Source organism: Asterias rubens, chromosome 4 (assembly GCF_902459465.1).
Source record: "Asterias rubens chromosome 4, eAstRub1.3, whole genome shotgun sequence".
Taxonomy (NCBI): domain Eukaryota; kingdom Metazoa; phylum Echinodermata; class Asteroidea; order Forcipulatida; family Asteriidae; genus Asterias; species Asterias rubens.
In genome coordinates this window covers 946,542-1,018,630 of record NC_047065.1, presented here as the reverse complement: position 1 = coordinate 1,018,630, position 72,089 = coordinate 946,542, and the positions used below count along the sequence as shown (strand labels likewise).

General features: G+C 37.9%; 4 protein-coding genes and 1 pseudogene across 6 annotated transcripts; 2 read left to right on the top strand and 3 right to left on the bottom strand.

The window, feature by feature from the left end:
* Positions 1–8,180: 8,180 nt before the first annotated feature.
* On the top strand, positions 8,181–13,512 carry LOC117289259 (aquaporin-1-like). The gene is made up of 3 exons (XM_033770302.1): positions 8,181–9,032; positions 10,483–10,563; positions 12,167–13,512. The coding sequence occupies exons 1-3, from the start codon at positions 8,445–8,447 to the stop codon at positions 12,371–12,373; spliced, it is 876 nt and encodes a 291-aa protein (XP_033626193.1). The 5' UTR covers positions 8,181–8,444; the 3' UTR covers positions 12,374–13,512.
* Positions 13,513–13,798: 286 nt separating this feature from the next.
* Positions 13,799–33,288, bottom strand: LOC117289257 (sialate O-acetylesterase-like). Of its 3 annotated transcripts, none has more exons than XM_033770298.1 (11): positions 33,117–33,288; positions 26,832–26,967; positions 25,835–25,981; positions 24,655–24,839; positions 24,057–24,198; positions 23,209–23,389; positions 22,546–22,682; positions 21,130–21,260; positions 20,197–20,357; positions 19,208–19,403; positions 13,799–18,578 (listed from the first exon to the last, which is right to left on the bottom strand). In XM_033770298.1, the coding sequence occupies exons 2-11, from the start codon at positions 26,899–26,901 to the stop codon at positions 18,240–18,242; spliced, it is 1,689 nt and encodes a 562-aa protein (XP_033626189.1). In that variant the 5' UTR covers positions 26,902–26,967; positions 33,117–33,288; the 3' UTR covers positions 13,799–18,239. The 3 variants fall into 3 exon arrangements, with proteins under 3 accessions (XP_033626189.1, XP_033626191.1, XP_033626190.1); XM_033770300.1 differs by lacking the exon at positions 33,117–33,288 and adding an exon at positions 27,928–28,154; XM_033770299.1 differs by lacking the exon at positions 33,117–33,288 and adding an exon at positions 27,932–28,154.
* Positions 33,289–37,364: 4,076 nt separating this feature from the next.
* LOC117289258 (sialate O-acetylesterase-like) lies at positions 37,365–45,684 on the bottom strand. The gene is made up of 11 exons (XM_033770301.1): positions 45,550–45,684; positions 44,025–44,161; positions 43,353–43,511; positions 42,640–42,824; positions 41,621–41,762; positions 41,090–41,270; positions 40,511–40,638; positions 39,915–40,045; positions 39,263–39,423; positions 38,610–38,805; positions 37,365–37,921 (listed from the first exon to the last, which is right to left on the bottom strand). Exons 2-11 carry the CDS (start codon positions 44,092–44,094, stop codon positions 37,688–37,690), a joined length of 1,587 nt encoding a protein of 528 aa, XP_033626192.1. The 5' UTR covers positions 44,095–44,161; positions 45,550–45,684; the 3' UTR covers positions 37,365–37,687.
* Positions 45,685–47,278: 1,594 nt separating this feature from the next.
* On the top strand, positions 47,279–59,297 carry LOC117289261 (calmodulin-like protein 1). The gene is made up of 10 exons (XM_033770303.1): positions 47,279–47,379; positions 48,790–48,820; positions 49,261–49,404; positions 49,696–49,822; positions 51,012–51,131; positions 55,437–55,513; positions 56,560–56,703; positions 57,152–57,278; positions 57,530–57,645; positions 58,379–59,297. The coding sequence occupies exons 1-10, from the start codon at positions 47,377–47,379 to the stop codon at positions 58,405–58,407; spliced, it is 918 nt and encodes a 305-aa protein (XP_033626194.1). The 5' UTR covers positions 47,279–47,376; the 3' UTR covers positions 58,408–59,297.
* A 2,608-nt stretch (positions 59,298–61,905) lies between these two features.
* Positions 61,906–69,759, bottom strand: LOC117289260 (annotated as a pseudogene).
* Positions 69,760–72,089: the final 2,330 nt, after the last annotated feature.

Genomic DNA, 72,089 nt, shown 5'->3' with positions numbered 1-72,089 from the left:
GCCCTCACTTTAAAGGGGGCCATACGGTCTTGTGATGTTAGGTGATCCCAACCAAACCGAGGCTGAGGGGATTGGTATGGCCCTTTTGTATTCAGTTAGACTTGTTATCATTTCGAATAGGGAACGAGACGAAGATCCTGTATAACCGCACCAGCAATGAAGGACTTAGGTTTTTGTGATGTTTTTCATCAGCTAACAATTTGATATGAATTAGTTTTTATTTTTCTTAACTTGACTGTTAAAAAATGAGCTTCCAATAATCGTAGGCCTAAGGTACATGTATAGCTTTGTTTTCAGTTATGAAATTGTTAAAAACATAGGGACTGATCCTTATGAAATATTTATGTACAAAAGAAGGTGCAAGTATAACTCTGTAAATATTGTAGCTAACATGCCTAGATTCTAGACCAGGTAATAAAAAGGAAATAATCAATGCATAAGTTAAATCGTAATTTTAGATTTAATTTGTAATAAGAAAGATTTGTAACTTTTTAAATAATAATATTGAGGTATAAGAACATTAGCAGCATATTAATTTTATATTTTGGGGTTTAATAGAAATATTAAACAAATTTTTAACGAAAGTTTAACGTCGTATGTGCCTTTTAATTTTAAGTTTGATTCATGAATTCCGTTACATGGACATATCAGCACGAAATAAATTGAATAACTGATATTTATTTTGCTGTTGGTATTACCTACCTAATGGGAAGGTACACGTTTGGTAATTACTCAAAACAAATAACTTAAAAACTGACTTTGTAACGAGCATTGGAGAGCTGTTGATAGTATAAAACATTGTGAGAAACGGCTCCCTCTGAAGTAGCATAGATTTTGAGAAAGAGGTAATTTCTCACTAAAATAATAAAAGACTTTCTAGCCAGAAGTATTTTATTCCTATCTGAAAGCACACAACTTCGTGTGACAAGGGTGTTGTCTCTCTCATCATTTTCTCGCAACTTCGATGACCAATTTAGCTCAAATTTTCACAGGCTTGTTATTTTTTGCTTATGTTGGGATACACCAAGTGAGAAGACTGGTCTTTGACAATTACCAAACGTGTACCATCCCTTTAATGGAAGTTGTGCAGCCATTGTCATTCTACTTTAATAAGTTCATTGTGTATATTTTAATTTTTGTTTATTTAAAACAGCACGACCCATGTGGAACTTTGTTTAATCTGCTCCACCTTTGGTGAAAATATTCGAATTTTGTACAAGATTGTCAAGTCTCTGAGAAGTTTACAGATGAACCTTCTTTAGCATTCTTGTATAAAAGTACAAAAACTTTCATGAATAATTTACACTTTACAAAAATAGCATTCATACGGTTCGTTTTTCTTGAAAATTGATGTCCTTCCTGGAAAGTGTATAACGGTGTTTTAATTTGGGTCAAGCTTTGTAGTAAAAAATAAACATTGAACAACATAAACGAGGTGCTCTTCTTGTCATTGTTTATTCTCGTGGTATTTTGATTGCATGTGTGATGACAGTAAAATAAAACAAATTTATTGGAATCAATTTATCCTTCGGAATACAAAGGTTTTACCATCCACTTAGTTTCAGTGAACATGTATACCGATATTTAAAGGGAAGGTATACTTTTGGTAATAACTGTAAGAGACCAGTCCTCCAACTCAGTTTGCGGTAGCACTGTGTATATCTACTTTGCTGTGTATAGCTTGTTGTCCTGTATATAGGTCTTGCTTTTCTTCTCCTGCCGCGGAGTAGATTTCGGATTTCTGGAGACTACTTTACTTTCGAAAAGAACTGTTCTGCTTATTAACCACCTGGGCGAAAGGTAGGAGATCGGCCAGTGTCGCATGCAATAATGTCCTCTATGCAATACTATCCGGAGGACATTGTTGCACAAGGTTTTGCATATGCAATCGTGTCCGCCCGGACGCTGCCGCATAATGCAACACGTCCGCCATTATTTTTACAAGCTAAGTGCATGTCATGAATGACATGGGAAATGTTCGGCCGTTGGGTATTCGCTGCAAGCATAAAATACGTAAATATTCGTGCTGCCTATATACGTAGGTTCAGTGCGTGCCGTTTTTTTAACAAGTCTCCTGTGCTCTTTGACCAAAACAAGTTGTCATGATCATTAATATGTGGAGTAATTACCCAAAGGACACACTGCCTTTAATATAGTACGAATCGGTATCCTTTAATAATCAACGTGAACAATCCATTCCAAGTTCAACTGAATTATTTCCATTTCATATGAAACCCTTTGTGTTCATCTCAGGGTCAACCAAGGTGTTTGTTTTGATGTATGGATGTATTTGTTTGTGTTTGTTTTGGGGTATACTTTCCTCGTGTGTTATGGTTTCGGGTCAAGTTAAAGACACTGGAACACTATTAGTAATTGTCAAAGACCAGTCTTCTCACTTGGTGTATCTCAACATATGCATCAAATAACAAATCTGTGGAAGTTTATGGGCTCAATATCGAAGTTGCAAAGAAAAACAATGCATGAAAAACACCGTTGTTGCAGATGCCAGACAAAGGCTTCAAGCATGGAGTCTTTCTCCGATTTAAATGTTTTATTGGGAAATTACCTCTTTAAAAAAAATCTACGTTACTTCACATGGAACAGACAATTCTACATTGAAAATCGGCTTTCAAAAGATATATTTCACATGACGTCATTGACCGTGTATCCTTGATGAAACACAATGGAAAAGTGACATACCCGCTGCGCACAACTCTCAGCCAATAGCCTTTACGCGTGCACGACTTATCAACGTTGAACGGCCGTTGCATGGCATTTGTTATGCTTCATCACAACGTCTACTTTCGGCATGGGGCTTCAAACAGTCGTCGGGCATATCCGTTTTGTTTCGAAACTGGTCTATTTGTAGCTCAGTAAATTTTCTTGTAGCCTTCCGGTATCAGCCATTAGGATATATAATAATGGAGCTAGCTAATTGAATAAAGTGGGTGCGGTATTTTGCTCCATGGTCGAACAGAGGACTTCATATTGGAACGTTGTCTATTAATCACAGGCTGATGTAAAACTATACGTCGTAATTCCCTTCTTAATCCCTATAAATGTTGCAGATTCTAAAATAAGCCTATGCACTAGGGCGTCTTCGTTCATCTGATTCTTCACTCTTAGTACCCTCCCCCCCCCCCCCCCCCCCCTCTTCTCATCATCTGATACGCATTGAGTTCTCGGGATAAATTATTTTCTCATGCTGGCCCAATGACCCTTGCCCCATAGTAACCAAAGTTGCTCTCAAACCCCTTATTTCCAGAGTGCATGCATTGTCATTTGAACCATGGCCATTTGGTTATAATTTGGTTACGAAATCTCATTAGTGAATTATTTTCACCTGAAAGCGTCTAGCTTTAGAAAAATAACGAATTTATTCATTTGAAATACTGCCATGTCATGTGAACTTGATAAACTAGAGTATATAGGCATGAACGCACACAAATATTGTGCGAAAAAAAGGAAGGAAAAATTAGATTCAATATATTTTTGGATGGACTGGAATTCACAGCTTTATGCACTTATTCTTTGTTTGTTTGCGTAACCACACACCGTGCAATTTTTGTGTATTATTGACTGAATAACAGGAAACTTTTAATACCTTCACAATGGCGCTAGTTGGTGTATGTTTTGTTAGTTAGGCGTCGCGTGGACGCAAGCTTTCTATGTGAAGGTCGCAATGTATGGTATATGGGGTTAAACAATGGGTGGCGCCAGACATACCTGGGGTGGATTTCACAATTAGGACTAGTCCTAAGCAATGCTAAGAGATAGGATCAGTCCTAAGTTAGGACCAGTAACTCATCCTAACTTAGGTCCTATCTCTTAGCATTGCCTAGGACTAGTCCTAAGTTAGGATTACCTTTGTGAAATCCACCCCTGGGTACGTTTTGGCGGTCATATCCAAAAACTCTTTCGGTCAATGGACAGTGATTAAACAATGGGCAACTCAAGCGAAACAGTTATTGGTTAGGACCGCCAAATCGCATCCCCGGTGAATTTTCATTCTTCTGAGCACGCGCACATTACCAAGAGTCTGCTGCCCCCTATCGTCACAAAAGTCCCCCATTCTGCAACCCAAATTATACTTTTAACATAATATCATTATTTTATATACGCCAGTAATTTCCACTCCTCCTTCTCCTCTGACCCGGACCGCTGGTTTAAAATCCTTCGGATGGGACGTAAAGCCGTTGGTCCCGTGTGTTGTGTAACGCACGTAAAAGACCCAATGCTTGAAATAGAAGGGGTTCGCCCCAGTGTTCCTGATTTGATTGGCTGCATATTGCACCACAGCACCTTGTAAAAAAAATATTATATGTATTCTAGTTATATTGCTCCATGTTCAAACGTACCCATACATTGTACCTTGAAGGAAATACTGCAGGGGACAGAATCACTTATGAGACCAGCAAATATAGTGCGGTGAATGGGACAAGCATGTACCAAACTCAAGGGTGTATCCTTGTACTTGAACCCTCTTTTCTTTATAGCTGTTGAGTATCTGAATGAGTGCTGAATCATCCGATAGCAATGTGGCCTGTAGTGGGTAAGGTTGACTGTTCTACACTGCGATGGGTATCGTTGTTTTTGTCGACTCACCGTCCAGTGCTCACTGCATAGTTTCATTGGGGTGATATAGACCTGATTCATGCTCCCTCCATCTTGGTCATGTTCCTCGTATTGAATAACAGTATAATGCATGCAAATAAACATCTTGCAATTAGGAACCAGACTAGTTTGTTCTTCCAGTCTCGGTTTGGTAACAATAATATCAATGGGAGAAATTCAAGATGGCTGCACCGTGTAAGGCCTAAAAGTCTATATGGGAAGAGAGGTCGGGGGATTGAATGACTGTAAAAAGGGGGTTGAAGTTGGTGTTTTTAATTGATGGGCCAATGTGGAGGGCATTCGGCGTGGTGGTTGGGGGGTGGGGGGGTAATGAACGGCAACTGTCAGTGCAAGTGATGCCAGACCATGAAGGTAGCAATCGAACCTCCATGGATATCACCATCGGGCGGTAGGCGGCTGATCAATTCTGCCGATGGGTTGAAGCCTGCATTAGACATTATCGCAAACACTCGGCGCGTGCATTACACGTGAAATGAGGTGCATGCTGGTCTAGCTAACGATCAACAGTTCCTTGCGCAGTGAGTATTGAGGTGCATGCTGGTCTAGCTAACGATCAACAGTTCCTTGCAAAGTGAGTATTGAGGTGCATGCTGGTCTAGCTAACGATCAACAGTTCCTTGCGCAGTGAGTATTGAGGTGCATGCTGGTCTAGCTAACGATCAACAGTTCCTTGCGCAGTGAGTATTTGCGAAAATCTCTAAGCTCCCTCCCTCCGTTCCACTAATTTTCAACTTGTTGCATGAGGAAACTGGCTGGAGAAGTACGTTTTCCATTGTTCTTCAATTCAATTCAATTCAATTAAAGTTATGCTGTGCATGTGCGACCCAAGTTTTAAAGCGTTATGGTAATTTTGGTGGAGTTTTCCCCAATAATTTGTTTCCCCAACTGAATTTGAATAACATTGCTAAGTTGACCTGTGGGCCCCAGTTACAAACATGTCATTGATGGAATTCTGGTTGGCCGTGGATTACGTGTTGAACAGCTTTACAAGATCCGGGGTCTATTCAAAAATCTTCTGAGCTTGTTAAGATATACTTTGGCTAGAAAAAAACCTCAACAACAATTAACAGTCTGAAAAAGAACATTGGCGGATGCTGAATCTTTGTTGTGATTTCTTGGTAAATTTTGTGACGCAAAGTTGCTTTTGAGTTTACGATTGCGATGTCCGGGTTGCGGTTTAGATGGGCGGCCTACTAGGGCCTATTGCTGAATCACACATTTAGGTTTAAATTCCCACACGTCGCCCTTGAAATTCTGCTGCTGGACGATATTGTAATATTGATTCTCAGTTTCTCTCTCTTTTCATCCCAGTGGGGCCGATTTAACGACTTGTCCACAAATCTACAGTGGTACTAAAGGTGGTTTACATGTTCCAACATTCATGGAAGTTCCGAAACTCCTATGTACCGACACAAGTATTTTCCCAATCCTTACCGGTAGGCCTAGTGTAACCCTAAACCAACCACTGGCTTGTAAACCAAGAAGAGGTTTTCGGAACAGGGTTTCAGAACATAAGTGTTTTTTTTATCCCATCCGAGTAACATGCCTGTGATATTTTTTTTTCACAGGACTCGGGAAAGTACTGAGTATACAGTGCTATTAACACACATCGGTGTATGGGTAAAAACCAGATGCAAATTTAACATCTCTTATAGTTTTTTTTCTTCTTCTAACATAAGTGTTTTAGAATATATGGAGCCATGCTGCATGCTGCGCATCCTCGCTGGACGCTGACTACACAGGATCGCCATACCATCGTGGCTTTACCAATAATTGGTTATAACAAAACAATTCATTATGAGATACCCCGAACAAGTCCAGGTTCGTAGTCAACCTAGTCGAGGTCAATAATATATTCGCATCAACAATACAATGCGGACAAGGTACAGTGGTCAACAACTCGAATGGATTCGATTTCTGAATCGCCATGCATGCATGGACCGAGTTCAACCCGAGTTTTTGTCACAAGTTCTCAAAAGAAGAAAACAAAAAATGCATGGTAATATTTTCTCAAGTGAATTTGTGTGAACAGTTATTATGGACTATTCTTGTTCTGCTTTATGAAGCATTGAACCAGCGTATCGGCAATGCCTCATCGAGTTTTGCATAAATCATTATACAATTTTAAAGGAAGTTACGCCTAAAAACGTGATTATTGTGCTGACTTTCAAATTTCCTCAAATTGAAAACACCGCCCCAAATATTTATTTTCTATTCATTTTTCTCTGCTTCATTTAGCAATACTGCGAATCAATCGGCAAGGCCTTGATCAGTTTTGCATTAAAAAATCATAAAATTATTTGAAATGGATTTACGCCTAAAAACGTGTGTATGACATGTGGTCTTCTACTTTCAAATTTCCTCAAATTAAAAATACTGCCACAATTGAATTGATACTCATTCAGGTAAGGTGGGACCCCGCCTCCTTTTTGTAGGGTGGGGGTAATTTATGTCATTTTTGCCCATCAATCTCTAGCGGTTATCAACAAAGGTGTGGTACCGTTGATCTATTGTGACTATTGTGTTATTTTGAACATCCGCCGGCGTCTAAACTTATGGTTCATCACTATGCATCACGATATGACGCCATTCCAGTTAGACTCTGACCTCCGACCTCCGACCTCCGACCCCAATCACTGAAGACCTTTTGGAGTGACCATGTGTCGATTTTACAAAGATAGTCCTAACAGGACTAGTCTTTTAACTCGTTGGGAATGTCTAAAATCTTAAAGACACTGGACGCCTTTAGTTCATAAGTTCCTTTTCTCTCGTATGCAATTTCCTCCAAGCTTCTTCCCTCGAACCCAGCTGCCGAAAAAGATGCGATGCAATATATTTGTCAGTAGGCTTCATATACTCGCCTTCAGTTTGCCTTACTCGCTGGCCCAAACAATGACAGGTACATGTAGGTCAATAAATAATTGTCATAAAAATACGTCAAGTATTGAGGTGCTCGTCCTACAGCCGCATGGTGGTGCGTAAAAATGCAACCCTTGTAAACAAACAACGGGCGGCTCGAAATGATTATGTCATAGATAACGTTCGGAGTTAAAGGAAACATCAACTTTATTAGGAACGGAATAATGTGTGTGATAATATTATTACATTAAAAAAAATCGTAACGGTCCTGACGTTCCCTAACAGAGTTTGTTCTCGCAAGCTGATATCAATATTATTGTATTGAAACCACGTGGCATGCTTAGCATGCAGCCTTCGAAGTGTCAACACACACGTGTTGTTGGCATTGATTGTTTTTATATGAAAGTAGTACAATGTATCTATTGATCATAATCTACTTATTATTTTGATACATTGTTTCTTGTTGCTCTAATTCTAAAAGCTATAGGAACGAGGCTGATTACAAAGTGTTTACCTTAATTTCTTGTTTAAAAAAATGACGTGTCATGCATGATGATCGATCATCAGCCCCGTACTTCTTCCACTTTAAGTCATATTTTTAAAATGTAACCCACCAAGTACAGGGTAGTTGATACAAGGCTAGTGTGAACGCCCCCTCAGTCGGTACACGCACACCACACACAATCACAGGATGTAACTATTGCAGCTAGACCACCACCAGTACCATGGTCCACCAGTGATGATGTAGATTGCAGTTTGTATCTGTTTTATACGTGTTTATAAACGTATTGGAACCCCCCATGAACAGACGTGTGTGAACACTGACAACTGATGATATAAAAACGCCTTTGGATTAAGCTGCTTCTTCATTCTGTCTCCAAACTGAAAAGTGTTTGTGACCATAGAACATCATAGAGGACTTATTTCATTCATTGAATATATCTTTTCGTATGAATTTTTCAAAAGACACTAACGGAAAGATGCCGCAAGTAGTGGATAAAATGAGTGAGGAGATACGCTCGTCGCTGTTTTGGAGGGCGTGCCTCGCCGAGTACATAGCCACCCTGTTCTTCGTTTTCCTCGGTCTAGCCTCCACGGTGACTTTTGGGGATGAGATCCCTGATTTACTGAAGATTTCCCTGGCGTTTGGTTTGGGTATCGCTACCCTTGTCCACTGTACGGCCCACATCAGCGGTGGCCACCTAAACCCCGCCGTGACCATCGCGTTCCTGGTCACCCATCAAATCACCCCGTTGAAAGCGATCCTCTACATCCTAGCTCAGGTGCTTGGAGGAATATCTGCGTCCGGGATTCTCTCCGGGCTGACCACCGGGAGCAATTGGGAAACAGGGACAGGGTACGGAGTCACGGCACCCCAGGTTGGAGTGATGGAATACCAAGCCCTATTCGTTGAGATGTTGCTCACGTTTCAGCTTGTGTTTACCGTGTTTTCCACAGTTGATCCCGACCGTAAAGGTTTCACAGGCTCCGGGCCACTGGCGATTGGTCTGTCCGTTGCTCTTGGACACTTTGCCGCGGTGAGTTCAGTAATATTTTTTCATAAAGAATTTTCTTTCATTTTAGTTATCATTTGTTTGTAAGCCTACTTTGATTGATTAACCATGCTATTGCCAGTAGCAGCTTCTAGTTTGATTGATTAACCATGCTATTGCCAGTAGCAGCTTCTAGTTCTAGCGGTAAAAAGCCCGTTGAAAACATAGAGCCGCTGTCATACTGTTAGTCAGTAGACTCTGTATGAAGAGTTACATGCTTTAAAGCGGTAAACATGGTAAAAAATAAGTCCATTGAACAAATTATCTTTGTTTTTGTTTAATTTCTGATTGTATGTGTGCGATGGAAGGACATCAACAATAAAGTTGAATAGCAGATATTTTAAAGTTTTCATCAAGTTTTGGTTTCATATACGTACGGCCCATTTTGTATACACTTCACCCTTTTGTCAAGTGTTTACGCTTGGACCTCCCTCTTTTGTTTATAATAGTTTAATACTCTTTGCAACAGCTCCAATTGGTTTTGTACACTTTTTCCAACTTTGGACTTTCCTGAACCGTGGACCCTATTGTCCTAATACTACTACTACTACTACTACTGGTAGTAGGTCACCGGTTTGAATACTCGCGCCCCACCCATCGGTGGTGATGGGGGGGGGGGGGTCGGCGGTACATAGGCCTACCATTACATAAAGGTTACATTAGGTTACATTAGGTTAAGTTAGCGATGATTGTTGATTTAAATGTGAAAGGTTTCCGTATCCTGTCACCACTTTTTCATTCATATGGGGAATTTATGGAATACAATAGCATCCAAATACCTGAATGAGATATTAATTTTTGTAAAAATCAGGCCGTGAGTTTCATCTCTTTTGAACGTCATGAAAAGGCAAGGCCATTTTCATTTTGCAATGGCAGTTCCTTTTGATTATTAATTTTTTTTAGAGTGAATGTGAAACTTTTGAAGGGCACCAATGCCAGGGAAATAGAGGCCATGACCTGCGTGTAACTCCAGGTCTGAAAAATGAGTGGAAAAGTTCATGCATCGGGATACAGAAAGGTTTTCCCTTTAAATGCTCCAGTCTCATCTCAACAACCCACATTTATATGAGACAATACAAAACACCATCCCAGTGTTTAGTTTAATAATTTATCTTCAACTATAATGTAGCCATTTACCAGAAAGTGTATGGCAAAAGGTAACAATGCCGAAACTGCAAGCAGGGGGGGGGGGGGTCATTTACCTCTCTCATCATACCCGTCTCTGATTAAGATTTGACTTACATTTTAACTTGAGGTTAGAATTTTAAAGTTGCGTCTTCGTTGTTTCGTTTTCGTTGTTTGTGTGTTGTGTTTATGATTGACGATGTTGTCTTTCTCATCGTCGTTGTTGTTTTTTCATGTTTTTTGTTGTGGGATGTAGTGATGACATCATTTAAAAAAATTTTTTTTTTTATTTTTCTCTGCTACCATACAGATCCGAATCACTGGTGCTAGCATGAACCCGGCTCGTACTTTAGCATCGGCAGTTATATCAGGAAACTATACAGCACACTGGGTAAGAATCTACACAGTTCTTACATAATAGGAAAGAGAGTTACAAGAGAGAATTCCTATTTTACTGATGTGCAAAAAAGGCGATACATTTCCCTTAAGGCCTTAAAACACAACATCTACAGGGGGACATATAGAGGGGAAAGATCTGTCAATTAATGTTGATCGATAAAAAGTGTCATGAAAACAAAACATTTACAATTAAAAGGCACTGTACACTATTGGTAATTGCTCAAATTAATTGTCAGCATAAAAAAACCTTGGTAGTGAGCAATATTGAAAGATTTTGATATGAAACATTGTGAGAAACAGTTCCCTCTGTACTTTTTGAGAAAGATGTAATTTCTCTTTGAAATATTAAAATACTTCAGGCCTGAAGCCTTATATTATGCATCTGAAAGCACTACAAGTGTTGCACAAAGGCTGTTTTTGCTGGCATTATTCTCTTGCGCAAATTCGATGACCAATTGAGCCCAAATTTTCACAGGTTTGTTATTTTATGCACTTGGGATACACAAATTAAGAATATTGGTCTTTGTCAATTACCGAGGTTTAGTGTCGAAGTTCAATGATTTGCGATTGTAACTTTTCGATGTGTCCCATTAACCGCAATGAATTTAGAGTTACTAAATCACTATTAAATAAAGACGCACATATTTTATTAGTGATAATCACTAATAAAATCACCGTCACGCAATGACTGATATGGGTTACGATTCAGTGCCTTTTTGAACTATAATTCCATCTGGTGAATTTAGTATCAATTATCGATCATGCTGGCGCCCATAGGAAAAAACGTTGACTGGGAGACCAATGGTTCCAGTCGACGACGTCATTGGAGTCTTCACAAACCCTAGCTCTCCTTTCCCTGTTTGTGATGCGCGTTGATGGACCTTGCACAATCCATTATTGTTCTGATAATGCCTCCAACAACAACTCAAAGTCATGAAAACTATGGTCCTTTTCGAATCCACAGCTTTAGCTCCAGATTTTGCGCGGTTGTTTTGACAATATTGCGCGTGCTTTGCGTACGCGCCCAGGGCTTTAGACGAGCGGGCGGAGCCTGAAGCCGAATCCAAAGCAAAAGCTGTGGTTTCGAAAAGGGCCTATGGATTTATTTTAACCCTCAGCAAAATCCCTCCATGGCACACCCACACTATAACTTAAGACAATATAGAACCCTTGTACAACGTACGTGCCTCTAAGACAATATAGAACCCTTGTACAACGTACGTGCCTCTAAGACAATATAGAACCCTTGTACAACGTACGTGCCTCTAAGACAATATAGAACCCTTGTACAACGTACGTGACTCTCCTGTTCACCATTTTGGGGGAGCGGCTGTCAAACTACAAAGAATATAACTCCCAAAATTATGGAAAATAGTCGCGCATCGTAACAGAGGCGCTATCCGCGTTGTGCAAGTGGTCCAGTAGAGAGTAATGTCAGTTTGGTCCAGCTCACACTAATAGTAGGGTTCAACAAAAAGTCGATTAAATACATTATCTGGTTATCTTGATTCTGGGATGGCAAATTCGTTTATATTCGGACGTGAGTCTGTATTTCAAATCTTTATATTTTCCTTCATCCTCTTCTATGATTCTAGGTATACTGGGTCGGCCCGATACTGGGTGGCATTATAGCCGCATCGTTGTACGACATGGTCCTAGCCCCTACTGCCACACCAAGCCGAATCAGGAAATGTATATCGTGCGAGTATGACGTCACAGACGATGACGTATCACCGGGTGACATTGACCTCAGCATTATCAACCACGGACACACGGCTGACGAGACGGGCGGAAAGATATGATTCGACATACAGGAGGCCCTCTACGGACCCTTCAGTCCAGTTGCACTCGCATCATCCCTCGCACTATCCCACTCCATTTGACTTTTTATAGATGGGTTTGCACTGACGTCATTGACCACCATCTTTAATGACGTGCATGCGTGAAAGGCTATCATTGGCTGATAGTTGTGCTCAGTGCGTACACGAGTGCATTTTCAATCGTTTATCATCAAATATGGCGGTCGGTGACGCTGTGTACAATCCATCTATTGTAATAGTCGAAACCGCACTTTTTGGCAAACTTGCTAGTCCTTCTTGCTTCTTGAATCTTCTGCAACATAGTCGCTATGGTTGTCGTTTGTACCGCAGTTTCCGATGTGGTGTTCTGTTGATATTTTGTTATGGCGTTTTGTTCATCGGGTTCTTGAACCACAAATCTGTTTCAAATGTTTTTTTCCCTCGGGTGATGTTTGTTGTTCTGAAACACATGATTTGTTGAAGAAACCCCCATGGGTTATCATAGTTCCATGTTTAATGTTTAGAAACCGTGAGGTTCAAAATGTTTTGAAATAATTAGTTTTTAATGAAGTCTTCCCTCGGGGAATGTTTGTTTGTCTGAACACGTGAAATAAGCCAATTAGTATACATTCTTCTTCCAACAATGAAATATGCTTGACGAGAATGTACGAGAAAGAGGGCTCTTGACGAGAACCTGAGTGAGACATCGATTCAGTGCTTATTATTATAAAAATGTACTTGTATAGTCAATGTATTATAATTATAATGTATTATTAATGTAACACATTTCGCTGTTATTATGCAAATATTATTTAACATTTTGAATCACAATTATTTTCGGGGATAATTTTTTTGTAGGTTTTTGACTCTTATACCAAATAGTAAAAAATAAGATCTGCTGCCTTTTACACAAGGTATTGGTTGCCCGCATCACAAACTATTTCGGGATGACAACTTTTCCTGAAAAGCTTCTACTACTTTGGGTGCGCGCATGCTTGAGACTACTTACGTGCATTTAAATACGTTAATTATGCATATTGATTTCATTTATGAATTAATTGTTTGAATTAATAATTTTTTGTATTTGTAGGTAGTTAAAAAACAAACGAACAAACAAACACCCCACAAACAAACAAACAAACCTTGCTAGGTGTGGAGTTGTTTTTTCCGTCTGTGAACGTCTTTGGCATTATTTCTATTTGTTTGTTGGTTTGCTGTATATAATTATTATTATTTGGCACTTATAATAGGGTGCGTTCGATTAGCTTCCCTGGGTCGACCCTGGTCTGCCCCTGGTACGTTCGAATAGCTTTCAATTCATTCCCGGGGCTCAACCGGGTCAGCTCCCTGTGCCCTGCTTGTGGAACGGGTCACTTTGGAGCTGGCCCGAGGTGCACGACGTCACCACGAGAGGGCGAGTGCGATCGTTCGATTAGCTCTTGTCAGGGGCTCACCCGGATGAGCACCGCGGGGTCAACCCGGGGAAGCTAATCAAACGCACCCATGGCAAGATTAGACAAAAGTATGGTAGCCTTGAAGAGAGATGAAAATCACAATTTTTTGACAATAGCCCATTAAAAATTGCGAGAGTATTTTTGTTTTCATGTAAATTTGCAATGTGAGTGTAAATAATATTAATCACGGCAACATGTACACAATAAAACAAAGCTAATGCATAGGAGCCTATAATTATTTGTGAGTTGCGAGAGTGTCACTTCAGGGCCACCGTATAATAACATTGTGACGTGCACGTGCGCGAAATTTCAGTTCTGAAAACTTATATCGGCTCGTCCTGCATTCCCAGTTCTCCTCAAAATACCTTCGGTAAGCTACACGTTATTGTTAAAAGAAATGTATTGTTTTGTTCGGTGTAATGTATTGTTTTTAGGGGGTGAGTTTGACTATTAAATGCTGCCGAGACAGAACGTTTTGAAGTCATCTCTTTTTGGAATGTGTAATTAGTCAACTCGACCTTCCAATCACTACACACAGTGCACACACACGCCCTCACTTTTTATTTCAGCAGCGTTGAGAAGCCGTAGACCGACGCGGGTCACGACACAAAAGAACCTGCTTTGAAAGTGGCTTGTTTTCTTCTGTGAAAAGATTTGTGTGTTTGGGGGTTTTCTGCACTTTAGTTGGTCAAGTTCAATTGGAACACCCTTACTTATTACATGGAGGAAGAATGTGTTCATAGTTGCACTTTGCACAGCCACAATGCAGTATGCTTGCGTCAATCGACAATGGTGTACTGTAACAATGTTACTTCATGTAATTGTTACATGTTTGGCACGAGGCCTGTGCCCAATTTCTTAGAGCTGCAGAAACAGAAAAAGTACTTCTAGAAACTATAAGACTCCACACAGAAAGGAGCTAAGAACATTCAAATTATGCTAAGGCCTACCACATTTCGCTCAATCTCCAACTTTTATGAGTTGACTCAGGTATCCTGCTGCATTTGTGCTAAGCAGAATAAAGCAGCCCAATATAAATTGGGCCTTGAGCTGTTTTGTTGTAATTTTTATCGAAAAAGAGCTGCAGGATAAACTAAATCATGTAATAAACTTCCTAGGGCTATTTGAGTTGAATTTCAAAGAATGCAATAAAGTGTCATGTGATACTGCTATTGTAAAGTTTTATCTAGATACTAGAGGGCGCCAAACAGGTGCACCACTAAATAAACTCAATAGCAACCAGTGCACACAAAAAGAAATACTAAAAAAAAAAAGATATTTTTGTCTCTCAGCCTCTTGAGACAACCAAGCAAACATGTTTTCGTACGACTAAAATTCAGATTTCTTTCAATTTCGTTTTACAATGCTTTTTGGAATTTTGTCTAATAAGCCAGAAAAAAACCCTGAAAGCATTCTTTTCCCCAAATTGACTTGTTTTTAGTGTTCATAAACACTTCTCCAGTTCCCAAGCCAAATATGAGCAAACTTTAAAGCGCAAATTTATAAAGTATTCTCAAAAGTGGAATCACAGAACCCCCAGGTTGTGGTTATACTTGCCATGTTTACACAATCTGTAAGTTTCATTACCCCTAACCCAAGTTGGTCTAACAGGGCTACATTACAACAAAAACATTTTCATATAGGATAGTACATTTTGAGGGCCTGAAGATTATGATAATCAGTTCCGCGCATGAATGTTTGCAATTTTATTGGTGATGCACGTGCACCCACCAAAATTTTTCATTGGCAGTAAACAATTAATAATAAACTGTAATAATAATAATAATAATGGTAAGCAATACTTCCTTCGGGCCTGGCATATTTTACTTAGATATTATTTTATTTTCAATTATCACGTCACATTTATACAGATTACAAGCTTGTAAACATAAATAAAAAAAATTATTTTCAAATAATTTAATGAAGGCCTAATGATTTGTATCTGTCAAAATCAACCACTTTTAATTTAAACAACAGCAACAAAGATTTACACATAACCAAGTGTTGTCCTGCATTTGTGTATAAAAATTATTGTGATAAATCAAAATTGTTTTGTCACAAGCAAGACTGATGCAATATTTTTATTAATGTCTTAATGGTCAAAATGTTATCATTGTTTTTGCTTACACCCATATGATTCAAAATATTTCATTGAAACACAGAGGCAGGTTTAACCACCAGCAGTGCCCCCGGATGTATTTTTAAGAAATTCAAAATAATTTACAATATGTTGTCCAAAATCTAAGTGCCCCTGTTACTCCTGAGGTTAAACAAAAACATAAAAGACAACATTAAGTTGAGTTAGACTTGCCAACTTACTCTCAATAGTTGTTAAAATTGATTAATACTTCTATTTAAATTCAAAAACAAAATATACACAGTAACTCTACTGACAAGCACCCAATTACATAATTTGTCATTGAATTGTAAATTCTAAACTTGTGACTTTAACTTTGGCTTGAATGGCATTTTGTTGTTTTTAGATACGTTACTGTGCACTTCATAAGTACTGTTTACTATTTCATCGTATAAAATGTAATTCATTAAATGACAAGGGCTATTCCCCAGGGAAATTCTACACTAAAAGCTAATGACTAACGTCCATAAAGAATTCAAATTAAAAAAAAATTAACACTATGTTTCAACATTCTAGTACTGCAAATATAAGTCACTTCCGCACCAATTCATTGCTCAATTTAAAAATGGCAATACGATTTAAAGCAGAAGACTAACACGCACAATTTTTTTTTAATACAACATCTCAGTACTGCAAATATAAGTCACTTCCTCACCAATTCATTGCTCAATTTAAAAATGGCAAGATGATTATTAAAGCTCAAGAATAACAATCTAAAAGAATTCACATTTTTAAAACACACCATCAATTAACACCATGTTTCAACATGTTAGTACTGCACATTTAAGTCACTTCCGTATCTAAACTGCTCACACAAAGTTAGAAAACCCTTTTGTAATCATTAAGTATATCGTTATTATTATTACTCTCTTAATTGTAAATATTATATTATCAATACAAAGCTGAAGTGTTCCTCTTCCATCTACGCAAGATGATTATTTACCCAAATGATTTCAAAGAATTCTTTCGCTTTAACCCCACTCCCATTGGAATCTAACCAAGATTACAGCTAGTAACATAACAACCAATTGTGAGTTAGATTTGAATTAATGTCTGGATGAATTGCTTGATCGCAAGTTACTGCTTACATTTGAATTCCTCAGACTATGAGGACAGTCAGTTGCTATGTCAACCGGTTCGGGGCAAGCTTTTGCATAGCAACCTCCAGATGAGCAGACCCTGGTATCATTGTGCCATACATTCATTCTAAAGTTGTGCATGGGTGTCTTACGTAACCATGCAAAAGCTTGCCCGGAATCATGTGACGTATAGCAACTGTCTCTATCGTCTAATGAGTTCAAATTTATATGGTAACTTGAGATCAAGCACGTCATTGTACAAGACAAGTTTCAAATCTAAGACGCAATTGGCTTAATGGACCAACAGCCTCAAGAAACTCTTAAACTGGAACAATCAGAATTTAAAACTGGACTTAAAATAAACGTTATTAAAGTAAAAAAAATATTCCTGTTCTTGTAAAAAAGGAAAGCTGCTATATAAGATGTGTTTGTGAAGCAGAATCTTACATGAAAATATTAATGATAATTTAATAATAATATTTATTCGGGCAAAATATTCACAAGTACATGTACACACATTAAAAATATATTAACAACTTAAGTTAACCAACAGTGGGATGCCCAGCTGCCCAGGAGGGCATAAAAGTAAAACAATAAATAATAATAATTGTTGTCAAATGGCGTATGTCTCCCAAATCCCAGAAAAGCCAGGAAAATATTAAGGCAAGAAAGGGCAGAAAAATACAACAACAATGAAAGGCCCAAACACGCAGAAAAAGAAAAAGGAACACAGAAAGACATTAAGGAGAGACTTTAAAAAGGAAGCCAAGACATCAAAATGATTCTTGAGCTTACATTACATTTCAGGTCATATATTTCAGGTTACCCCAGCTACAATCAAAACAGCAAAATTTCAACAAACGGGTACAGGCGGATAAATGATAATAAATAAATCATTTAAATAATTTTCTTTGTCAATGTTGTTTAGTCATTGGCACTCATGTAAAATTGTTCAAGTGTAAACGTCAAGGCCCAATATCATAGAACTCCTTGATGACCGTTTTGTGCTTACTATATTAAGTAAGCACAACAATTTGATTGCCGCTAAGCAGCGCTATGAAATTATCCCAAATACTGCCCATAACAAAAAATTGCACAGTAAAATTTCATAAACAATGGAAATATGATCGGACTGAGTACAGAACCTTGAGGTACACCTGAATAAACTGGATACCAGTTAGAGCATTCCCCATCAACAGCTACTCATTGTTCCCTTCTACTAAAGAAATAAAGAAGAAGGTTACGGTCAGCCCGATCAAAATCTTTGGAAAGGTCAGTGTGTATGTGAAGCTGCCCCCTCCGATCATTTGCAAAGTTGCAACAAAAGGAGCACCAGGCAAATTATTCTCCACACTGTACACTGGACATCCTTTAAATGTACATGGCATATCCCTCCAAAGATACCTGATAGACACTGCTTGTTTCTTATAGCAATAATACGACACGATCAGAGATGAGGGGGTCGGCTGACTGATTACCTCGGCTGGTACCCATGACGTATCATTAGATTGACAAACTGCGTTACCCGAACAGCAAATCTAAAAAGACAAGAGCAAAATACTATACATTTTGAAACAGATTCAAGCTCTCTTGCCTTTTGACTTATTGACAAATCTGTCAGAGTAATAATAGGCAAAATTAATGATAAGTGTCTTTCTCCCAAAATCAAACATTAGAATAATTTGATTGGCTGCAATAGAGACAGTAACCCCATTTTGAAGTTATGAGGAACACTTAAATGTAGTGGATATTGGTAATTACCAAAATAATTGTTAGCATAAAAACTTACTTGGTAACAAGCAATGAAGAGATGTTGATAACACATTGTGAGAAACGGCCCCCTCTGAAGTAACATGGTTTCGAGAAAGAAGTAATTTTCCACTAAAATATTTCAATTTGATTTTAGAGACCTCAGAATTAGATTTTGAGGTCCCGAAATCAAGCATCTGAAAGCACACAACTTTGAGTAAGAAGGGTGTTTTTTCTTTCATTATTATTTCGCAACTTCGACGACCAATTGAGCTCAAATCTTCACAGATTTGTTATTTTGTGCATGTTGAGATACACCAAGTGAGAAGACTGGTCTCTGACAATTTACCAAAAGTGTCCAGTGTCTTTAAGTATACATCACATTTCCAGTGGTTCCAAAAGAGGGTGCAAAACTCACCTCAAAACCAATCTTTCCGACGATCCTGATGTTGGCATTTCCGTTGTCATATTTTATAAGAACAGTCAATGTTTCAGGATCGACTGTGAATTCAGAAGGGAAGGGTCCAGATGAGGTAACATTCTGACCGTAGACGACTGCCCGACCAGCTAAGGACAGTCTGGTGCCCATTTCCTGCTTATCTCGTGGGTGAATCCTAGAAAAAGGAATATCAATCAATCAATCGTAACATTCATATGGCACTATTCAAACAATCGGTGCTCATGGGGCACCGCACAGTAAACTCTTGTAAACAGGTGAGATTTGACTGATGTCTTAAAATTCTCTATTGTAGATGATTGTCTAATGTTTTTGGGAAGACTGTTCCACACCCTGCTGGGGGAATGTGACAGAAAAGGCGCGGTCACACTGTGTTTGCTTCTAGGAATGAATAATGCAGATTTGTCTAAACTGGAGCGCAGTTTTGTGTCGGTTGTTCCACCACAAGCATGTTCATTTTTAAGGCAGTGGACACTATTGGTAATTACTTGAAATAATTGTTAGCATTAAACCTTACTTGGTATTGAGTAATGGGGAGCTGTTGATAGTTTAAAACATTGTGAGAAACGGCTCCCTCTAAAGCAACGTAGTTTTTGAGATAGAAGTAATTTTCCACGAATCCTTTTTCAGATTTCGAGGTCTCGAAATCAAGCATTTGAAAGCACACAACTTTGTTTTTTCTTTCATTATTATCTCGCAACATCGACGACCAATTGAGCTCAAGTTTTCACAGGTTTGTTACTTTATGCATGTTGAGATACACCAAGTGAGAAGTGGTCTTTGACAATTACCAATAGTGTCCAGTGTCTTTAGTGATTGCGCTCAACTCTCTGAAAATGGTACCAGAAGTAAGAGGGTTAATCAACTGTTCTTGTGTAAAAACAACCAGAATTTGGCACAAAACTAACAGAACGTACATGTAGTTGGAATTTTAAAAAGATGACACTTACGGTCCATACGGTGAGGTCTCATCTACAAGGTCGATACCGACCGCCATGAAGACGTTTTTCATGACGGGATTAGGAACGTAACCGTAGTCGTACGTCTGATGCCATCTTAGGGTAGGGTATGGACCAACTGTTTCTGGGTAAGGATAGTTTGAAGTGCTAAGCTACAGGTGCGAAGGAAAATATATAAAACAAGGTTATAGTTTCTGTATACACAAAGTAACAGATGACGTTATTGTTTCATAAAAAAAACACCAGTGCAAAAAGTACATTAAGTGATTGTTTGAAGCTTAAGTACATGGTGTGAAGGATAAGCATAAACTAATAGTACAGTTGCAAGTAAAACGATGTAGTAATTCTCCTTTGAGGGAGTGTTTGCTTTGAAAGAGCCAGTTTGGTCTGGATGTTTCAAACAGTTACTCTGCTCGCCCTTGAGGAGAAAGTTGGAATGGCGGTGGTGATGTTACTTTACATTGAGTACATTGCTGTTTGTGATTTATTACTTGGGATATATACTGTTAGGAATAAGAAGATCTCTGAAACTCCTTCAGCTAGGCTCAAGGGTAGGACAGTGTAACATGATTTCCTAATTTGGGTTATATCAGTATGGTTCCAGTCTATATAACAGGAACACCATTACTGGATTAGCTGTTTCAAACAACTTACCAACTAAATGAACCGATGGTATAAATAATTTACTGGATTTGCAGACGGGAATTATAAAAACACAAGGTTAGACAATAAATATATGATGATTACAGATGATTTATTAAACACTTGCTGTCAGCTCACAGGATCCGAGCCATCTTGCAAACCCCCACTACAGCGATCCCACAATGCACCAGTCACAGACGGTGCGCACAGAGGACTGATGACAATACAACCGTATGCAACGCCTGACTGCGCTACAATGTGCAAAAAGTTGAGAAGACCAACCTGCATGAATCCAAAAGGGAACTGTGGATCTGTACTCCCATCTGTGCCTTCATTCCACTTTAAGCGCCAATCTTCAATCATAGCATGGAATAAACACTTATAGGGAGCAGGGTCACCGGTGTTGGCTTCACCTGTAAAAACAAATCACTTAACATTTTGATAATTTTTTAAAATAATAACAATGACATTAATTTTGGTTTTACCTATATACACCGATGTGTGTCATCAGCACCGTATACTCAGTACTTTACCTGAGTTCTGTGAGTGTCATCAGCACTGTATACTCAGTACTTTACCTGAGTTCTGTGAGTGTCATCAGCACTGTATACTCAGTACTTTACCCGAGTTCTGTGAGTGTCATCAGCACTGGATACTCAGTACTTTACCTGAGTTCTGTGAGTGTCATCAGCACTGTATACTCAGTACTTTACCTGAGTTCTGTGAGTGTCATCAGCACTGTATACTCAGTACTTTACCCGAGTTCTGTGAGTGTCATCAGCACTGGATACTCAGTACTTTACCTGAGTTCTGTGAGTGTCATCAGCACTGTATACTCAGTACTTTACCTGAGTTCTGTGAGTGTCATCAGCACTGGATACCCAGTACTTTACCTGAGTTCTGTGAGTGTCATCAGCACTGGATACTCAGTACTTTACCTGAGTTCTGTGAGTGTCATCAGCACTGTATACTCAGTACTTTACCTGAGTTCTGTGAGTGTCATCAGCACTGGATACTCAGTACTTTACCTGAGTTCTGTGAGTGTCATCAGCACTGTATACTCAGTACTTTACCTGAGTTCTGTGAGTGTCATCAGCACTGGATACTCAGTACTTTACCTGAGTTCTGTGAGTGTCATCAGCACTGGATACTCAGTACTTTACCCGAGTTCTGTGAGTGTCATCAGCACTGGATACTCAGTACTTTACCCGAGTTCTGTGAGTGTCATCAGCACTGTATACTCAGTACTTTACCTGAGTTCTGTAAAAGAAATCACTCGGTGGGATTCAAACCCACGACTATTGCTCACCAACTAGATCACCAAGATTGCCCAGAGGCGGTTCGAATCCTATGTTTTAGCAGTGGGTATATAGCATTGATTTAATAGATCAATTGAAAAAAATGATGACAATTATACACAAAACTTCCCAACAGATCTGGCTATATTACATACATGTGAGGAATAAGGTAGAAAACTTTTTTCTTCTTATTGACCACAAGCACTTTTGCACCGAAGTACGACTATACTCCTCTGAAGGATGTACTCATTGGAAGATAGATAGATAGAAATTTAGTCACACAGATCAGATTTTTAAGAGCAAAATTTTGAGAAAAGATTGGTTACCAATCGAGCCCAGTGCCTTTAATAATAATAAACAAGTACTCCCGAACTCACCCGATAAGGTTTTCATTATCTACCTTGATACCAGATTACACCTTTAATTGTGAAGTTTAACATTGGATGAATCATGGAGTTCCACAGACATGTTGGTATTTTTGGATCTCGACCTAGCAAGCTTTCTAGTTCCTCGTCTATCTCAAGCAGGCCTTCAATGCTGAAAATAAAAATATAAATGCGATAGTATTTGGCTTAGGCGGTTAGTGCCACTAGTGACTGTGTTCAAGTTGTGACTAATGATTGCAAAGTCCAGTTGCAAGAACCATTTTTCAACTACCTGACTACTACAAAAATTGTCACGACTAATAAAAAAAATAGTCTTGACTACCTGTTTGGTGAGTCAATTGTGTCGCTCACGACTATTCATGACAACATAATTTACTTATAAAAAACAATCAGTGACACAATCCATTAACACTTTCAGCTTGAATTAAACTATATTGCGCTTGCGGCACCTGTCGCATTGCATGTTGGGAAGAATTAGTTGCAAAGTGTCAAAGTGTTGAGGAACGACTAATCGAGTTGTAAATTTAACTTGTCGACCAGTCCAAGATAATAAAAAAAATTACCTCACTATTACTCTAAATTTTATTACAAATCAGAACTGCATGATTGACGCATCAATGATTGTCAGTCAATTTGGTTGGTAAGTTTTTCTTCTAAATTTGTTTTCCTTTTGTTACCTCTCTGTAGCATTGCAGTGCTGAAGAACATTAGGTGCGGACCAAACTTCAATGGGGGTGCTTCCCCAGTTACTTGAGATAAGTCCAATTGGATATTGAAGGCTGTCATACAAATCACGTCCAAAGAACCAACATAAGGCGGAGAAGTATGTATATGTAGGAGCCTTGCCGCCAAGACTGTCTGCAAAAGGTCATTAAAGTGGATTTCAGGTAAGACAATTTTGTAAGTGTCTGACTAAATATATCTTTTTAATTCAAAGAGTATGTGGCCTGAATCCATCCGTCACGATAACCAACGCTTGCATCCCAAGGAACTATGAAGAGTAAAATAGGAACTAGGGAAGTGGCTAGGCTCCGAAAAAAATGACAACCAGAACTTACATCCCAAAAGAGTGTGAAAGAGAAAATTCTGCTTCGCCCTCGGGTCAATTTTATGGTGCTGCTTACCACATAATTCTGCACTTACTTGTTCTGCACCTAATTGTACAGCAAATGTGAATCTATGGGCCATATGCGCATAATTTTGTGGCAATTTCATAAAGCCTGTAAGCACAAAAATTGCTAAGCATAGAAAAGTATTGCTTAACAGAATTAGATTACCAGCCAAAATTACATTGAGTTGACATTGTTGTGACTGGTGCCCCACTAAATTTTGCTGAGCAAAGCAATTTTTCAAGCAGTATTTTTTAGGCTCAACAGTTTTATGGAATTGGTCCCTGGTCTCCATGGGGTAAAAACTAAATCTTGTATCCAAAGCGATATTTGGGACAAAACCCATTTCCAATACACAAGACTCAGGTTCCAGGCAATATCAACTTTTATCATGACACAAATTAAAAACACTGTACCTGAGTTAGGCTTAGACCATGGTCCGTGCAAGCCACCATTGAAATCATATTCCGGTGTCGCTGAAGTTACATTAACCACTGCCAACAGTCTGATGTTAGGATAAGTTACCGAATCTATCAGCTCTTTGGAACCATTAAAAGCCTGTAGGAAAAAAAGAATAAAAATGTAGCGAAGTATTTAACATTCTTTCCATTCTTTGCTTTGGTTTAAGTTATTGCATTTTACAAAAAACATTTCAACCCTAGCAATTTCTTTCTCAGGCTAAATGACAACACAAAAGTTCACTTCTAAAGAAGTATCACAAATGTGTCGTACCAATCATATAGTCCAAACGAAATGGTTTTAAATAGATCAAGACCAGCAGCCGATTTCACAAAACGATGGGATTAAACCTATCTCGAGTTAGGACGAGCCTAACTTGGGATGGGTTCATCGCATCCTCCTATAGCGTCTTCGGATGCGGAACTGAACTTGACCTAAGTCCTAAAGATTAATCCATAGTTAGAAAGGGTGGTAAAATCGAGGCCAGGAGACATTGGAGACAACATGTGCATATAAAGTTAATCAAGTCTCTTCTTCAAGTCGTGAGTTATATACCTGTTTGACAGTAAATGCCATGTTGCTCTGTCCGCTACAAACCCACACATCTCCAAACATGACGTCCACTAGGTAGATTGTGTTGACCACAGTAAATGCCTGACAGAAGACGGTGATGTTGTAAGGCCCACCTGCAGGCATTGGATCTAACTTCACTTTCCAAATTGCAGTTGTACTAAATGGCTCTACACAAAATAAAAGTTGAAAACTGCTTACCAAACAAAAGTACCTACATGACCTATGGTATAAATGCAAACAAAATAGTTAAAGGCCTGCTTTTTCGACCCTTTCCGAATTGCAGTTGTACTTTACTAAATGGCTCTACTAAAACAAAATTAAAAAAAAAGTGAAAACAAACCCAAAAGGGAATATGGTATAAATGCACAAAAAGTGGTTAATGGCCTGACGTTTCAACCCTTGCAGAGCCTTTCTCGAATGCTAAATGCTCTGTAAGGAGGTTTGTATTTGGGTCCTTTGGAAAGTAGACTCCCTAGAATTAGCCTTAACAAATAAATTTTGGAAACACATTTACAAATTGGTGACTCATGATTGAAATATTTCTGTTCTCATGGTTCAGTGAAGACTGCAAAACTTGTACAACTTTATACCAATCCTCAAGTTTAGAAGAAAAACATTTTTAAAAGGAACCTTTTAAACCTCATCAATATATGGGTCCCTTTTTTTTTTAGAAAGTTATTCTAGCACATTCTGGTATGTTTAGCAAGAATACAAGGGATATATTACAAATGGGATGAAACATTTTTGAGCAGGAAAATTTCTCAAAAGTTAGAGATCTGGTAAATTACTAAAAAAATCCCAGGGTCCCAACGTAATTTTGTAAAACTTTCAGCATTTCGTACAGATATCAAGTAACAAATTCACAGCAAAAAGGCTCACTTGTTCAAATTGACAACTTCGCTTTCCGTCATGCCTTGTCTTGAAGATTTTCAAATAAGATTCAGCTGAGTCACTTGAATTTTTCAAGAAACAGCTCAAAACTTTCCTGTTAAATGGTTGATTTCTATGAACAAACTGTCTTTCCATTACTAGTGCGGTAGTGCCTTTATTTATTTGCTTATTCCACTGTTTCTTGTAAAGCGATGTGATACCCTGTGTAAGAGCACTCTAATGCCTGTTTTTTATTTTACTATTAATAAGTATGCAGAAGAGCATCACTTACTGAACCCAGTTTGGGCTTTGTACATCTTGTCTTGAACTCTGACTTGCACTGCAGCCTGATCATCAGTATAACCCCACAGAATTGCATTCTGCGGCTGTTGCTGCAATACCATGTGACTGCTGTAATAGGAGGCTAGTGAACAAGTTTCTGCAAAGACACCAGAAGTTAATGATAAAAATAAAATGTTTTAGCTTTTAAGATTATATTTCATCTCAGTGTACAGTAGACTTGTGAACAAGTCGTTAATGTTGTGATAATGCAATACATTGGGTTCTTGGCTAGTGATTAGTTTGTTATTCTAAGATCCCTTGGCTTCACAACCAAAATTAATCAATTAAAATTTGCTAACCTACATGATTCTAGCCAGATTTCCCATTCCAACATCTCATCGTGATTCAGTGGTTGAACTGCAGGCCTTGCAATCACGAGGTTGTTGGTTCGAATCCCCAAACTGAAATAAGTATTGTCGTGTATAGTAACTGGATACAATTTATTGATTTGTGTCATTCATAATCATAGACTTTAAAGCAGTGCTTGTTGGAGAGAGCTAAGCTGTTGCCAGCTCGGTGTTTATATCCCCTTGTGGCAGTTTGCCGAGTTCCCTTGACGGGAAGATCATCTACACAAACAAATAAACAAACAAACAAACAAACAAACAAACAATATTTGTACATCAGTTATTATTTTTTATTAGTGTCGGGACCAACGACACAAGGCTAGTGTAGTATACCAACATGACAGATGAGATACAAATTTAAACTCACATTCTGCAATCCAAAGAACTTTCAAAGAATCCCCCAAATCACAATGGTTTACAAGTATTGGGTAGCTCTGTGGTCAAGTAATTGCAAAGAGGAAACTGACAGGTAGTACTTTATAGAAATGTTTCATTACTATTTTTTTATTGAAATTATTAAACAATTTAGCCAGTTTTAATATCTGTTCAAACTGTAGGCATTGGTATCTGGTGACTTAAAATATATTAAATTTTACTGACCTGCCTGTACATTTCCAACAAAAATGCTGATCAGAAACAAGACGCAACACCAGCAAATTGACATCTTCATGGTTTGCACTCACTGGGTGTATCGTCTCCAATGTTAAAACTTTATTGGAAAGTGCTGACAAAACTTCTGTTTATAGAGAGAGAGACAGTGGGTAAAACAGTTTGTAATCAATAAGTTTATAGAGCAAGGTAGACTCAGTTACTACTAAATTTGTCATTATGGGTCGTACTAGCGCCTAAGTAACTGGGTCATAAGAGCAATTGGATGCTGTATTAGTTTCCACTTCAGAAGGACGAAACTAGTCTAAGCCTCCATTCAGGGTACCCCTCCTGTGTATTCAGTTTGTGTTTGAAATCTCAGGAATGTTTAGGGTTTTAGGGGGAATAGAACAGAAAAGAAAAGAAAAAAGGTTTATTTATTAAATTTACATGCGTATATGCACTAACAAGAAATACAATACTGACTGCTCCTTTAAACTATGTTTGATGCCTTAGACCGGGCACCACTGGTAAGGGGATGCTAAGCAGGTTCCAAATTTTAGACAATATTATGCCTAGCCCAGTCATGTGGGTTCCAGTAATTTTTATTTAAATTTATTTAATTAGGATTACATTCGTATTACAATGCACTATAAATTAACAAAATACTTGACTGCCCTTTAAGTTTGACGCCTTGGACCGGGCACCACTGGGTCAGAAGATGTTAGGGAGGTTCCAAAATTTACTAAATTAATCATTATGCCTAGCCCAGTGTGATTGCTGTATGCGTGTGCGGGTGTGTGGTTACCAGTGATTTGTATTATATTGGCGGTCGCGCGCTCGAGGTCATAAGTCGTCTGGTCGTCGGCAGCCAGATCAGTGTCATCTTGTCAGTTTGCAGTATCAATAAATTATATAAATGTAAGTATTTTGTTTCATGTAAATATTTCTGTTTGAGATACATTGGCTAAATGTTTTCAGTGTCAGACCAACTTTCATGGCAGTTTTTAGTTTATGAAATTACCAATTCGGACCCACCAATGTTAACGGATGACACCAACGTCGTTAGCATGGTTAGCCTTTTTTACTAACTTTACTCTTTACTTACTTACTCATTACATTGCTGAGACCATGGAGGAAGACAGTCTGTACTCTGTGTGATTGTGACTTATGACGGATTTAGAGTTTGACAACGTGGTTAACGTTTATAGGCCTAGATTACTACTTCAGCCACATTTCCCACGCTTCCAACCCGTTACCTGGGTGACGTGTGTGTGAATGTCCGATGGAAATTTCGACATTCTTTGCTATTTTTGCTGCAACCCAGCCCAACGTTTATGATTGTTAATAGACCTTATGCACAGGACGTCATTTCAGTACGGCGCCCTCGCCTTGAGGTCAAAAGGAGGTTGTTCATTGGCCAATCTATGTGCGTTTCGATTGTTTCGTCACCGTTTGACCTCAAAGATGGCGGCTGGATGACGTCAATGCATAAGGTATATACTATGGGCATCATCACATGAATGACAATTGACCAAAAATGAATGATTAACTGTTGAGTGTAGTGTTGTGTTGGAATAGCTGAATAGACCCAGTAACTGAGTAACTGATGGGGCTCTGTTTCTGTTCTCAGTTAAACAAAAATTGACATTTACATTTTCGTACTGAAGCCCCAGGGAAACTCACATCATCCATTAAACGACCACGTCAATTTGCTATGATTTTCTCGGTATAAGGGGCCTACCCTACCACAAAAAATGATACCTACTAACGTTTTAGGCATGACTCTGAGTCATCAGGTCATAGAGTCATATGCATAGATTAATGTTAAATCATAATGTTAATTAATGTTAAGACTTACAACCTAGGCCGGCCTAGCTAGTGTAGTGTCACTTATGTTCGTGATCATTAACATAATTTTGTGTGCGTATTTTTTTGGACTAACCTATCTAGGCCTATATCGGATTGCCTGGACTTGGGATTAATTTTTTTTTCTGAAGTTCTTTGTTTTATTTTATAATGTTGTTACTGTTGGCGCTTCTGGTCTGCTCACCATATCATACCACATGTCCTACATGTAGGCCTATAACTTAAGGTCGAAGGCCAAGTTGGATATGGGACGCAGACACGATTTTGTTATTATTTTGTTCCACACTTCTGATAACGCAACAGGCCCATACGCACCGTGTGATAAGGGTTGCTAGAATGGGGTATGGTAGTCAGGCTTCAAATCCAGCGTAAAAAATAAATCAGTGTATTGTAACACTATCAGATGATGTCGCTCTCGTCAGTAACAATACCAACAATCTGAATACCGCAATCCAGTCTTTTCAGAGCGAGGCTGCCTACCTTGGCCTCAACATCTCTTGGCATAAAACGAAAATGCAAACTCTAGGTCCGGGCGGCTCCGGCACTCCTTCTCATGTTGTGGTGAATGGCCAGTCTGTCGACATTGTGGAGGATTTTGTATATCTGGGAAGCAAGATCTCCAACACTGGGCGCAGTGAACCCGACATCCTCAGACGCCTCGGTCTCGCTTCATCCGCTATGAACAGCTTACGCAGAATTTGGAGGCTAAAGAGTCTGAAACTCACCACCAAGCTGGGCATATACCGGACATGTGTCATTCCCGTCCTGCTATACGGCTCAGAAACCTGGACCCTTCTCAAACCCGACCTCAGAAGACTTGAGTCATTCCACCAGAGGTCTCAACGCTCAATCCTCGGCATCCAGTGGTTCAACTTCATCAGTAACATCGAGGTCACCCACAGGACAGGACTGCCCACCATCAACTACCAAATGCAACGTCGCCGCACCGCCTTCTTCGGTCACGTCGCTCGCCTGGCTGACAACATCCCAGCCAAAAGTGCTCTGGGCATCGCCGTCGATTCCAGGCGAGGTAATCCACCAGGTCCCGGCTGGAAGAGACCCCGCGGTCGTCCCAGGTCATCCTGGCAAGAACAACTGGGTCGGCCCAGCGTGATTGACGGCATGTGGGACGAAGCTGTAGGACGTGGACACAGGAGATCGGCGCGACGGACCTTTGCTGTCTATGCGTAATTGCACAGACTTATAAGGGGAAAAATTGAAATATGTATGCTTTTAAAGGAAACTTCTAAATATTGTATTGATCAGTTTACATTTGGTGTAAGGTAATGAAAATGTTTTCCTTTGTATCTTTTGTGTCAATTTACCCAGATTGTTTTTTGAGATACGACCAGACCGTGGCTCAAAACGAGACAAGAACACATCTGGAGGACCGAACAACAAGGTTATCAGTCTTTGTAACAAATTAAACGACTATGAACAGAAGTGGGCCCTGTAGAAGCAAAAATCTCACACACTTACGCTATCAGGCACTTTTCAATTGTCCGCTTTATATATTTTGCGTGTTATACATGTTTTTGGAGAACACAATCCATTTAAATCGCCCAAACTATTAGATATAGATCCTTCCAGATTCAGTAGAGTGCTCTAGAAACTGTTCATAGTTTTTTAAACTGTTACAAAGACTGTTCACCTTATAATACAATTTTTCACTGTTTTCTCATGACTCTGAAGACCGATTTAGCTTAAAGGGTGTGTACAACATTGGTAAGGTTGAAACTATAAATGTTCACAGATTTGCACTTAACTTACATGGTATAAAGATGGTCACGGTGGAAAACTTCCATTGGAATAGTTTTTGCTTTAAATGCCACAGTTTTTAGGAAATGAGTAAAACAACTGTATTTATCCTGCAGAATAAAATCTGATGTTTGAAAAAAAGTTAAAACACATTAGGGGCTTTTTCACTGTTTTCACATGACTCTGAAGACCGATTTAGCTTAAACTTTCACAGGTTTGTTATTTCATGTATATGTTGGGTCACATCAAGTGTGGATACTTTGACAATAACCAATGTACATACCCTTTAAATTGCTGAAAGACCAACTCAATCAAAATCAACCAATGTATCAATCTGGTAGTGAACTGAGGGAATCAAGCGTATTCAGTTGATTGATTTTAATGGGCTTGGGACAGTTGAGTTTATTTATGGGCTTCATCTACCGGTGACTAAATGGTTATATGGTACAGAAGATGATTTTATACTATTACATTCTTATGGAAAATTAACATTTTGTTTCATCGGCTCAGTGTTATATAAGGTCCTTATTTAAAATTCAAATTGGTAAGTAGAAAGTTTTTAAATTAAAACAGTGAATGTCAAATACCACGGACAAGCCATTTTCTTAACAAAATTCTTGTTTATTTATATGAATCAGTGAAAATATTTCTTTACCTTATACCTAGACAATTGATTTATGCAATATGAACCTTTCAAATATATTTATTTGTTCACATTTAAAACTGTTTTTATCCTAAAGTTTTAATTATTTGTGAAAGATGTAAATACATGTACACTGAGTTTTTAATTGCTGGAATGAATTTTATTACAGCTATTGAGGAGTATTTAATAAAATGTGTTTTCAAAGTTATATTCTGAGCGGTTTCAATGTGTACTTATGTCTGCAAGCCTACATTCTTAATTGTTGTCAAAATATTGTAAACGTTGTACACTCACAGTTCTATTGTCTAGAAACAAGCAGTGATTGTTGGGCAACAGGGAACAGTAGTACATTAACAAGCGCCATCTGTTGACGTACAGACAATTTTACAGTAGAATCTACTTATTATAATTAATAATTTACAACAGAACTTTAACCTCTGTTGAACTACAACACAGAATAATGTCTGTTGTACGTGGAAGTCACCTTTGTGGTATCTAATTGACATAAGAAACTACTGTAAATATACAATATTTGACTGCCCCTTTAAGTTATAATTGACGCCTTGGACAGGTCCCAATTTCATAGAGCTGCTAAGCACAAACATTTGCATAGCATGAAATTTCTTCCTTGATAAAAACAGGATTACAAAACGAATTTCTATTTGTTGCATATTGCTTGTTACTGGTAGTCAGCTGCTGTTTTCTTATACTGAAAATAAAGTGGAAATTTGGTTGGTAATCCTGTTTTAATCAAGGAAGAAATTTCACCAATGGTCACCACTAGGTCAGAAGATGTTAGGGAGGTTCCAAACTTTACAAAATTATTATGCCCTATCATGGTCATGGAGGTCCCAGTATTTGGGAAACATGCAGTGATTATATACATGCAAAAAATGATACCATTTCTTCTACTAACAGGATATGGGCGTAAAGAGGCCATTCTTAATTTATGCAAATTATGCATATTTCCTTTACTTCCTTTTCCTCTTGTTGTATACGTTGTTTAGGAGGGTTCAAGAGACACTTGCATGCAATATGGTGTGATAATGATATCATTTCTACTTCTATCTTGGCATGTGCATAGATAGAATGAAAATAGAAGCAAAATAGGAGTGTTTTTTAATTTATGCAAATTATAATAATAATAATAATAATAATAATAATAATAATAATTACAATATTTATAGAGCGCTAAATACGGAAGTTTCTAAGCGCTATAACCAGATTGACAGAACAGATGGGTTTTAAGTTGAGATTTGAAATTATGCATATTTTCCCCAATTCCTTTTTTTTTTTTTTATACTTTTTTTGGGGGAGGGTCACATCACAAGAGACATTTGCATGCACATTTGATGTGGCAATTATAGCAATTTTAATTCTATAGTCTGGTCGTAGCACATAAATGGTATTCAACTTCGAAAGAAAAGGCATTGGATTACAGTGTAATCTAAATTGTGGGTAGGCTCGCGCCGCAGTGGCAGTGCCACTGAAGGGACGGAGTGCAGCGTTGTCATGGCAATATTATGATGATCAGGGCGAGGTGAATTCCGCGCTGAGAAGAGCCTGATTGAAACAAGCCTCACCTTGACTTCCTCAATCTTATTCATTAAATAGACTCCTCATTTTATTGGTCTGAGACTCGCATGTGCAATACAAAACAAAGAACAAGTGGTCTCGATCAGCTTTGCTTATATTATATCCCCTGGCCTGGGACGGTCACCGAAAACATGGAAGGAGGAAAAGGGGAAGACAGAAGATCGCAGGCTATACAAATGTAGTTGATAGGATTATCGGGCTTCCAGCTGATCCTCCCAACCAATTTTTATAAGAGATAGACAAGGATGGTCAAATCTCAATATGATTCCGAACTCGGTGACTAGCTAAAGTGGGGAGTATTGGTTAGCAACCAGGCAGTGGTAGGAATAGATAGGGGGAGGGAGGGCAGAGGATGTGTAATCGTAAACATTGATCTACTGGACTACATCATTCATTTGGGTTTAAAAAGGGTTTCTCGAATCCATACTTACCTTCTAAAAAGAAAGACAACACACCAAGGCCATCATCACGGCTACGGATGATGTGCACTCCGCCGGCCGCTGCTGATTCGTGACAAAATATGATTATCAACAATGCAGCGGCATCATATTTTGACATTGCCGGTGCATTATTGCCATTTTTGGCATTGCAGCATTGCCGCCGCCCCTACCACCCCCACCCCCAGGCCATCACACAATGTGTGTATCGTGCAAGTATGACCTCACACATACCGCACTAAACTTTGACCTTATTAATACTAGACTTGATTCAAGTCTCTCTTTCTCGTGTGATGAAAGAGTTCTCTTATCTTGACGATCCCGGAGTTTCCTGATAATATTTTATATTATTATAAACTTAATCAATTATGCAAATCAAACTTTGCTGCGTATACGTGTTGTCCAATGAAGCGCTTTCAAAAAGCAGACTCGTTCATTTGTTATTGTGGGGGTTACAAAAGTTCTAAGTTAAGGATTTAAATATATTTGTTTAATAACTAAATAATTATTATGGTTTTTACAGAGTATGTACATTCCTCAAATCAAAGCAAAGTGAGGCTATAGCTGTGCAAAGGGAGATTGGCAGACTCTATAGTCGATACAGCTACTTTTTCGAATCAAAACATTTGTAGGTGAAAACAAAGGAACTTGCAGCTTATTTAGAACATTTTCAATTTGGAAGAAAATCATTACTGGGGCAGTTCGTAGAAAATCCGTGCAGTAAGATTTGCCAGGGTGTGATATTCTCAGAGAATTTCCTTGTTGCTGAAACTGTCCTTACCCTTTACTGGCACCGCTAAGGTCTCGGGTACAAACTCCGGAATAATATCAGGAATATAGGCCTTTTGGATATATATTTTTTTTTTTTGCCAGAAAAAAACACACTTGAAAGCATTCCTTTCCCCCGATTTACTTGCTGCCAGTTTTCATGAAGCACTTTTTCAGTTCCGAAGCTACTAAAAAGGACTACATAAAATTAAAGCCAAGATTTATGAAGTCACCTCGAAAGTGGAAGCACAGAACCCCGAGGTTTTGGTAAAATTACACACCCAAAACATCATATTTGTTTGGGCCTATCAAACTAGGATGATCAGTTTAGTGCATGAATTGTTGCCTATGCACCCACCAAAGTTTTCTTATTGGCGATCAACAATTAATAATAATAATAATAATGGTAAGCGATACTTCATTCAGGCTTGGCATATCTTAATATTATTTTATTTTCAATTACTACTCACAATTTTACAGATTAGAATTCTGTACATTAGAAACGTAAACAATTTATATTTTTAATTATTTTATAAATGGGCCTCATGATTTGAAACAGTCTAAATCAACAACAAATCAAAAAACAAGTATTTGCTGTTACCCACTGTTTTCCTGTATTCGGGGATAATTGTTGTGATGTAATAAATTAAAATTGTTTGTTACAAAGCTGTAGCAATTTTCCTTATTTTAAATGTCTGAATGAGCACAATTTTTTAATTTTTTTTGGCACCCATAAAATTACATATTCCATTGAAACACAGCACATCAGATGCAGGTTGAACCACCATCAGTGCCCTGGTAATGATATATATTTTTCAAAAGTTGTAAATAATTGTTGTTTAAATATGCAGTCTTTGCCTCATATTAAAAAAACAAAAACATGAAAGGCAACATCAAGGATAAACAAATTTGATTTTTAAAAGTTGTGAAAATTGATTAATAATTGTATTTCAATTTAAAAATATTAACATTTATACAAATGTAGTTGATAGGAACATCGGGCTTCCAGCTGATCATCCCAACCAATTTTTATAAGAGACAGACAAGGATGGTCAAATCTCAATATGATTCCGAACTCGGTGACTAGCTAAAGTGGGGAGTATTGGTTAGCAACCAGGCAGTGGTAGGAATAGATAGGGGGGAGGGAGGGCAGAGGATATGTAATCGTAAACATTGATCTACTGGACTACATCATTCATTTGGGTTTAAAAAGGGTTTCTCGAATCCATACTTGCCTTCTAAAAAGAAAGACAACACACCAAGGCCATCATCACGGCTACGGATGATGTGCACTCCGCCGGCCGCGGCTGATTCGTGACAAAATATGATTATCAAAAATGCAGCGGCATCATATTTTGACATTGCCGGTGCATTATTGCCATTTTTGGCATTGCAGCATTGCCGCCGCCCCTAATTAACCACCCCCACCCCCAGGCCATCACACAATGTGTGTATCGTGCAAGTATGACGTCACACATACCGCACTAAACATTGACCTTATTAATACTAGACTTGATTCAAGTCTCTCTTTCTCGTGTGATGAAAGAGGTCTCTTATCTTGACGATCCCGGAGTTTCCTGATAATATTTTATATTATTATAAACTTAATCAATTAAAATACACTATAAATTAACACCATGTTTCAACATTTTTTAGTACTGCAAATATGTGTCACTTCCGCATCTAGTAGTAAGCACCTAGACTCATTCATCAATTTATAAATGGCAAGATGATTAATTACCAAAATAACTTCAAAGTTTTATTTCACTGCCATCCTATTGTCATTGTATTTTATAAAGATTATACAGCCATTAACTATTATGGTCCAAAACCAACAGGTAAATCAATAAAAATGACATTCACAATTTAAAACTGGGTACATACAAAATAAACATAAATTAAAGGCTCTGGACACTATTGGTAATTACTCAAAGTAATTGTTAGCATAAAAACTTACTCGGTAAAGAGTATTGTGGGAAACAGCTCCCTCTGAAGTAAAGAGTTGTTAAAAGAAAGAGGTAATTTCTCACACAAATAATAAAAGACTTTAGCTGAAGCCTTTTATTATGCATCTCAAAGCAGACAAAGTTGTGCAACAATGGTGTTTTTTCTTTAATTGTTTTCTTGCCACTTCGACGAACAATTGAGCTCAAATGTTCACCGAGGTAATTGTTATTTCATGCATGTTGTGATACACCAAGTGAGAATAATGGTCTTTGACAATTAGCAAGTGTCCAGGGGTCGATTTCACAAAGAGTTAGGACTAGTCCTAAGAGATATCAAAAATGTACAGCTAGTCCTAACTCGAAATAAGACTAGTCCTAACTCTTTGTGAAATCCACCCCAGTGCCTTTAAACTGAAACAATCACAATTTAAAACTGGGTACATTCACAAATAAAACATTATTTTATTAGTGAAATAAATGTTTAAAAAAAATAAAGTTGCCATTATATGATAATGACGAATGTAACATGAAAGTGTTGTTAAAAATTCGAAATACAATTTATTCTTCGTTTCCTTTATATAATTTGTCAATGTTGTTTCCACCCATTGGCACTAGTATTAAATTGTTCAAAGGTCAACTTCAGGGACCAATGTCATAGAGCTGCTTAATCATTGGTTTTCTGCTTACTAAGCGAGTTTCCATTTCATAGCGATGCTTACTGTAGTCACACATGCTAACCTTCCGGTGCTTACTGGATGAAAATAGATGACGTAATGTAACAATGCGAATCCATGGTGACTGCGCAAGCTAGCTGCCTAATTTTTTTGCTCACCTGTGATATACAACTATCTTTAAGCGCACTTTTCCTGCTATAGTAAGCAAAAACACTGTTTGCTGCTAAGCAGTGTTACCTTAACCCCAATACTTCCCCTAACCAAAAATTGCACCTGTAAAATTTCATTCTGTCATTATGTACTTATAAAAATATCCAGCTAAAAATATATACAAAAAACCATGTTTAGAATCCACTCCTTAACCCTGTTGACCTAGCACTCCTTAACCCTGTTGACCTAGTCTTTGAACAATCTCCATACTTTCATAAAAACCCTGAAAGTAAAATCTCATGATTTTGAGATGAATTCATTTGAAAGCCCTTCAGTTTTCCCAGCAGCAAAAATCAAGTAAATCTTTAAGTTGGCACAATGATGGGTGACACCATTTCTTATCCTGGCATAGTGAAACAGTTGTGTTTGCATTTTACTTTAAAGGAACATTACAGAATTGGTTTTGCTGGCAGTGTTAGCACTCTGTGTAATCCACAATATACATAAACTGACAAACCTGTAGAAGTTTGAGATCGATCGGCCATCTGGGTCACATTGCATCGATGCCAAAACAAAATTTAATAAAACGCTCACTGAGCGATAAACTCAAAACGCGAAATCAGATTATTTATTTCTCATCAAATATGAAATTTCAGACAGAAATATTTCAAGGGATGTTTTCTATTATGATCATTATTAGACCGTGTTAGTTTTATGTAATTCTGTGATCTTCACGATTTTAGTTTCTTACCAGTTCTGTAACGTTCCTTTAACAATGCTGGTATATACATGTCTTTTCTTGCATAACTGTTCTCTTTTATTTTAAACATTAAAAATTATCTTACTTTAAAAACAAAAACCGTCTGCATGTAGATTGTAAGAAAAACAATGAGTAATACTACACAATATTTCAATGGTGCATATTTCATTGGGGGGGGGCACAGCCCTCGTTTTGGGGGACACTCCAACACAAGACTGAATTTGACCTCAAGCCCCTCTCTTTAACATACTCCCCATTCCTAGGACACTAAGACAAAGTTGCAACAAAAGGAGCACCAGGCAAATTATTCTCCACACTATACACTGGACATCCTTTAAATGTACATGGCATATCCCTCCAAAGATACCTGATAGACACTGCTTGCTTCTTATAGCAATAATACGACACGGTCAGAGATGAGGGGGTCGGCTGACTGACTACCTCGGCTGGTACCCATGACGTGTCATCAGATTGACAGGTTGTACTGGCCGAACAGCAAATCTAAAAAGACAAGAGCAAGATTGTAAATAAAAAATATAATTAATTTTCACCGGTGGAAGAATGAAAATGCGTTTTTTTCTATCTGTCACATCTTTGAATAGACTGTCATTGTTATACCCTGGCCTTGACATAAAATTTTGTTTCCATTTTTCTTCTAATTAAAAGGCACTCCACTAGACTTGGCTTACAGGGATCATGCCTCCACAGTATTGTCCTCTGCAATCTGGTTTGTACAGTTCAGGATGGAAATAAATGTTATAATGAATTGAACATCGGTAAACAGTATTGTCCAAAGGCCCACACTTCGTGTGTCACAACTTACATATAAAATAACAAACCTGTGAAAATTTAGGCTCAATCGGTCATCAGAGTCGAGAGAAAATAACGGAAAACCCATCCTTGTTTCCGCAAGTTTCGTCATGACATGTGTTTAAAATAAATCTGTTTTTCTCTATATCGAGAATTGATAATTGCTTTTATGTTTTCTCAAAAAGTAAAGCATTTCATGGAATAATATTTCAAGGGAAAACTTTAACCTTTACCTTCTGTAAACCCTGTAAGTTATTTGTAAATCTGCGAACTTTTATTTTTTGTTCTGTTCAGAAAGTGTCCAATGGCTTTAAAAGCAAGGGTTTAACTAAAATGTAAAATCTATCAGAGGAAACACTCCAGTGATTCCAAAACTCACCTCAAAACCAATCTTTCCGACAATCCTGATGTTGGCATTTCCGTTGTCATACTTTATAAGAACTGTCAATGTTTTAGTATCGACTGTGAATTCAGATGGGAAGGGTCCAGAGAAGGTAACATTCTGACCGTAGACGACTGCCCGACCAGCTAAGGACAGTCTGGTGCCCATGTCCTCCTTATCTCGCGGGTGAATCCTAGAAAAAGGAATGACCATTAATCAATCGTAACATTAATATGGCGCAATATTCCAGGGCAGGGACTATTGCTCATTGCGCCGTACTTGCTCATGGCGCCGTACAGAAAGCTCTTGCAAACAGGTGAGATTTAAGTGATGTCTCAAAAGTCTGTGTTGTAGATGATTGTCTGATGTTGTTGGCAAGACTGTTCCATACCCTGGGGGCCGCAACAGAAAAGGCACGGTCACCCCAACTGTGTTTGCTTCTAAGGATGAATAATGCAGATTTTTCTGAACTGGAGCACAGTTTTGAGTACAGTTGTGCCACCTGAACAGTATGTTCATTTTAATGGTTTCTAGCGAGTTAAAACTTTTTGGAAAATGGTACCACAAGTAAGAACAACTTTTGTAATAGCAACCAGAATTTGCACAAATAAACAGCACAAAGTGGAAATTAGAAAATATATGAAACTTACGGTCCGTACGGTGAGGTCTTGTCTACAAGGTCGATACCGACCGCCATAAAGACGTTTTTCATGACGGAATTAGGAACGTAACCGTAGTCGTACGTTTGATGCCATCTTAGGGTAGGGTATGGACCAACTGTTTCTGGGATGGGAGAGTTTGAAGTGCTAAGCTACAGTTGTGAAGGAAAATATATAAAACAAGGTAATATCATTTTTGCTGGAATTAACTTTTAAATCACATCAGGGACACAACATACTTCAACATATTCAAGTCACTTCTGAAAGTCCACTTGGTTCAGGAGGCCAAACATCAATGGCTTGTTTATTTCTTCTGTGCTTCAACGCCTTTGAGCAAACCTTTGATTATTATTATTATTGATGATTGATTATAATTGATACACTGTAAGAAATGAGAGGATCTCTGAAATTCCTTCAGTCAGATGCACGGGGGTATAGGTAACATGGTTTCCTACTTTGGCTTACATCAATTTGGCTTACAGCTGGTCCAATATTAAAGAGCTGCTTAAGCATAAATAGTTGCTTAGTACAACAAAATTACGCTAACCAGAGTAAGGTTACCAGCCAAACTTCATTGTCACTTGCACAAAATGTCACTGGTACCCTGTTCATTTCTAGTAAGCAAAAAGTTGAGAAGACCAACCTGCATGAATCCAAAAGGGAACTGTGGATCTGTACTCCCATCAGTGCCTTCATTCCACTTCAAGCGCCAATCTTCAATCATAGCATGGAATAAACACTTATAGGGAGCAGGGTTTTTGGTGTTGGCTTCGCCTGTAAAACCAATCACTTAACATTTTGAATAATTTTTAAAAATAATAATAATGACAATTATACACAAAACTTCAAAACAATAGCTGGTTTTCTACCTTCTGCAAAGGTGGTAAAGTGCAGGACAGTTCTTTTCAGAACTGAGAAGTCTCTCAAACTCCGAAAATCAACTCTGCGGTTGTAGAATATAAACTAAGACAGTTCTCTAAAGAACAAAATCTACTAAGTAGATACCCACATGGTGTTACCGCAAACCGAATAAATATTGATACCTCACCATGCAATGCCTCAAGTCCCATATAATAATAGTGACAATGATAGAAAAAATGCCAACAACTTTCTGGCGCTATGGGGAACTCGCAACAAATAATTTGCATCAGTTGACTTGCGTTCAATTTCTGTGAAACATTCGCTGTGAAAATAGCCCTGTGACATTGAAATTTGTGAAAGGTTTTCATCAGCACCTACCTTGATACCAGATTGCACCTTTAATCGTGAAGTTTAACATTGGATGAATCATAGAGTTCCATAGACATGTTGGTGTTTGAGGACCTCTGAGCGAGCCTTCTAGCTTCTCATCGTGCTCGAGTATAATACTGAAAACAAAAATATATTATAAATACTAGGCCGGGTCAACTGAGTGCAATAGTGTTGTATATATATTTGGTTACTTTATATTGATACCTCACCATGCAATGCCTCAAATCCTATAATAGTGTTGTAGACTATTGATTGCCTTGTAGAACCGAGACTTCCGTTTTTTAACTACTCGGTTAATAATGTCGCCTTGACTACAACAAAAATAGTCAAGACTACTTCAAAAATATCTATTATATTATATTATATCAAAAAGTATATCTATGAGAGGTTTGCAGTTGAAATCTCTTTTTGAGTAGTGTTAGTTCTGAAAAGAACCGGTGGTGCAAAGATTTCCAAATGATGTTGCCCCAAACCTCTCTAAGTGATACTTCCACCATGCAGAGTCTCAAATCCGTCTTTAAAAAGTATCAAATTTTTGTTCAAACATTTGTTGCCTTTTCTTGTTACCTCTCTGTAGCATTGCATTGCTGAAGAACATTAGGTGCAGACCAAACTTCAATTGGGGTGCCTCCCCAGTTACTTGAGATAAGTCCAATTGGATATTGCAGGCTGTCGAACAAATCACGTCCAAAGAACCAACATAACGCAGAGAAGTAGGTAAATGTAGGAGCCTTGCCGCCAAGACTGTCTGCAAAAGGTTATCAAAGTGGATAAAGGTAAGACAATTTTGTGAGTGTCTGACAATATTCTTATTTTAATTTGTGGTGTTAAGCGGACAGCAGCCGATTTCACAAAAAGCTGGGATTAATCCTATCTCGAATTAGGACTAGTACCTCTAGGATTGGTTCAATTCGTCCAACGGCTTTGGATACGGAATTTAACTCGTCCTAAGTCCTAAAATTAATCCTAAGCTGGGAAGAGTTTGGTGAAATCGCTGACAGATTTCCAACATGAACGACAACCTTGCATCGCAAGAAACTGAAGAGAAAACTAGGAACTAGGAACAAGTGGCCAAGGCTCCTAAAATACATAATGTACCTGAGTTAGGCCTAGACCAGGGTTCGTACAATCCACCATTGAAATCATAGTCCGGTGTAGCTGAAGTTACTTCAGTCACTGCCAACAGTCTGACGTTAGGATATTTTACCGAATCTATCAGCTCTTCTGAACCATTAAAAGCCTGTAAGAAAAAAAAACATGTAGAAGTAACATTCTTTGCTTTAGTTTAAAGTGATCACATTTTACAAAACAATAGTTATTGTCCTGACATTTCAACCCTAGCAGATTCTTTCTCAAAGGCTAATTAATGACAACACGTTGTATACAGAGTAACAGAAGCCGCGAAGTGGAATTACATAAATGTAGACAACCAAACATAAGATGAGAGAAAAATCAAATGGTCCTCATTGGGATGTGAACCCAAGACCCGGCCTGACACTCTTGGCAGATGATCTGCCAACTGAGCTAAGAGGCACAGTGCTATGCATATACTCCATCAGGTGATGCATGGATGAGCAACTGGGCAAAGTAACAAACACAATATTTGATTTGGTATGATGCTTAATCAACATCGAGAAATAACCAAACATGGGATGTGTTAAAAATCAAAAGACAGAGAGAGGCACAAGGCACACAGAAAATAAATTAGGGGTAAACAATAAATAAGGATGCAGAAGGGTTGGAGGGAAGGGGCTGGTTTGACCACAAGAAGTTGGAAACATGGAGGACAAATAAGATCCTATGGTCTACTAGGTCTACACAAAAAGAATGACACAAAGGGGACTCTTTTTACCCCTGGCCACCCCAGTGCACTTTCACACTGTGTCCCTCTTCCACATGCATTAAGAATAACCCAGGGTTTTACCACTCCCAAACTCTGGAACAGGGGTTGTTTTTTCCACGGGGTTTACGCATTTGCCGAAGCACACCAAGCATCGGGGGCAGACTAGTGGTAAAGCGATCTTAGTGTGAAAAGGCCGGTCGTTATTCCCTGGGGACAACCATGCGGAATAGGGTACTGTAGTGGGAAAAGGGTTTCCACAAAGTGTGAGTTATACCTGTTTGACAGTAAATGCCATGTTGCTCTGTCCGCTACAAACCCACACATCTCCAAACATGACGTCCACTAGGTAGATTGTGTTGACCACAGTAAATGCCTGACAGATAACGGTGATGTTGTAAGGCCCACCTGCAGGCATTGGATCTAACTTCACTTTCCAAATTGCAGTTGTACTAAATGGCTCTACACAAAATAAAAGTTGAACAAATAGAATTAGCTGTTGAAAACTGCTTACCAACTCGAAGGGCCTCTGGTATAAATGCAAAGTTAAAGGCATGACAATTCGACCCTTGCAGAGTCTTTCTCGAAGACTAAGTGCTCCACGAGGGGCTCTGTTGTTGCTTGGGTCCTTTGGAAAGTAGACTCCCAAAAACCGAGCCTTGACAAATATAATTTCAAAACACATTTACAAATCGGTGGTATGATCCAAATATTTCTGGTCTCATGGCTAGGTGGTAAAGACTGCAAAATTTTTCACCTTTACAAATACCAATCCTCAAGTTTGGAAGAACCGATTAAAAAGGTAACATTGAAAAGCTCATCAACATGGGTCTATTGTTTTTGAGGAAACAGAAAGATATTCTACCACAGGTATAGACCTACATGAGTTACAAAAGGAATTTCACTTTCATACAGGAACATTTCTGGTAAAGCTCTGCCATATGAAGTCTCGAAGATATTGAAATAAGATTGCAGAGAAGCATTACTTACTAAATCCAGTTTGAGCTTTGTACATCTTGTCCTGAACATTGTCCTGAACTCTGACTTGTACTGTAGTCTTAACATCGGTGTAACCCCACAGAATTGCATTCTGCGGCTGTTGCTGCAATACCATGTGACTGCTGTAATATGAGGCTAGTGAACAAGTTTCTGCAAAGACACCAGAAGACACCATGTTTTAGCTTAAGATTCTCTGAACTCAGGATACAGAAGATGCATGCAAGCTCCAACTTAAAAGTTTAGTTTTTCAGGGAGCGACTTAAAATTGTAGCCGTCGGGAGCTGATTAAACTTTTTTTCTGGAGTGAGTTCCAGAATGTTCTCGGATACAAAGGTAACGTTAACAGTCTTTGTGTGGCGAGATGGTGTTATAAGTTAGAGTCTGATTTTGACGAGTTGTTGGTCTATTCCCAACGAAGATTGGGAATGGTTGCAACGAAGATTACTATTAAACGTTGGATGGAGTTATGGAGTGAGTTTCTTGGTAAACTATAGTCAGTCTAGCTATGGTGCAGCATCTTTGAAGTGTTTCCCATTTTGAGGTCATGTGGCATTTCGGTTCGCTTCTGGTCTTACGGCTATTCCTTTTTACAAATCTGGCTGCTCTCCATTAAATATTAAGTAAATGTGTCTAGTGACTTAAAATAGTTAAAATTTTACTGACCTGCCTGTACATTTCCAACAAAAATGCCGATCAGAAACAAGACACAACACCAGCATATTGACATCTTCATGGTTTCACACTCACTGGGTGTATCGTCTCCAATGTTGAATCTTTATTGGAAGGTGTTGGCAAAACCTCTGTTTATAGAGAGAGATTGATACCAGTGGGTAAGACATTTTGTAAACCAATAAGATCATTGAGCAAGGATGCTGCATTTCTTTTCCTTTAGAACGTAACTTTGTTTGTCTCTAATTCTCAACATTGACAGCAGTCCGAGGCTCTGTGTTTTGATGCTCGTTAAGGGGCTGAGGGCAACCCTAGCCCTGGTAGGACGTCACAGTCAGTGGCACTGCACTGACGCTGTATGCAACGAAGGAGTCCAACCTGGGCTAAGTGCAACCCTATTGTGAATTCAATGTGTGCTTGAAATAATAGGATTGGGGAGGGTTTAGAGGGAGGGTACAAGAGGAAAATAGTTTATTAAAGCGTTTTTTTTTGGGGGGGGGGTGGAGCGGAGGGGTACCCTTTGCTGCGCCCATGCTGCTCCTAGGCTATGGCCTCGTTTTGGGTTAAATTGTGACGTACAGTATTCATGCATAAATACCTCAGAGAGTTTCGCTATTCCTATTGGTGGAGAGCGCGTCATGCGGGTGTGTATAAACCTTTGTTTATGACCAGTAAAAAGTGTTGAAACATGGGCGTGACACGTGAACTTGCACCTGTGCTTTTAAGACAGTTTCTTCAATCCTATTGGTCGAGAGCAACGGCTGAAACGGTTGTGCCACATCACATTGTCGTGAAGGGTCGTGAGTTGTCGGTTTTTAGTGCGACCCATTGATTCCCTTATTAATTAAGGGAAGGGAGGCGTATTGCAATCCATCTATTGGGTGTAATCTCGAAGAGCACTGCCATAAAAGGAGTAGGATAACATTCCGTATGGCGCCACCACTTTTTCACTAATTTTTACAAAAAAGGATATCTCATTGAGGTAAATTAGATACTATATTATTTCATATCGAATGAAAAAGTGGTGGCGCCATACGGAAACTTTTCCAAGGAGTACAGCATGCATTGGCACTATGGACGTGGCTAGACCCCCAGTAACCGGGTCGCTGTACTCCATTTTTCGAAATTTTAATGATCAAGAATATCAAAACTTCGAAAAAGGGAGTACAGCACCCCAGTTACTGGGTCTTGTCTAGGGTGTGGCTATAGATTCCTTCTGCTGACTGAGCCTGATCGATAATGAATAGCAAAATGAACTTCAACATGAGTAAGACCTCCTAAACATGCTAAACTATTTAATTTAAAAACCATAATTCATTAATAAAAATTGACTCCTCGTATTTCTTTGTAATAAAAAACATGGAGCTGTTATTTGTTGTTAAAACTAACTACTTTACTTACTAGATAGAGAAACCATAGAACCATAGGTCCTTTAAATAGATAGAGCAGAGCCGCAGAGGTGTTATCGTAATCGTCGATCTAGGCCTAATACTTCGAATCCGTCTATTTTATTACTTACCTTCATTCAAAAGAGAGAACTGATCAAGGTCATCGGGTCATAAACACTACACAGCTACTTGTTTGACTCTGCCCAGTGCTATGAAGCTATTCCCCGTGCCAGAAAAAAATATCAACAATGCTCCCATGCCTGTCATGTGATCACCACACAACACGTGACACCGGTCTCGTCCAACGTCCAGTGGACCAAGAGGGCGCGCTTTAGTGATCAATCAATCAACCCCCCCCCCCCCCCCCCCCAATCAATCTGCTGCAACTAGCTACCTAAAAGTTATCGGCATGTGTTTTTGAAAGCGTTTGAACGTGATAACGGGTGGTTTCTTTCAACTCGGCAGGATCGTCATCGTATCGGTCTTCTGCTGGCGTACTAAAATAGCGCGTCCAGTGTTTTTTTTTTTCCAGATGTGGCGGATCGGCAGATTAAAAACCACGGTGACAGCTGTCACTGTGACTTACTCCAGGGTTGATCAGAAAGGCTTTAAGTGCTTATTTGGATTTCCCATGTTTTCTTCTTCTCATCCTCTACTAGTCTTGGTTCCAAGACATTGGTGTTGCGCGGTTACACACAACCAACGTTCTACACGGCAAAAACTGTACACGCTTGTAATGAACGAACGCTAGCGGGCGCTTTGTTTCTCTGATTTAGATCTCCACCATGGTCTTGGACATTTGCAAATTTCCAAGACCTTGGTGAGATCTAAATCAGAGAAACAGAGCGCCCGCTAGCGTTACAAGAGTGTACAGTTTTTGCCGCTCATAGATCGGAACGTTGGTTGTGTGTGACCGCGCGACACCAATGGTCTTGGAACCAAGACTAATCCTCTTCTCACTTGCACAGCCCCCACCCCCCCCCCCCCCCCCCGCCTCCCCAAGAATGGTCGCTCATGTTCAGCTTCAAGGCTAGGCCTAATTTACAGTAATTTTGACTTTTATTGCCATTCAAAGAATTGAATAATAGGAAGGCACACCATAAACTATTTTAAATTAAAGCAAAATTGGTTTATCAGGGTTAGGGACCTCAGACCGCGGGTGAAAGATTTCCTTCCATGTGTGGACACATCTTCCTTGAATTTAGAGGCGTAAAAATGAGGGCCTTCGGAGGCCCGCGACAGAATGATCTTCCTCCATGGTATGATCATGGAGCTATAAAAAGGGTATGATAGAGGTAAAATTGGTATGCGAAGAGGCGGGGGGTAGGATTGGGGAATCGAAGTGAACTTAATGCACCAAAGGAGAGGAAAACGCACCGATACAGAAAACACACTTTAAAAGAATGGAGAGCACAGAATGGTCATCTGCACAAAATTGCTGTAGTCTACTTAACTTGTCATTTATTTTGCTGAGTACCAGAAAAGGTACCAGATTATTGATGCTCGGAAGAGAGGAGAGGGATGTTGTGCTGAGAGTCGAAAAAGTTACGCTTTATACCCCCGCCCCCTAACCAACCCCAGTGGGAATTGTGAGCTATAGGGAACTTAGTTTGGAATGCAATAACCCTTTAAAGTAGGCCTACTGTCCTTCGGGTGTCGGCGCACTGATGCATAACAAAGTGACCTTTGTTCACTGCGCAGTTAGCAAGTGCACAAAAATACCCAACCCATTATGTTTCTGAAAAAGATAACTAGATCGTGCCCAACCGACCGTAAACATTTATTTGGAAATGCGCATTGCGCCGTTTTGATGCATGATGGTATGGCATGTACAAGGACCAATGAGTAATGTGACGTCAGAGGATGCGTCACAAGTTATGTGGTAGTTCGCCCTGAGGCTCGAGATTGTAACCTGTTGATTTTTGGGATCTGACTCGAGGAAGCTCACAAGTTCAAAAATGGTGAGTGAACGTTTAGATAAAAATGTGTCAACTTTAAAGTTTGTAGGCCTACTTTTTAATTACTATATGAAAAACCTTTGAGAGAATATTAGAAACATGTAGGCTTAGTATAATTTAATATAATCGTTATCTTTATGGTGGAGCACAGTCATATTTTGTTTGGGGAGTTTTCAACTGATTGATTTATTGTCTTTGGACTTCCCATTTGCCACAACGGCTCGAAATATTTGGTCCCCAATCATGAAGAGCCATTAAAAAGTGTTCGTTCTGTGTGGCTTCTTTCGAACAATTTCTCCACTATTTTGGTGCCTCTCGACACTATACACTACGGTTCATTGGACCAGCTTGGGAGCCCGTTGACGGTCCCATTCACACAGATGGGCGTGGCATGACCTTGCTGTCTCGTGCTTCACCAGCAATATTATTGTTATAATTGGGATACCATACGAAACTATCACTCAATGTGTTTCTGGTTCAGGCTCCCAGAAATCCTTAATCAAAACCATAGAAAAAGAAATTGAGAGCGCAATATGAACCAACCCTGAGCAAAAAACACGTGCTATTCATTGTCACTTTCATGGTTTGCATTAGCTTCATCAGGCTGCAGCGGCAAAAGAAGGGCATAGGGCATTGTGTGATTTCCGATTTTATTAGCTATGGTTTACTTCCTTATTTCTATTTCAAACAAAGACCAATCTTCATTCTCATACAAATCCTCAATTTTTATTATTTTGCATGGATTGCAATAATGTCAATATCAGTTTATCAGTATCATTTGGATCAATAATAATTGATTGGGAGTGTCCCATGTCACAAATATTGAAGGGTTTATTGCTAAAACGTCATAGCAGCCACTAAACGGCCATTAATTGTAACAGATATAAACTTTAATCTTCAGATAATTGTCTTTCGATTACCCTTTACTTTATCAAAATGCTTTCAGCTTTACCTCAGATTGTTTCCTGCCTATAGATAATGTTATGTATGAGTGATTATTAAAGTCAAGAGTAGGGCCCGATTTTATAGAGCTGCTTATAAGCAGAAAATATTGCTGATTAAGTTTCTGCTGAAAACAAAAGTATAGTATAAAGTATTTGGAGAGCGCAATGCATTTTGTACATTCACCTCGAAATACTGTACTACGATTCTGGAAAAAAATAATCATCACTTCCCCCCCCCCCCCAACAAAAAATTATCAGATTGTGTATTCATAGATAGGGATTATTGTTCCTGCGTGGCAGAGTTTTTGAAAAGAAATGTTCACATGTAAACTTTATTGTATTCAACTTCATTTATAATCAAATGGTTCCAAAAACCAAGGCTGTACTTGGCCTTTAAACACAGTGAGGTGGTGGTATAAAACAGATGACTAATAACTGAAGATAATGTTTATTTTCTTGTTTCCATCAGGCTGACCAACTCACAGAAGAACAAATCGCCGGTAAGACTCCTTTTTGATGTTCTTGTAATGTTTTACCAAGAACGCGTAATAGATTATTGTTAAAATAATTTAATTTTATCTAATTTAATTTGTGCCAGTGCTGAGCTCATTTTCATAAAGCTGTTAAAAATAAGCAGAACATATTGGTTAAACAGTTTTGTTGAGCAATCTGGTAATCTTTTTTGGTAAGCATATTTTTGTTGTGCTTAGTCAGGTTTTGTGTTTTTAAGCAGCTCTATGAAAATGGGCCCAGATCGTGGGTGGTTTGGCAGTGTCTCAGGGTTGTTTAAAACTGTTTGCTAACAAGATTTTCATGTTAGCAACGAGAAACCAGATACCTTAAATTGACCCCACATGGTTATCTATTCAAGGTAAACAAATATTTATATTTTCACCCATTACATTAATTTATTTGTATGATTTCTTTTATTAATTTATAGAATTCAAGGAGGCATTCTCCTTATTCGACAAGGATGGCGACGGCACCATCACCACCAAGGAGCTTGGAACAGTCATGAGATCACTGGGTCAGAATCCCACCGAGGCTGAGCTGCAGGACATGATCAATGAGGTCGATGCTGACGGTAAGACACGCAAAGAACAACACAATCACAATCCCAAACACTTTTGTATACAATATTTTCATTGCTGTACTTTAGTTCAATCGTCAACTCTGCAGAAACCAAAGACAACACATTTCTTGTGGAAGTTCTTTTCATAACCAACACTACTCAAAAGAAGTAATATATTCACATGGTGCTACCGCAAATCTCTCCTTAATAGTTACTTCTTGTTTGTTGAACCTCAAAATGTTGCCTTATTTCGTCACCCAAAAGCCTCACTTCATTGTCTTTCTCTTTTCATTTTCTCTCTAGGTAACGGCACGATTGATTTCCCAGAGTTCTTGACGATGATGGCTCGCAAGATGAAAGAGACAGACTCAGAAGAAGAAATCAGGGAAGCCTTCAGAGTCTTCGACAAAGACGGCAACGGTTTCATCAGGTAAACAATTTTCTTTGGTTATTCACGTACACAACACGGCAGTTCTGCATCATGTTTGACACCACAAATCACCACAAGTACTATCATGTACTTGTGGTGATTTGTGGCGATTTCTATGACCCTTAATTTCCTTTGAATGCCGGCTACATGTATAATCATCCGTAACAGGGAAACACGTGAACGTTTCATCACTAATTCTAATTAACTATGAAATGTAAACAGCTACATTATTTCTGGATTCGAGAAAACGAATTTCATAATCCATTGGAGGTTACATCTGATTGTTTTCAGCATACAAATTCCATGAGCGATTATAATAAATCTGATTATCAGAAAATATCCGCAGAATTCCGGGAGGGGAGATTTTCAGCTATTTAATTTGATTCATTATATGTTGTAATCAGATTAATTGGCTTTGTTTTAATCTATGCACTGTCAAAGTTTAAGCTAGTCAGCACTGAATATCTAATTTTGTAATCGGTAATACTTTGAAATGTGCCCATAAAGCACATGGTAGATTATTACACAGCAAACAGTGCATTGTAAAGCAAACACCGAGTGTTGACTTATGGTTCGGCGGGAAAGCTTATCTTGATAGAGATCGGATTGATCCGTTGGTCGTGAGAAAGCAAACAAAGAAATTTACACCAGACAAAATCAGAATCTTTGAGCAAGTTCGAGTGAGGCACTATTGCATGGTACCCAGGATGTATTCAATGCACCATTAATTCTGAATACATGGGCAAAAAGTGGATCCATCGTTGCTTAAAGGCACACATAATATGTTATATTTAGGTTTTTTGAACCGTTCAAATGTTTTAATTTTATTTCGATGGAATACTGAAAAAAAAACCTGATAATTTCGTTTCGCGCTTTTTGAGATATCGCCGAAATTCGGAGCGGTTATCTGTCCAAGCAGGAAGAACCATAACCATATTATTTCGAATGGAAGGGTTTCTCAATTGCTTGACATTATCAAAAACTGCTGTAGGCTGCTGACCAATAGTTGTTTTGGCCATTAATATTGAGTGATTAACAAACACCCCTTGCAGCAATGTGCTGAAGTTAGCCAGTGTGATTGCTATCGGTTTCGTAACATGTTGCACTTCAAGCTGAGTTTCTATCCATAAGTTTTACTTTTTTGGCAAAACAAATGTATAATTATAAAAATTATTTGATTTGGTTACAGTGCTGCCGAGCTTCGCCACGTGATGACCAATCTTGGTGAGAAGCTTACAGACGAGGAGGTTGATGAGATGATCAGAGAGGCAGACATTGATGGAGACGGACAAGTCAATTACGAAGGTGAACAAATATTTTAAGCTATATTGAATTTCAATGAATTTTAAAAATGGATGAACTTATCAAAACAAAATAAATGTTGGGCAAAATTGTACAAGGACCTTGGATGGACACTACAAAAATGATTGTCTTTCACACGAGGTACATTTAGTAAAATTTTACAACCATGCTACAATTTAGCAAGGGACCCTTGCTAAACTGATCTCGTGTGAAAGGGACATGCGCTGCAGGATTGGAGGTAGAGAGAACATGAAATGTAAAATAAATCTCCATGCTGCGACATTTTGTGTTGGCTGGTCGTCCTTTTAATTCTTTGTGGCAATTGCCTAATCACTCAAGGATAGTTAAATGAAAGACTGTTTTCTTTATTAAGTCCAAACACTTACCACCAGCACAATTTAATTTATGCTTTGTAACCCGGTTATTTGTTTTGTTTTTGTTTCAATCAGAATTCGTGAAGATGATGACATCCAAGTAGTTTTTCATCACAGAACACGTCACCACGTCCTACCGCCAGCATATGTACCATGAAGACCTTCGTTTTGACTGAAGCCATATTGTTTTTGTTTGTTTCAAGCAATGCGACCGGTTTAGTTATTATGTGTACATTAATGCATTAGACTGGGTTACACTCGATTTGAAACTAGATACATAGCCTACGCAAAGTTATCCATTGACCAGTAAATAACAAAACAATAGAGTGTTTGTGTTTTGGAGAAGTTTTTTTTCTGTTGGCGATCAAATGTTTTTTGTAGACATCTTCTCTAGAATTGCGCATCATAGGTAGCCATAAAAATAAGAGCATGACGTAACAATCATTTGCCGTAGAAGAAAAATGGTGTGTTTTCTTAGATTGTTTTTCCCTAGATCAAATGCCACATATTGAGCGTTTGTATTGAACAAGTATTTTTTTTTTTTAAGGAAAAAAGGAAACATTAAGCGAGGAAACAACCTTTGCATTTACAACTGTTTCTGATTGGCTTGTATGCACTCATCAAAGTTATTGGGCGTGTGTTCGACACAAAATTTGAGGTGTCGATTTGGTTCAGGTTTAGCAATACAAAAACATATTGTTTTTTATCAATGCAGTCAACTAAACTTGCTTCTTGGTCTGGTAACCTGTCGTCGATAGTGAAAGACTAAACAACAAAATGGACTTACTAATTAATGGTGCAAAATGACGTCAGTTTTAAGGAATGTTTATATATATATTTTTGGTATTTTCATTTATATTCAGCTGAACGTAATTCGTTGATAAAATAATAGTGCTTTCAATAACTTATTTTGTTTTAATTTTTGGGCAAGATCTGAACTCATTACTTTGTTGTTGTTTTTTGTAAGTTTTCAACAAATTACTTATATCATATCAGATGGGCCTGATAAAAAACACAACAAGCAGAGGGGATATTTATATCAGTAGTAGCATTTTTATAATTTTTTTTCAAGAGGCCCAAGCTTTCGCCGTCTGTGCTCTGCTTTTTGTTGCGTTTCACAAACATTTTTTTTTACCAGTTTTATAAAGTGCCTTCATAGAGTGAGGTATCTGTGCCTGCATTTTGAATAAAAATAGGTAAATTCGACTTTTTGGCTGTCTTAATTTGTGTGTTTTCTGTCTACCTCGGTTTACCTCCGATTCTGGTGTCACAGCTGGAACATTTATGTTTTTTGTGCAAAAACAAAAACGTCGGGGCACATAATTACCTTTTATTGTCCGTAGTTAACTTTCGTACAACCATTAAAATAAGGAAATGGGTGAATAGCAAACGCCTACGACGTTTAAAAGGAGTGCTGAAGCTTTCAGATGGGGGAAATTAATCAAATGTCTGTGAGCGCTTGCATTCTAAAGTTTCAGAATCAATTATTTGTAATTATGTCTTGTAGGATCATCTGGTTTGTTCATTGCAATGATGATTTAAAACTATGCAAGTAGTAAGGAACTCATGAAGAATGCAAAAGTTCAGTTCATCTCTAAATTATAGATCCATTGCGCCTATGCATGCTTCGCAGTTCACTATAGACCAGTAAAAGGCCGTTCAATAACGACAGTGCAAAGTACATGTGAATAATGGCTCTGTAAATACCATCGCTGATTATTACCAAGTCATGAATATTGATGTTAATTGAGTCTGGTGCCTCTACTTCGTCCTTGAGTTGGCGACGCAGCAGACGGTGCAGTCCCAGACAGATAGGGGTAAATCTTAAAATGCGCAGTGCGCATTTTTTTCTCGTTGGAGAGGCCGTTGACACGCATCAAGGGGTCTGTTCGCTAGAGACTCGCACTTCAGCCCAGCAACCTGTTGAAACATACAACGCCCTAAACACCTCATAATTTCAAAATGGTAAGTCATGTTTTCGATTAAAATTTACCTTTATGATTACACATTTGTATGCTGTTGTCGTTTGTTTAGGGTAGTTTATAGCTTAGAGAGCATGTCTTCGAGAGGTTGAGGTTTAAAAATAGGAGTACGGTATTGTGTGGATAGTTGCTATCGTAAACATTGTATAGAATCTTTTTGAGTTAGTGTATGTGTGTGTGTCCTTGATGGGGGAATTTGGCGGCATGGCGTGCGGGCGGGAATATGGCGATAATAAGCCGTTTCCGGAGTCCCCTGGACATGGTTGTTCCATGGTTATTTCATGGAGGTAGAAATGGTTGTTCTTACATGAAACTGAAATTGAGTAATGTAGTTATATGATATGCATCATATGCATGATTTGCACTGCTAAATGATAGTTAGCACGGCCTCAAGTTAAAACCATAGTTAGTGAGTCACTTGGTCATAAGTTCACGATTTTATGTGGTAGCTTTTCGACCTAAAGGCGTGAAACCCTTCGTGTGTACAAGAAATGGTGTGACTCGAACAAAATGGAGGCCCCCAGTGCAGCATTGTGCTCCATTATGAAACCAAAATAGTGCCTCCTCCTTTTTGAACTAGGTTGTTGAATGTTGTATTGTTGTAGAGGCTTGCCTCAGGATTAATGTCTGGTCACAACAGCTGCCTTGAATGAGTTCAGTCGTCCATGTAAATACGAATTATTTATGCTTTTGACTTCTAGTTCTATAAAGTAGAAAACTAAATAATAATAATAGAAGTACCTAGATGATTCTACACCTCAGTAGCAATACAAATTAGAGTGCTGCATTTTGTATAATATAATCATCGTCTGCTAATCACTGTAATGTCATTAAGGACAATTTTCGTATTTGTATGATCTAGATTTATATGAAAATTGTGTACAACTTTGAAAAAGATAAATAGAATCAATAAATGAATGTTTTACTCGGAAATGGAATGTTTCTTTTTGCCATACATGATTTATAGACTACTCTTGATTGATAAAACTAATTTGGACAGGAGCTGAAAAAGAAACTATATGAAACCCATCCAAGTTGCACCAATGACCTTAGTTGTGAGCAGGGGCCAATTTCATGGCTCTGCTTACCGTAAGCACAGAATCGGTGCTTACGGAAGCAGGGAATTCCGTGCTTACGGCAAGCGTATTTCACGGGTAAGCGGCTAATTTTGGCTTCTGCGCGTGCGTACTCCGCGTTACTAAGGATTCTATGCTTACAAGGCTAGCGCAGAAATTTGGCGCTTGCATGTAAGCGGAGAATCGTGATCGTAAGCGCAGAATTCCGCGGTAAGCAGAGCCATGAAATTGGGCCCAGATGATATGAGTTGTCCCTTGCTGATTGTGCGTGTCATTTAGATTGCTAAGAGCGAATAACACATCATTATTAATAGTGTGTTTCATTAAACAGTCGACATTACTTCTCTCTGACACCATTCATGGTCAGTCATACTGGAACTGAATTAAATAACACATTCTTAACTCAATCAAAAAGTGTGTTTTTACTGAGTGATAAAATTATGCCTATTTTAATATTTACTATACAGACTAAATTGTGTCACTTAGGCCTACTTGAGTTTTTTACATTTTGTAATGTGTAAATTAATTTTAAAATTCCCTTTTGTCATGACAAAAGTTCAAATGAACAATTTATTTTTTCAACTTGTGGAAACAACATTCACTTTATAACTATATGTGCTTTATTAACATGAGGTGTTAACAAAGAATAATTAAGGTATTAAGGTATGAATAATGAAATAAGTGATTCAGTTATATTGCCGTTGCACAAGTTTTCTTTTTTTTTTGGGGGGGGGGTTCGATTAATTTCTTAAACTTTCAGAACCTACTGATTGAAAGCATCCTCAGGAAGCTACTATTTATGCAGATACTTTTACTTTATTTTGCATCCTGTTCCATTGAACATAAATATATGAACAAAAGAGTTATTGTTATGAACTATGTGTTCTGTGAGTTCATGTTTGATTTCCTGTTTTTGTTTCAAACAGACTGACCAACTGACAGAAGAACAAATCGCTGGTGAGTTACTTTTCAATCAATTTCAAATGAGGTTGTTTGCCACCCCCCCCCCCAACCCCATTGTAAACCAATCTTTCCCCTCATTGTACATGACTGTAAAACGCTGGTGGTAGATGACATTTCCCCCTGTCTTTACATTTCAATAGTTCTTACAATAAAACCTTTTCGAAAGATTCAGGTAGTACTAAAGCCTTTCTACTTAAGAAATCTTTTGAAATATAACAATTGGCACACAATCATGTGCTCTTGTTTTTACCAGAGATCAACAGCTTTTCCTCCACTGTGCGCTTGTATGTTGTTCTGTTGGTTCAATTTCCAACATTCTTTTCTTACAATGAAAAACGGATTACATGTAGCACTAAAACCTTTCCACATATGAGAACTTTTGAAATACATGAGACAGTACATGTTGTTATCACAGATCAACATGCTTTCCTTCCATTGTGCATACATGTTGTTTTGTTAACTCACTTTCAAACAGTCTTTTTGTGTGTTACAAGTAAGTGTCTTTCGTGACTAAAAGACACTGAACACTAATGGCAATTGTCAAAGACTAGCCTTCACAGTTAGTGTATCTCAACATATGCATAAAATAACAAACCTGTGAAAATTTGAGCTCAATTGGTCGTCGAAGTTGTGAGATAATAATGAAAGAAAAAACACCCTTGTCAAATGAAGTTGTGTGCTTTCACAATGTTTTATACTATCAACCTCTCCCCATTACCTGTTACCAAGAAAGGTTTTATGCTAATAATTATTTCGAGTAATTACGAATAGTGTCCATTGCCATAAAAAGGGGTACAGAAGTTGCTAGATTACAAAACATTTATCATACCAGGGGACCTTTGGTTTTACTGTGAAGAATTCCGCAGTCTGACTGTCTCACACACTGTCTTGCCATTGATGCAACCATCTTCGGATTAGCTTAGTTCAGTTAGCTCTATAGAAACCAGCTCTAATCCCTTGCTATTGATTTTAAAAACATAACAATGGAAGAACAACTTGGGCTCAATTTGGTTCGATTCTTCTTCACTGTGTCTTTACAGAATTCAAGGAGGCGTTCTCCTTATTCGACAAGGATGGCGACGGCACCATCACCACCAAGGAGCTTGGAACAGTCATGAGATCACTGGGTCAGAATCCCACCGAGGCTGAGCTGCAGGACATGATCAATGAGGTCGATGCTGACGGTATGGCAATCAAATTTTGCACACTCCCTCAAGATAAAAGATCATTGAGTCTATCTCAAAATACAGATTTCCTGGAAAATATATTGTAGTAACTCATGAGAAAGCCGTACAGGAGAGGTGTTTGTAAAACTCAACAATTGAAGGAATAATACTTCATCCATTTCAATTATTCTTTTGTTCACATTGATGTACAACAACATGACATTTTTCTATCTGCAGTGTGCAAGAATATTAAGAGCCGAAAAAAAATAAACAAACAAGATAAGTGCAAAAACCCAAAGATATTAACAATACCTTTTTTGGAAACAAGGAAAGCCCAAGAGTACCATAAAAGTTTGTTTTCTTGTTTACTTCTTGATTCATCTTTTATTTGCTCCTTTGTAATTGTGTTTGATAGATTTGGTAAAAAATTAATAATAATAATGATATCTGCTTTCTCTTCTTTTAGGAAATGGAACGATTGACTTCCCTGAGTTCTTGACAATGATGGCAAGAAAGATGAAAGACACCGACAGCGAAGAGGAAATCAAAGAAGCCTTCAGAGTTTTCGACAAAGACGGCAACGGTTTCATCAGGTAATTAAAAAGAAGAACATTGACAACCAAAATAAATCATGTTGTATTCATATAAAACACTGGATTTTGTGCAGGCTTCTTTACAATCTGTTTTTGTCGTTAAAAAAAACGAATGTGTCGGTTTTTGTTTTTGAAATTGTTACCTTTTGTTTGTTGTGATTTTGAACAGGCTCTAATCTGTGTTCTGCATTGAATGTCTATATTCAATCATAGAGTAAGACATGTGTTTATTTGTTCGAATTTGTCCTCAGTGCTGCCGAGCTTCGCCACGTGATGACCAATCTTGGTGAGAAGCTTACAGATGAAGAGGTTGATGAGATGATCAGAGAGGCAGACATTGATGGAGACGGACAAGTCAATTACGAAGGTAAACTTTTCATGACAAAACAAAACCAAGTCATTACACTTTCCATTTCGAGCCTTATTCAAAATGGACATATCTCTACAGAGGTTTTTAAGCACACTGACGAAAACCCAAGTTTGTTACACAATCATTATTTTAAAAGCTACTTCAATGAGAGACATTCTAGGTCCTTTATAACAAACCTCTGCAGATAATAATTGTTCAGCAACATTCAACTTCAAACATTTAAAAGGGAAGTTATATACCTTTGGTATTAGCACTTAAAATTATTGCCAACAACAACTTTTCGATTAGAAGCCTCAAGCAGCTTTCGGTATAGCATAAAGCATGTTGAGAAACATTTCACTTGGAAATAATGTTGTTGTGTAATGTGTAAAAAAGGTATCGGTTTTTATGCCCCAAAATTTGAATTTGAGACTTCTCAGATTGTGTATTGCTGGGATTATTCTTCCTGAGGCGACATAATTCACTCAAGATTTTCGGCGATATCTCTAAAACGCGACCACCATTTGAATTGAAATGTTTACACGTTAGTTTTGTTGTATACATCTACATTTATATAGGATTAGAACAATCAAACGGTTCCAAAAACCAAAGGTATACTTTGCCTTTAGGGACTTTAGGAAAGAAATGCCTTACAGCCATGATATACAAAGTCCCATAGCTACCTTCATGTTCGTTCGACGACTTTAAATAAAACAAAACCTTTTTCTATCTCTTCTGTCTTTCTCTACAGAGTTTGTGAAGATGATGACGTCGAAGTAGATATTGCCAACTTGGATTCATCTTGACACGTCATTCAGCTTGGTGGAAATCCACAGTTTTCTTATTGCAACATTCTTGTACAGTGTATGATCAAAAAACATAATTTAAATCTTGATAATGTTATACAAAAAATGCGAAACTTTCTTATGATGTTTAAATTTCATTCCATCCCAAACGTAGTTCTATCGTAAAGACTTTTAATTTTTTATCTTGGGCAATAAAAATGAGCAGTAAACAAAACTGGAGGGTTCTTAATACAAAATTGAACCAGTAAAAACTACACATTGTTTTTGCTGATTTCACTTTTACTAAGAACCTTTATTTAAAACAGACCACATTTATATGAACTTAACTGCATTAAGGCAACGCATGTGTGAACTGAGTAGGAATTTAGCTAATAATTATGGATTGTTTATTTGTACAAGATTCTTTCGGAGTTTGCCATTCAAATTTGACAGTTTTGTAGATAGTGTTAAAATCTGTGATCCGAACATATTTACATTTTGTCGTTATAATTCAACTTGGAAAATAAGCACAAGGACAAGTACGCAAAAGCCACGTTGTAAAACAAAACATAAATATCCGTTTTTGTATCTTTTAGTTAATCATGCATTTTGGACGAAGTTTTGTTTAAAAAAATAAGTTTTTTTTACAATAATGCGAACATCAGACGATGCAGGGTTGTTGGTTGGTGATTATTTTGTTTTCCCTTTTTATCATCAATATATTTTTCCTTTTCTCTGCAGCATTAATGTAAATATTTATGCTATCATTCATGGCATTGTTTACATAACATGAAAATGGAAGTTGCTTTCTTTTTGTATCAGTGCCTTATGGACCACCGGTTTTATGTCTGGATTTTAATAAAAAACATTTTCTTTCCGATAATATTCAATGGTTTTATTAATCATTTTGTTTTCTATTTAATAATTTCAGCATTGTGTATAGGATTGGGTCTGTAACTCTTGTTGGGATTTTTTTTTGCAAAGACTGGAGACCCACCCTGCTTTTGTCTAAAAGTTGGAATGTGCTGGTAGTAAAATAAACATGAAGCTCCTTTTATGGTAAAGTCTGCACCCCCACCAAATAAGGAGAAAACAGCGGCGAACTCATTAAAATTCTGCATAGGCCCTCAAAATATTCTATATTAGACAGATTTGAGAGCCCACAAAAATGGTTTCAGTGTTAAAAGTTTTGCTCAGTTGTGACCTGGGGGCTGTTGACTTCAAACCTGATGTATTTTACAAGACATTGGGCACTAAAAAATTTGACTTGTTTGCTTAGAGGTGTAAGGAAATTGTTCAAGATTGATGCTCGGACGTTTGGACAATTACACGAGTGTTTTGACTTGGAGGGGAATAAAGTGACGGGCCCGTGAATATGAAATTCTTCTTGGTAAAGGGCACTTGTATGGGGAAGTCTATTTTTGTTTAGAATATGCATGGGGCAACAATGCAATTGACTTTCGTTGCCTCCTTGAAGTATTAGGCATGCATAATGGGTGCGTTCGTTTTAGCTTCCCTGGGTCGACCCCGGTGTGTGGCGGTTTTTTTTTCAGGACGAACGTCCTGGAAAAAAAAACCCCGGTGTGTGGCGGTTTTTTTTTCAACTTTCCGCCGTGTTCAGTTTTCCAAATGACCAAATACGGTAACATTACGTCATGCGATGCCTGCGCACAGCAAGCGAAAGTAGTCCATTTTTAGTGCCGTATTGAGTCATCCGTGTCTCTCCGGTAGCTGTCATGGCGGCGTCCACGAGTACAACGAGCGGCGAACGCGTGGATCGTACGAGAGAATTTGGTGTGAAGACCAAGCAAATTATCCTGTATTTATACCGAACGAGCGTCAGAGAATCAGAAGAATTTTTTATTATTCTGGTTTAGTTTATTACATTTATTTATTACCGTTTTTTATTTTATTTTATTTGTTTAGTTATTTTTTTTATTTCACTGAACTACAGTACTTGCCAGGGTACTCGCGGCGGTATTTTTGTCTGGCTACGTCACCCGGAAAACTGAACACGGCGGAAGACTGAAACCGCCACACCAGGGCTGACCCAGGGAAGCTAAACGAACGCACCCACAATAGAGCCTACATTCAATATTAATCTATGTTTCTCATCACTCAACGCGTAATTTAAGGGCGGAAGAAAAACAAGAAAGAGAAAAGTACAAGAAAATTCTTTGTATTATTTGTATGCACGGCAGTCTTGTTTATTAAGATCGAATACATGTTTTCCGATTACACACAGAGGTGGGTCATCAGCAATACAAATCAGGCGTCTGTTTAGTCTTGGTGCAAGTCGTTTGTTGAGCAGGGCTTAGTACATGAACACGTACATACACTCAACAACGTTGCAACTATGCTTCCGATATAGAGGGTGAAGTAGGCAGTGATAAATGAACGACAACGTCTTGTACCAAGACTAGCGTCTGTCCTTTTTTTTGCCCAAGGACAACCGAGAACATAATTCAAGAGAGCTGTACTAATGAAATGGTTTTCTATTGTCTTACAAAAATGTTAAGAAATGGTGGTGCGATGAACATCTCGAGAGTATTCCGTACACATATTTAAGTCTAGGATCGACGGTACATAAAACGGAACATTGGATAAATTTGTCTTTTCTAGAAATCTGGATTATATACGAAACAAAAATTGTAATCTTTGGGCATCTTGTGGCCTCCGTACAATTACAGTTGCACGTCGACTATAATGAATGATAATCGAAAAGACGTATGTATGGAGACTATAGTAAACTAATGTACAATAATTGTGTATAGTCTTACTTACATTACTTCTATATACAAATACAGTTTATCTAATTAAACAAGCTTTTACATTTGTTGACAATGTTTCAAATTTTTAAATTGTATTATAAGATAATATATTTGTTTGGAATGGAAGATGGGTTTTGGAAAACTGTGTGAGAGTCATTCCCACTATACAGCCCTAATAATTGAATTTGCAAATTGAGGCAACAAATCTGAGAGGACCTCAAGAGTAACAAACTCCTGAAACTAATATAAAAATCAAGGCCACTTATAAAGTAAAGCATTATAAAGCATAATATAAAATAAGTTTATCTTCAAAAATAATGCACACACAACGTCTGCGTATAAAACAGCCTCCACTGTGTGCATGGTTTTTGGCATTTTCTCACACATCTGTTGTCAATTAAACTCTTTGCAATATGGACAGCAGATGTAGGTAATTATATTTTTGGTCTACATTCAGTAAAAACAGTCTGTGGTACATTACAAATAGTTGAGTCATTTCCCATTCTTAATACGGAAATAAGAGCTATTCGTAATCAGATTGGGGCTGTAGGAACATGTTTGGCTGCTGTAGACAATGAACAATTTCTCTCCTTCAAAATAAAAGGATTTTTTTAAAATTATACTTTGGGTACAAACTTTTTAAAGTTAAACCATTCACATTCCGTTTCACACAAAATAAATCCCAAATATAATTGATTAACTTTGGACCCGTTCTTCAATAGTTAAATAAGAACCCCTTTGTTTAAAAAAAATAACATTAAAAAGGCAAAAAAAGCATATTTTATATTATGCAATTCATATACAATACAAAATAACTATGATATATTTGTTTGGACCGTTCTTAAAAATTTAAATAAATAACCTTATGATTTTTATATAACTATTTACACATTTTTAGGGGAAACTGGAGGACGAAACTGAGTGCATCTTGTGCTGAGTATAGCTTAGAGTTTGTAGAGTGCATTGATATAAAGGAAGGTGAAGAGGCTTGTGATTCGTCCGTCGCATTACGCCTTATTTGACGTCATCATATTCACGAATTCTGAAATCATAAAGAAATAATGACAGGAAAAATGACATATTTTACACAAATGATTTCAAAATGTTCGTTTGTTCCCCCTGTGGATGTCCCTTTGGACAGTGGAAATTTTCGCCAAAAGGTTTAACTTTAATGTATACAAAGGTGTGCGATCACTATAAGTCACGGTGTGACCATGATGGCACATCATTTGTGGAGACAAGTAATCATATAATATTATACGCTGCAGCATGATGCAAACAGGATTTTTTATTTCATAAAATTCAATATGTATTTGTTTGCTGCCGAGCAGTTCGCCACGTTATAATGACTAACCTTGAAAGAATAATTATTTGAAAGTATGTTAATATTTGAATGTACATGGTATACTTGAAAGTATATTTTAAAAGTATACTTGAAAGATATTATAATAGTGGTTACGATGCTCTGGCGTACAGAATGCCACGATAATAATAATATGCCCACGTAGAGTGTTCCAGTGGTAAAAACAAATCACAATTGGCGTACTGCAAGGATGTGAAGGATGTATGATACCTATAATTTAATCCATGCGTCTAGGCCCTTGACCGGCGGATTTAGCATGAATAATACATTTGAATAAATTACGGCAAAATAAAAGAGCTGCATTCCCCCATTTTTCTCCAACTCCCTCCTTCTCTCACGAGAGAGATTACAGATCGATCTGGCACTGACCTGGGACTAGCCTTTTGTAAAGGCCCTCGTGGCTTGGACGGTTTCATGGAGCCACTATCCAAAGCGACTGGAAGGAGAGACCACTCGCTCAAGTCGAGTGGCAAAGCATTTGGTGCATAGCATTGGTCTCCCCTTCCAGTCGCTTGGGATCACAGCTCTATGAAGCTGTACACCATGCCAGGCCTTGATAAGAGGCTAGCCTGCTAGTAGCTGACAGTACCTGCGCTGGTTAATGATAGCACTGCTGCATGAATACATAAATCGTAATGAGAGTGTTTCCTGGAGCGTAAGTCGAGGTTGATGCTCAAATCCAGCGAGATTGCCTCTGTTTGATGCTAGACTTGTCCACAAGTCGTTATATATGTATGTCGCGGTGATAGCGAAACGGCTCTCGCTTACCTATCACCGCGACAGACATTTAATGTCCAATGTCGTGCCCGATGTTTGCAGCGCTTCCTTTTACACTTCGCTCGCAAAATAATATATCATTGTTAAAATAATTATTTGCGATTAACTATACTGATGGTTTGATTGGGTACTCTGATATCAGATAGCAGCCTAGGTGTTGTTTGATAGTGGTTATGTTTGTGTTGGATGCTGCCCTTTTTGAAACAAATGAACAACTCTTACTACAGTCCTATTCGTTTTAGAAAAATAGTTTCAAATAAATTGTCTAATTTGTTTTTGAATTCTTGTGAGTTGGACTGAAATGCAACTTGGGGGGATCGAAAAAAGAATTAGCATTAACACAACGGTTATCATCGCTAACAACGGTTAACATCGCTATTTATATTGAACGATTTATTTTGGCGCTTCTCAATATCATTTCTTTCGGATATGTATTTGCTCTTCATTGAACCAGCCTTTATACGCATTTTTGATTTGTATATGAATCCATTAAATACCTTCGTAATTGACTTGTCCGTCTCCATCAATGTCTGCCTCTCTAATCATCTCATCAACCTCTTCATCTGTAAGCTTCTCACCAAGATTGGTCATCACGTGGCGAAGCTCAGCAGCACTAAAAAAACACAGAGATGAAGTTTTATGAAATGAAAAATCTGTATGCATCATGCTCCACAGTATACGGTCATAATTGTCTTCATATTGTTGTCAGGTGACTTAGAGGGGGAACGTATACCTTTGGTATTTGGAACCGTTCAATTGTTTTAAAGGCAGTAGACACTATTGGTAATTACTCAAAATAATTATTAGCATAAAACCTTTCTTGGTGACGAGTAATGGGGGGAGGTTGACGGTATAACACATTGTGAGAAACGGCTCCCTCTGAAGTGCCATAGTTTTCAAGAAAGAAGTAATTTTCCACGAATTTGACGTAAAGACCTCAGATTTAGAACTTGAGATCTCGAAATCAACCATCTAAACGCACACAACTTTGTGTGACAAGGGTGTTTTTTCTTTCATTATTATCTCGCAACTTCGATGACCGATTGAGCTCAAATTTTCACAGGATTGTACACCAAGTGAGTAGACTGGTCTTGGACAATTACCAATAGTGTCCACTGTCTTTAACCCTAAATGTAGATACAATTAATCTAACCTGTGAAAAATTCAATTCAAAAAGTGGCAGGGTTTTCGAGATATCACCCAAAACCAGAGTGGTAGTCCACCCAGGAAAAATTTTTGAAAAGTTTTAGATCCGAACAGTAATATTTTTCCATAACCACATTAGTAAAATGATTCTCAAAAACGATACTATAGGATTTCTCGGTCAAATTCAACAAATAAGCAGCCAGTTTCATTTTCATGCGTTCGAATTAAAGCTGTTTTGCCTCTCCAGTTGTTACTGCGTTTCAAATTCAGAATTCGGCCATAATTCGTTTTGAGGCGAGTCAAAATCCTTTAGTGCCCTGTTCAAATTAGCGTATCGTCATTCTTTTTCGAGACACAAACGCCCTAAGAAGCGTCTGCGAATTTGAATGCTGTTTTGATGAATTGATAAATTGAATGATTATTTTGTTAAATCGAATTACGCAACATTACATTTGACTAATCATAAAACGAAATCGAATGACCCTTTTCAGTAGCATTCGATTTCGCGCGAAATAGAATAGCTTGGTGGTTAAATTGTCTGCTCATTTGCCGAAATTGACCGAGAAAACCTATATATCAAAAGCTGCAGCCCAGCCCCCGATGTCACGAAACTTTACGCAAGTTACTGCGCAAGTCCACTTGCGCAAATGTTATGGCGCAACCTACGCCATAAACGTTGCGCAAGTGGACTTGCGTAAAGTTTCGTGAAATCGGCTGCTGTACTTCTAAACAGACGTTTACTTTAAATCATTCTTCTTGTTTGAATTGACGTATCGCTCCATTTTCGGCAATATCTCAAAAACGCCAGCGCCTCTTGAAACGGATTTTTTTCACAGGATTTTATAACTATCTCATAGGATTGAAGCAACAAAACGGAGACAAAATGTGTACTTTGCTTTTAAACGTGTGATCCTCAGTGAACATTATCTTCAAGAAATGCAAACCTTTATATGCCAAAAACTGTTTGGCTAATGGTTAATGAGGCTGAAACTTCGATATGTACTTTTACACCTTCATTCACATTTTCATCTACAGACCAAAAGCTTGGTCTACAATAGGTACCCAAACCCTTTAAGAAATGCCGTAATATTGGTTTGAAGAAATAAAGGTCAACTTGGCCTCGTTTTGCAGTCGGATCAGCAGGTGACATTCTACGAATTGACTTATTATAATAAGACCGACAAGCGGCATTAAGGCCAATGATTCCCCGCACCCCCCCCCCCCCACCTCCCACACCCCTATGGAATGCACCCACTTACATTGCAATCATCAGTCTCATATTCTAAGACTAATCAACCAACTTTGCCTTTCGCCGTCAAATTCAACATTTCTTTTTCCCCTGACAAGTTCTAAATGTCAGGGAAAGTTCACCGTGAAAATGCAATTATGTTCGGTGGCTGAGCGAGGGAGTTAAGGTACCTGATAAAACCGTTGCCGTCTTTATCGAAGACTCTGAAGGCTTCCCTGATCTCTTCTTCTGAGTCTGTGTCTTTCATCTTTCTTGCCATCATCGTCAAGAACTCAGGGAAATCAATTGTTCCATTTCCTGAAAATGAAACGGGAAATGGATATAACGTCAGTTAGTTTAGTCTAGATTCAAATAGTAACATTTTTTCATCATGTTACAGCTACCTCATCGTAAATCAAACAAAATTGTACATTTTATGGAATTTTATTTTAAGTCTATCGTTTCGCGAAATTACAGTACGATTACTATTAATCAGCCATTTTTTTGAGTCTAAAAATTGGTTGCAAAAAATTGTGGATCGTGTTAGCTCACGAAGTAAGAGGAAAACCACACAATTTTAAGGCATATGTGTCTTGATTACTATACTCCACGTTTCGCATACATCTTTTCAACATATTAATTTCATAAAGCACGATTTGAAAAGCTTTTTGTAGCCCAAACTATCCAATCCAAGGCAACGTGCCCCTTTAATACACTAAAATTTAATATATCAAGGGCCGTTAATGACGTAAATAATTTGAATAATCTGAACTTCTTACCGTCAGCATCGACCTCATTGATCATGTCCTGCAGCTCAGCCTCGGTGGGATTCTGACCCAGTGATCTCATGACTGTTCCAAGCTCCTTGGTGGTGATGGTGCCGTCGCCATCCTTGTCGAATAAGGAGAACGCCTCCTTGAATTCTGTAATAATGAGATGCTTCATTAAGAAACTGTCATGAGATAAACATTTAAATTTAGAAAGGAATTTCACTGATGCTGAGCTTCGAAACGCTAGGTTACATTAACGTCTGATTTTGTTTTATTATACCACATTGAACGCTTTCCATTTCAAGAGCCTCACAAACTCCATCGTTGAAGAACGTTTCTGCTTTAAAGGGTGTGTATAACATTTGGTAAGAGTAAAAATTGAAATGTTCACATATTTGCAGTATGGTCATGGGGAAGAATCATCATTTCTTGGGATGGAATAGTTTTCGAGAAATGATACGAGAATTAGATCTTGTGAGCCAAAAACTTAAATTTGAAAACGGTAAAAACATTTTTTTTTTCGTGACTCCAATTACGGATTGAGATTCAACTTTCCTTGGTTTATTGTTTTTATGTAGTGTGGCATGGTCACATCAAGTGTGGGTTTGCATAACATTTATAAGAGTTCAATTTAAAATGCTCACAGATTTGCAGTAAGGTCATTGATAGATGTTACGGTCAAGGAGGAAAAGCCCCCTTTGAAATATCACTTCTTGAAATGGAATAGTTTTCAAGAAATGATACAAGAATTAGTTTAGACCTTGCGAGCCAAAAACGCAATGTAAATGGTCAATAAATTTAAGGATTTTATCCTTTTTCTTCTTCTCGTGACTCCAAATACCGATTAATCTTAAACTTTCCTCGGTTTGTTGTTTTGTAGTACTTGTGTTGTCTTCAAGTGTGGACTGCAAACTCGTGGCATCTTCTAAAGGTTTCTTAATATTTCTTGCATTTTTGTCGTCTGAAAAGCTTCTCTCTTTTTGCTGTGAAACATGACTGAGTATTCACAGCACGTACTTACCGGCAATTTGTTCTTCTGTGAGATTATCTGCCTGGATTTATGAAAAGGACGAAGAATAATGTTCTACATTAAAATAAAATAAAATTGTATTAACATGCATGAGCTTGGTACACTTACAGGGAATGTGAACATAAAATGTCAAGATATCGTCACTTACTTCTTTAAAGGCACTGGACACATTTGGTAAATTTGTATCCTTACTTGGTTTATCCCAACATAATATGCTTAAAATTAATAACAAATCTGTTGAAATTTTGTCTCATAGTTGGTCATCGCAGTTGAAAGAATGAAATGAAAGAAAAACACCCTTTTTGCACAAATGCGTGTGCTTTCAGATACATAATAAAAGGCTTCGGCTGAAGTCTTTTTATTTTAGTAAGAAATTTCCTCTTTCTCAAAAACTACCTTACTTCAGAGGGATCCATTTATCACAATGTTTTATACTATCAACAACTCTCCATTGCTCGTTGCCAAGTTAATTTTTATTCTGACATTTATTTTGAGTAATTATACCAGTGCATATAATGCAACTCTGAGGTTGATTAAGCACACACACATTACCGCTTCAATCAACTCAATTGAGAGTTTCAACTTTGATATTTACGGCAAACGAACCACTTCCATTAATGAGGTGTAACTGCTAGAAACCGTCTTGAAACGTTCACAAGCAGCACTTTTGTATAGTACAAGTTGATGGTTTTTTAATGACCGTAAAAGTGTGGAACTGCGTAAAGGTCGTGTGAGGACAATTTCACCAATCTTCAGATGCGAACAGAATTTGCTTTTCTTGATTTGAGGAGCTTTCAGAATACAGATTTAAGGGGAGAGTATGCCTCTAACTTTTGGAACCGTTTGATTCGTTTAATCCTAATATAAATGCAAACAAATCTGTGAAAATTTTATTTCAAAAGCAAATTTCACCGCAAATCTTGAGCAGTTGTCACGGTGGATCCGTAAAAGGAATGTACAATCTGATAAACGCATCCGACAGTAACGTTTCATAGATTCAAATTCAGGGGATAACAACTCCTTTTTTTTCTCTCGTTTAATTTTTTTTTTTAAATTTTACATAAGCACATAAATTGAAAGTGAAATGATCATCAACATGCTTTATCGAAAGTTGATGTAGGCTTCTATACAAGCGACACTAAGAGAACGACTATCAAACGACCCTATCATAATCATGAGACCGTGTAAGTTTTATGTAAATCTGTGATCTTCACGATTTGTCTTACCAATTCTGTAACGTTCCTTTAAACATATTATTATGGCAAATAACTATTTATTAATAATCAATAAAACTGTAGTTTTACCCCCGAATAGAACTACACATTCAGTTTAGGATGGAAAATCAGTGTATAATTAATACCATAGAGCTTCTGATCAGTCAAACTTTAAGTTGGGACTAGGGCAAGTCTACTAATCGTCTGATTCGCGCGATCAGGTGGCTACTGTTGAATGTAGAAAGAAATGATCAAATAAAATAGATTTACAAAAGTAAAATCACATTGAACTCGACAATTTCCTTAACTCTCCTTTGTTCAGAAAACGAGATTCACGAAACACAATTGAAAAAAAAAAACAATTTGTAAAATTAAAATAAAATATAAAAAAACATACAAAATTACTTCAAATACACTGTATGGACACCTTTGGTAATATTATCAAAGACCAGTATTCTCATTTTATGTATCCCAACATACTAATGCACAAAACAACAAACTTGTGAAAGATCTTGGCTCAGGTGGTCACCGAATTTGAACAAGATTAACGAAAGAAAAAAAACACTCTTGTTGTAAGAATTTACCTCTTTCTCAAAAACTACGTTACTTCTTAGGGAGCCGTTTCTCACAATGTTTTGTTCCACCAACAGCTTTCCATTATTCGTATAATACCAAGTAAGTTTATACTCAAAATTGTTTGAGTAATTACCAATAGTGTCTGCTGCCTTTAAAGATGATAAATGATAAATTAACGACCTTTCAAGTATGTCTAATCCAAGCAAGGTCACCAGATAAACTACCTGTATCGTCATAAAACAGTATAAGTAGCGGCTTAACAAATTAATTAATCAAAGACATAAACCATTTCGAAGAAAATACAAAAACACTCGGATTTGAAGATAAAATAAATAAATATGAAGTGAAGCAACACCTACCATTTTAAGTAAATCTGTAGATCGTTTAAAATCTGCACTGCTTGCTGACTGTGGATAGAGATAGCTCGAACGGATAAGGCCGAGTCGATACCTCGAAGTCTAATCTTCACACAGATCGGAGCGGAAGAAAATGCGCACTGCGCACTGTGTTTATTATTCAGTTTGTCTGGTGTCCTTAATTTTGTCACAATATAACGGGTTGTTGGGCTTAATAGACTGGTGCCCTCTGTGTGGGGATCTTTATAAAGGTTACTCGAGTTATTTCTTTTGCAGTATTATTGCTGGTAATAATCCCAGTGGGCGGCCCGATCCCAATTTGTTTCTGTAGTTTATGAGCAAATTTTACAAAATAATATTTTTGGGTTAGAATTCCCTTTTTGGAATCGATTTGAAAGAAAGAATTTCTCATTGAAAAGCACTCGTAGTGCAGAAGAAAATTAAGGCCCGATCTGAAGGTAGCGCTAATTTGCCGCAGTTAAAATTTTGGTTTTATTTGTGCTTTTGTAATGATGTGTCCTTTTTCAGATGTAATCCTCTCCAAATTTCCCAGAAGATAATGCGTTTAACTATTTCATTACAATTTGAATTAATAGGGACAAAAAATAGAGAAAAATTGAGAGGCAGTCGATGAAGTCTGCCTCCCCATGCTTCCAGTTTCTTCTTTCATCCTGCGGTTTATACTTAAGACAATATTGTATAGCAATGATGGAAATTATGTAAATACAGCAGTATTAAATGTAGTGACGTCATCGATGACGTCATAATTCCATCAATTTTTTGTTGCCATAATGTACACACTGTGGTCCAGGTATACACTAAGTTCCATGTCCGTACAAGCTTTATTTTTTTAGATATAGTTTAGTCTTTCTAATCATAATCTAATCAGAATCGTCTTATCCATATGAGATACAAGAACAAGATGTTCTCTTGCATCACTATAAGACATCTTGTTGCCAGGGGACAGTGCCTTTACCGTCCCCCGCATAATTTAATCTGGAAACGTAGTTTCTTACCGCATGATTGGCACAGATGGCGGCGGATGCGTTACTGAACACCGTGGGGATGAGGTTGCACGGTCTATTGTAACTGAAGCACCACACAATGGGCCTCGGGTTCGAAAGAGACACGTGTCTCAACTCGAGCTCAGTGGTTCAAAATAGCTGGGATCGATTGCGTTAAATGAGAGGAAGACTGCGTGGACTTCCATATCCCACCGCTGCCACCAGTGTAACACTTTAAATGGATGTCACGTTATACATACTTAGAATTACAGGCATGTATAAATGAAACTCGTATAAACTGTTATCTTAGGGTTAATACAGAAGGTTTTGTTTTTTAAAACTGTTTATGACTAAAGTACTGATTGGGTATGAGGGTGGGGATACTTTCTCGTACCCAAATAAAGATCAACAGCTAAGTATTTAAGATCAATGTTAAACCATGACTTGGCGGTCCGGATGATTCTTGAGTTGTGTCCAGGAATGAGCAGTTGCAGTGTCGGCAAGAGTGACAAAGAGTGGTGTTTACAATATTTAGTAAATGGTGCTGGAATAAGTTATTCGCTTCATTTAAAAAACTGAAGCCTCTTCACTTGAATGTACTTTATACTTCTTGAAAGATAGTCGTGAAACTCAGGAGTATTCGGCGCAGGCAGCAACAGTTGCACATAACCCGAATAAGTTTTTAAAAAACACCCTCTCTCTTCACGGTGCCCATTACTCAAGGGTGTTGAACTGTCATTCGTATAACCAACTAAGACTGTCTTGTTCAACGACTCTTCAAGTGTCTTGACCAGGATTTGAACCCACTGGATGTGTCAGCCACAATTAGAATTTGATTTGAACTTAAATTTCATTCATAAGAATAATAGCTGAGAATTTATTTAATTATTTATTTATTTATTTATTTATTTATTTAAATATCTTTATACAGGATACAAAAATCAGCACAAGAGCTGTATTACATTATGGTCATGCGTTATACAAAAAAAGGAAAAAGGAAAACATTACTTAAAAAAATACAAACAGTCAGAGCAAAAAATAGTTTACATTAAAAAAAAAACCAGAAGAACAACATGAGGATTAAAATATACTTCAACATTCATTTGTTTATACATACGATTTTAGAATCTAAAATAGAAATTAAAAATTTGACAATTTTTTAGAAAGTGTTTTGTTCTGTATCCAACTCATCCTCCAAAATGAACGTTTGAAAAGTTAACCTAAATGGTTGAATATATAAATAAAACATGTGGTGTAGTTTTAAGGCAACAAGAAATGCCCGATGTAAAAGTGCATTGCAATTTCAGTGTTTTTATATTTATTTCTTTGCTCTGACGATTCTAATGGTTTGACCATCACCCGAAGTGAGGACTCAGGCTACATAAGCAGAGGAAATAATTCATTAATCGGTGGTTCGTCTTCGAAGCGGTAGCTAGGTTTAA

Excerpts from the sequence above, each read along its gene's own strand:
- LOC117289257 (XM_033770298.1), bottom strand. The coding sequence starts at position 26,901 with ATGAAGATGTCAATTTGCTGGTGTTGCGTCTTGTTTCTGATCAGCATT. Across the intron at positions 24,840-25,834 it reads CAAAGCCCAAACTGGGTTCA|AGCCATTTAGTACAACTGCA; the intron begins GTAAGTGATGCT and ends TATTTTGTGTAG. Across the intron at positions 23,390-24,056 it reads ATGGTCTAAGCCTAACTCAG|ACAGTCTTGGCGGCAAGGCT; the intron begins GTACAGTGTTTT and ends GACCTTTTGCAG.
- LOC117289258 (XM_033770301.1), bottom strand. The coding sequence starts at position 44,094 with ATGAAGATGTCAATATGCTGGTGTTGTGTCTTGTTTCTGATCGGCATT. Across the intron at positions 42,825-43,352 it reads CAAAGCTCAAACTGGATTTA|AGCCATTTAGTACAACTGCA; the intron begins GTAAGTAATGCT and ends TATTTTGTGTAG. Across the intron at positions 40,046-40,510 it reads AGGTGCAATCTGGTATCAAG|GCGAAGCCAACACCAAAAAC; the intron begins GTAGGTGCTGAT and ends TTGGTTTTACAG.
- LOC117289259 (XM_033770302.1), top strand. The coding sequence starts at position 8,445 with ATGAATTTTTCAAAAGACACTAACGGAAAGATGCCGCAAGTAGTGGAT. Across the intron at positions 9,033-10,482 it reads CTCTTGGACACTTTGCCGCG|ATCCGAATCACTGGTGCTAG; the intron begins GTGAGTTCAGTA and ends GCTACCATACAG. Across the intron at positions 10,564-12,166 it reads GAAACTATACAGCACACTGG|GTATACTGGGTCGGCCCGAT; the intron begins GTAAGAATCTAC and ends CTATGATTCTAG.
- LOC117289261 (XM_033770303.1), top strand. Across the intron at positions 57,279-57,529 it reads GACGGCAACGGTTTCATCAG|TGCTGCCGAGCTTCGCCACG; the intron begins GTAATTAAAAAG and ends ATTTGTCCTCAG. Across the intron at positions 57,646-58,378 it reads CGGACAAGTCAATTACGAAG|AGTTTGTGAAGATGATGACG; the intron begins GTAAACTTTTCA and ends CTTTCTCTACAG.